At 39.1% G+C, this 72,089-nt stretch overlaps 1 protein-coding gene across 1 annotated transcript; it reads right to left on the bottom strand.

The window, feature by feature from the left end:
• Positions 1–39,163: 39,163 nt before the first annotated feature.
• Positions 39,164–43,331, bottom strand: LOC137732866 (uncharacterized). Its single transcript, XM_068472127.1, has 5 exons — positions 42,812–43,331; positions 41,504–42,684; positions 41,070–41,414; positions 40,207–40,263; positions 39,164–39,409 (listed from the first exon to the last, which is right to left on the bottom strand). The coding sequence occupies exons 1-5, from the start codon at positions 43,329–43,331 to the stop codon at positions 39,164–39,166; spliced, it is 2,349 nt and encodes a 782-aa protein (XP_068328228.1).
• Positions 43,332–72,089: the final 28,758 nt, after the last annotated feature.

Here is a 72,089-nt window from a genome sequence, read left to right as displayed (position 1 = left end):
GGGAGCAAAAATGCCCTTGGATGGAAACAAGGAGGAAGAAGAAGGAGACGGATAGGTTATAATTTTGTGTTCCACGGATGTGGAACGAGTTGTTCCAGGGGGATGAGGTGGAACGAAAATTCACCCAAAACTCGTCCCGTGGAACAGCTCGTTCCACCCATTTTAGACGCACCAAACGTGGGACGGAACGCCTTGTCCCACTCTGTTCCGTCCCGTCCCACGTACCAAACGGTACCTTTCTTCACATGAAAATCACGTAAGGAGAGAAATAAAATAAATAAAAAATGTCCTGGGTGGAGCCAAGAATTCAAAATGGAGTAAAAAGTGAAAAACTGCATATCTGAAACTAATTGCCATGGGCTAAATATCACAAATGTATAGTTATATGTTATCAACATGTGTTAAAAACCCACAAGTATATATTGTGGGAAAAAAAAAAAAAGCAAGTGGCCATCTGCCAGTGGTGGATTTGTGCTACGTAATTAAGGGGTTAGAAACGGATTCATTCATTGGTATTTCATTTTCTGTCCCTTTACATCCATTGCGGTAAATTATCGTCTGCAAGAGTACTATTTGATAGGATGGAAGATAAACGTAAGTGTCTTGGAATGCAATAATCACCGGTTACACTCATACTGGACTTCCCGATGAAGCCCTTGATATACTGTCTGACAAAATCCTACCATGTGAAATTTCCACAAGGAGCATGTTTGGGGCTTGTTCGCAACTGTCAGCTTTGCGCTTAGGAAAAGAACTTCGTTGTTTTTCTCTGAAAGATATATCGCCTTACACAAGGCTTGTTTGTTGGTTGTTCTCTCATAGATAGTATGCAAAAAGTGGCTGCATAAAACTATCTCATAGGGTTTTTGATCGGTTAAGTAAGAAGGGTGTGCCTTCATGGAACGTGATAATTGCAGGATACAGAATTCATGGACATGGAAACAAGGCTTTAGAGCCCTTCGGAAAAATGCTAAGTTTTGGGCGGAAGCCTGATGGCTTTAGAGCTCTTCGGAAAAATGCTAATTTAAAAATAATAATTTTTGTTTTGGTTATTAATTTGAATATTAGTAATTTTAGGATTTAATTAAAGTTTATTTATCTATTTTTTTTATTATTATTATTATTTTTTTTTTAACAAATGATAATATCTACACTGAAGGGTGATAGAGTAGGCTAAGCCTTACAATGAACTTGCCATAATAATCTAGTTCAACTTCCGCCCTTGGTGAAAATCGAACCTAAAACCTTTTACTTACAAGTGAAGAGGAATACCAATAGACCGTAGTACTAAATGGTTGGATTTAGTTAAAGTTTTAAATTAGTGTTTAGACTTAAGATTTTAGTTGAAATTGTACTAATTTGACACACCCCAATCGAGATCAGGGCATGTTGGCCGTCACGTGGAAGTGACGTAACCATGTGCACAGTGCGGAAGCAAATAAAATAATAATAAAAGTAGTATGAATAAATAAAAACCAACTTTACACAAAGTAATAACATACATGTGCAAGCGCAAGTGTGAAAACAAAGTTCAGAGCACGAAGACCTAATGCAGTCCTGGAGAAAATGACACTACAAAAGCACACCCGAGGGTGGTCCTACACTGGTAATAATTTGTCAGATATGCCAGGAAAATCCTCAGGGAAGCCACCAAACATGCTAGCCAACTAGAACCTGGAGGGGCGCAAAACAAAAAGTGTGAGTGGGCAAAAACAAAGCTTTTCAAAAACCATTTCATAAACAAGATTCTAACCCCTCGCCGTAAAACCTGTATACTTCCCAGAAAATAGAATATACATATATATAAGTCATGCTCAGAAATATGCCATGCCAAATGCCTCGAAATAAAATGCAAGTGCTCAGGTAATGCCAAATCCAATGCCATGTAATCTGTCAGCCGGAGTCACCTAACATGACCTGTACGACTGAATCTAGAGCTCAAATCTCCATCTCACTAACTATACCTGCACACAAGTCCGAACCACCTAAAGTGGTCTATACGACAGGACTGGGTGTAATATAAGTACGCTCAAGTGCTACGATCATGTGAAGGCTGGGCGAATAATCACGGGTCACCTACGAGTCGGAACCACCTAAAGTGGTCTGTACGACAGGACTGTGCACCTAACTTGGATCCAAGATAAGCGTGTGGTGTGGGAGGTGAACATCACGTGAAGGACTGTGCCCTACTCTGGGCAGGAGCACTAACATCGGGGGTGCAGGTTATGAGCTCTCTACGCATCTCAAATCACTACTGAACATAAACATAAATCATACTTACCTGGCACTTACCTGTGCGTCCACAGCACCCATACACACATACACACACACACACACACACACACACACACACACACACACACACACAACTAAGAATGCATAACTAAATGGCAAACAATAAACATGGCATATAAACGAATAAATGTTTCAAATCAATTTCTGAGAAAAACATGAGTGTATAAGTATATATGGAAAACCAAAAGCCCATTCACTGGTATGTAGAAGGGTTGTAACCCCCTGGCCTCGAGTGACCGCGCTCATCCTCGGGATAGGTCTCACCTATATGCGAAACAACTATAAAAACGTTAATTTTAAAGCACATAACCAACCTTAAGAAATAACTTCTCATACGATGCTCAAATGGGGTGTATGAATACACCAATGTGATCTACTCAACCTCAGGAACATCCCCATATTTTTAGAAAAAATTTCCACCGTCGCACGCACCCCCACGCGCCGACCATGCGCAAGTACGTGCCTGGCACACTGATGGCGTCAATTAACGCCGTTAGGAATATTCCGTTAACTTTAACGGGTTCCGTCAACGCCATTAGGAATATTTCATCCAAACTGACGGAATATTCCGTCGTCTTCTCCGGTGAGGCTCCGCCGCCGTCGCCGGTGCCGGAAAATCGTGAAAACTTCAAATCTTCATATCTTCTTCATTTTTCAACCAAATTTCAAAAAATTGGTACCAAAATGAAGCTTACAACGAGAGGAACAAATTCATACCACTTTCAAGTGTTAAAACACACGAAATCTCGCCGGGAAAACACCACCAACTCTGGCCACCCTCGAAACTCACGATCCCAACGTCCAAAACCTTTAAACGAACCACCCCGAGCCTCCTAAGGACCTCACCAAGCTTTCTACAAGCTTGAAATTCCCAAAAACACAAGAATTAACGCGTGCATGAACAGTGACAAAATCGGGGTATCCCGAGTTCGACGTGAAAATGAAGGTATCCTTACCTGAAATGGGTATGGTTGAACTTCTACGGACCTCACGAGCAAGAATATATACTTTGTTTCCTCGATTTGTGAAGATTTGGAGGGTTTTGGGGTATGTCTGTACAAATGGGATAGGAAATGGGGGAGAGAAAGGACTCGGGACAGGGTGCAGGGCAGGGAAAGGGTGAGGGAAATATGGGTGAGTGTGTGTGTGGTCCACAACCTGCCAACAACAAACCAAAAACAACCACACAACCAAAAATCATACTAGGGGCAAAATCGTCATTTCATCCTTACGGTTCGAAAATTCCGGAACGGGCTATCACAAATTTTAGGATTTTTGATCTAATTACAATTGTTGTCAAAATTAATATTATAATTCATAGTTGAAAGTAGTAATTTTAGGATTTAGTTCTGTTTATATTTGGAATTATAATTGTAGTTGAAATTAGTAATTCCCTATTAATTTATAGGTAATTTAGCCAAAGGTCAATAAAAACTTCACTATTAAGTCTTATATCAATGACATATTTTTATTTTGAAGTTAATCAATGATATATTTTTATTAATTAGGCATAGGTCAATGATGAAAATCACCCATAATTAAAGCCTTAAACTATCAAATTAAAGAAAAATTGGATGAGGGAAACGAACCCAATTCATTTCTGGTAGCCTCCACCTCGAGCATTGTAACACTACTACGAAACCATTTATTAGTGTTACTATGATAATTGACAAGAAACGTATATTATTGTCGGATTTTAAGCAAAATCCGACAGAAAATGAATGCAATGGCGGATATAATAAGCGATACAATTGCCAACGTCAGGAAATGAATTTTTCGACAGAAAATACTCTAAAACCGACAAAGAATATATTAATATTGAATAAATAAAAGCATTCTCTGTCGGATAAAACTGACAGAAAATACTAAAACCGACAAAACTTGTGTCGGATATAATCGACAGAGAATTTATTAATAATGAATAAATAAAAGCATTCTTGTTGGATAAAACCAATAGAAAATATATTAATAATAATAAAAAAAATATAAACCTTTTTTGAATCATTTCTTTACCTTTCAAGTTGGCCTCCCCTGCATTCACTACATTTTCCATATTCAACCTATGTTTCAAATCCTTCCTCTTTGATGACAACATGTTTGACAGGGGAAGAATGTGTATGGGCACACCAAAACTGTCACAGTTACTAGAATTCAAACTAATAGATTTCCTCGTCAGAGCACTTGAATCCTCCGAACCAGTAACTTCTGCGTCGATTCTTCCTGAGCTACAGGAGCATTCACCAGCCTGCCCAAGAGCACAGGGTTATGTCGGTACTTAACACAACTCAGGAGGGCTTCCGAGCGCACTGCACAAAGAACAATGTATGATAATATTAGTAGGGGATCAATACAAAACAAACCAGGAAATCCATGCACCAAGAAACACAAAGTAAAACTTACGTTAGAGTAAGCAGCTGATCTGAATTTCTTGATTCCACTGTGAGGCCTGACGTCTTCAATGCTGTAACCGAGGGGAGCTTCGTAGAACAATGATTTACTACTACTAGAATCCTTTTTGCCACCTTTGGACTCCATTAGCTCATTCAGATATTTTCCTGCAGAAAGGATTAACCAAAAAGGGATCAACACCAAATAACCTCACAACTAATAAACTAGCAAATCCGTTACCTCTATGCAAATTTCATTAAAGCCAATTGCTTAGACTAATAAACTACCAATTCCTTGTTGGACCTAGAACAGACATCATTTTTATAAAATGGGACTTAAACACGCTGACAAATGAGAGCTATGAGGCAAGGATGAATAGTGGACCCACACTGTTGTTTGCTTGGAAGCTTGGTCTTAAACATAATTGAACGGAAAATCAAGAAACCAAATGGCACATTGGATAGACTCATCATAACATATAGGACCCTAGCAGCTTCTAAAGTAGGATTTCCATTGATTAAGGTTCTTAGAACATTTCTACGAAGAAAATTAGACCCCAGTCTATAGAAAGGCTTAAGACTAGACTTTGACACTTGATTCTTAACCAGAAGTATAGAAGAGTCTAAGTAAGCTTGACAATGGTAGGCATAAATATCATACTGACAAGTGATCAAATCAAAGGAATGCATGCTGGATGCGTTGGAGAGATCTAAACCTAGGATATCACAGATGACACTGGAATCAAAAGGAACATATACACCACGGACATAAACTTGACTCCCAGAATCTGGAAATTTGGAGGGAACATTGGCATAGAACTCTTGAACCACTAACAAGTTAAAAGTGGGAGGAGGATAATTTACCTTACGTAATTTGTAACGGTATATGAGATCATTAAAAATTATGGCATCTCCAATGGGAAATCATCCCAAGCAACTCGACGTTCTGGAACAACACTTCTAGCAACTACCACCTTATAGAATTTTGCAGCCCGAGTTGTAGAAAAGGTTAGAGACAAATGATTCAGAAGCAATGGCTGCAGATTTCGCATATTGGGATCGAGTTTGTTGATGAGGAAAAGAAGATTGAGAACAGGAGTGACAGAGTGGCTTGACTCAAGGACATATAGGTAAAGATTCCTAGTGACAATTGATTGGAGTTGGAGAGATGAAAGGGTGCACGAATGAAAACCAACAACACAAGTGACGGTGAATGTAAAATCCTAGTGTGGTTGAGAGGGTAAATGCCTAGGACTTTGTGAAATAATCTGAAACGTAGAGATGATATCAACAATTGGGATTAGAAAGGTTAAAATATAACATACAAAGGCAGGAATACTATTAATGAGCGTCTCTTTTTTGATGAGTGGTGCGAGATTTATACGCACACAAATTAAACCCTCTTTTTGTCAATTGTAGTATAAGTATAAGTAGGGATCGTTCTTAACCGGGGATTAGGAGGGATTGCAAATCACTTGGAAACTGACTCAAAAACGTAAAATAAAGTTAAAAACGTTCACAAAGACTCAAAGGACTCAAAACAAGTTCAAAAGACTCAAAACTGCCTAAAAACACTAACTAGGAAGTTTCTGACCTTAAACCCAATGTTGGACGAATTTAAGATTATGGTTTGATTCAAACGTAAAAACACAATATAAAACACTATACTAGACTCAAAGAATGCAAAACTAAACTTTAAAACACTAAAACAAACCAAAAGACTCAAACATCACCCAAAACACTCAAAACAGCCTTAAAATCACTTTCTGGGCAGTTTTGAGCACTTTGGTGAATTTGGACGAATTTTGGGAAATAAATTGAATAAAAACACTTTAAAACATAAACTAAACAAAGTCTAAACACTAAAGAACAAGAAAGTAAAGGGGGGTTTTAAATTGACGAGAATTGAAATAACGAAAGAAGTTAATAAACTAGACAGAATGTAAAGATGAATTTGATGGAATTGAATGGATGGGAACCTAGCTAAGGGGTTCATCTCCATACATGTTATACTTGCATAATAAAATGATTTCCAATTGCATTTCAATAAACTATGATACTCAACACCCCAAGTTAACCGTGATGCACTAATTAACCTTCAAATCTTCCTAACGTTATTGAATTGGATGATGCATGCGACAATTCAAAACATTCCCCACAAGTCCTCAACATGAATGCATAGAAGAGGTACAAGCAAGAATCATTACGCTCTATGAAAATTATAAGTGTTGACGAGGCATTCGTTACTATGATTGCATGAAACTTATGCCAAGAATTTGTTTAACGCGATTGTTTATAAGCAACCTCCACTACTTGCGAATATAAGTTCGTAACTATTAGGTGAAACTCACTTATATTCTAGCGTCATATTCATGCATGAAAATTAAGCGCGCATTCTCAATAAACATACATAAATAAGTTATCAATCAAACGGTTAAACAAATTGAATCCACAACTTATGAAACGCAATTAGAAGTAATCAAATCAAAATGCAAGCATAAACATATATTTCGAATCCCCCCCCTAGCCAAGGGGGGTTTAGTTGAATTTAAACATTGGAATCAAAGAAACACCTAAACATTCCAACAACTCAAACTTGAATTGTATGAACGTTTAGGCCCTCTTATCTTCCTCTTCGTTGTAGCACAAGGTCTAAGGATAGTTTGATGCTGTGAATGGTTTGGGGAGTGGTTGGAGTGGTTGCAATGGAGGAGAAAAGTGTTTTGGTGGATGCTGCAAGGGTGTGGAGAGGTTTTGACGAATTTCTGGAATATGGAAGAGTGAATGAGAATTGTGTGAAGTGTGTATGGTTTTTATAGGGAGATGGATGGATGGGAGAGGGAACATGACAGCTAGGTTGCATGTGCAAATGCTGGAATTCTGAAATGGTGATGGGAGATGCATGTGGCTGATTTATGCATGTGATTAAAGGGTGGGAGTGCATGTGCAATGAGTGGTGTTGTTGGTGTGTGAAAGTGGCTGAATTGGTGGTGCATATGATTAAAGAGTGAATGCATGTGTTGAATGATTTCTTGGTGAGGGAATGCATGTGCAAATGGATGTGGAATGTGGCTGCAATGATGAAAGAATAAAGGGTGCATGTGGGTTAATTAATGAAGGAAATGCATGTGCAATGACAATGTGTTAGAATGGATGTGTGTTATGCATGTTAAGTGATAAGTGATAAGTGATGATGATAAGTGATAAGTGATAAGTGATGATGATAAGTGATAAGTGATTATGATAAGTGATATGATAAGTGATATGATAAGTGATGATGATAAGTGATATGATATGTGGTTATGATATGATAAGTGGTGATGATAAGTAATGATATGTGGGAGTGTGGCTGAAATGAAGGAGTGGAATGTTGGACTGTTATGCACGGCTAAGGAAATTGGAAAGGTTTAAATGTCCTAAAACTAAAGGGAACAAGGTTCCAACACTTTGGTCTTCAATTAGGTCTTCAATTTCGTCCAACACTTTGACGCCAAGCATAAGCTATCCATCCTTAGCCCAAAAGTGCTCCAAAAGTCTCCAAAATGCATCTTTTTGCTCCTTTAGCCCTTTGGACCTACAAACACACGAAAATAGCTTAAAGTACTAAAATAACTAAAGAAACATAACGTAAATGCACGAGAACAAGCCTTTTAAGTCGCATGAATATGCTCCTATCAATGAGTTCCAAAACAAAACAAAAAAACAAATACCCATTTTGAGAACAATTTAGTACCAAAAACAATGATCCCTAGAGAATACAACGCTCAAGACCAAAAAATAACACACAAAAAATGAGCGCAATCTTGGTACCATTAAGCTATAGCTAAATGGACATTTCTCACAGAGAACACAAAAGAAAAACAGCTCTAATATCTATGCTTCCAACCAAATGAGTTAAATTTAATTAGAGACTTGAAGGGGAATATGCTATGCAGTGCTATAGACATAGTTCTTCAAAGTCATACATGAATAGTAAATCATATATTAACATAAGTTCATACAGCAACCAAGATGTTTCAAGGTATGGGAATGGGATTGGAGATAGCCATCTTTAAATCATGACTTCATTCCACTATGCTCCAAGTTAATTTGAAGGTTAACCAAATTTTTAATAATTCATTAAGTTTAACAAACAACACTTGGAACACAAATTGAGCTAAGGAGAAAGACACAAAACTACACACAAGGGAAAGCCAAAGCTAGATGAAACTTTAAGATGGCATATGATGGTGAAACACCCAAGTCATTTGATGAGATTGGTGCAAGAAGTATTTGAACCACCCTAACAACACTTTTGAATAATTTATGACCAGTGGGAGTGATTTGATGACACACAACATTGTATGTGAGAGCACATTTGTAGGGAAGAATGATTTAGATTCCCCTTTTTGGATAAGCTTTTCAGAAGATTGCTCATAGATGGTGACAATGATGCTCAAATCAATGGTTTTTCTTTTGTGAACCATTGAGCATGAAAGCAAGATAAAGTAGGTGGTGTTTTATAGTGGAATTGATACTTAAACTCAATTTATGGAGTAAGTAAAGTCACTACAACCTAATCAAGACCAAAGTAAGCTTATCTCCACAATCAACATAAGTTTTTGCTAAATAAAAGAATAATTTTTCAAAGACTATCAACCATATTGGGGAAAACCTTGGACAATACAGTGAAACTATTATTCAAGGTTGATCCAAAACCTATTACCCACGTATGACAGTTAAGAGATGCAAGACAAGAACAATAGAATTGACTGATGAGAAGATTGTATAGACACAAACAATATATTAAACTACACATGCAATAGAAAAAGATTGGAAGCATAGTTGTTCAACCTTTTCAATTGATGGCACAAAGAGCAATAGACCATCAAATATATTTATGCCATCGATTGTCCAAAGTTCTTGTAAGATAGTTAGCCAACTATTTTGTAAATGATACTACGATTAAAGCACATGCCTTTCTTTCCATAAACTCACCAATGAAATGAAATTGAGTTCCAAAATGATTTATAGTTTTACACCAATTTCACTCATAAGAAGACAATGAAAACAAATGGTCAATAGTTTCACACCAAAGTTATCAACATATACAACATTCACAACAGAATATCACAAGGAAACAAGACATGATAGAGAGAAACATACTTTTGATTTTTAATGCAACTAACAATCGAGATTGTCTTCATCTTCCCATAAAACACCATTAGAGTTTGGTTACTTGAGATTATTTCAACCAGATGAGGAGTTTTGGAAATTCCAAAGTAGGTGACCCCTATGTGAGACATCATGGAGTGTTTTTCCAAGTTGCATAATTCACACAAATATTATCGAGAGAATAAGAGATGTAGATGCCCCTTTAGAACCCAAGATATATCGGTTTCTTTTTTCCAATTTGTATGCTTACCACCATCAGGAATGACACGAGAGTAGTAATTACCCCTTGATCTTGGAACAATCAACATGTTCTTTGTATCTTTACAAATAATGTTGTAACATCTCTTTGAGAAACAAACTTCATTAACAACATCATCACACAATTGGTTGATGCTCAGAAGGTTTGTTTTCAATGCAGTCACGTAATAGACATTTTCAAGTTGGGGAAGGTTAGGAATCTTGACAGCACATTTTCTAGTAATGTGGGCCATGCATCCTCCACCAAACTCAATCATATTGCCGTTAGCAGGTGCAAGTGACAGGAAGGTATCTTCGTCACCAGTCATATGATAGGAGCACCCACTATCAAGGTACCAAACATCTAGTTTAGGAACATAAGGTGGACAATGAGCTACCAGACATTTATCGAAGACCCTTTGAAAACAACTTGGACATAACTTGACATTGCTAAAGCTAGAAGAATCAACCATTCGAGCCATTCTGTTGACTTCCATGACTAGTCGATCAACTTTACTTCTCAAGTCATTCTTCTTTCTGAGTACACACAATGATGGCAAGTGGGAATAGATTTTATATTTGAAGAGGTACTGACCATAGAAGTCATAGGCAAAATCTCCTCCATAACTTGAGAGTTTACGCTTATTGAACGTGAACCATTTCCCACCAAATCAGGAGCATTCTTGGCACTATATGGACTTCTAAATTGTAGAACTTTGTTGGATCTTTCAGTATCAAGGGTCAAATAATCCACTTTGTATACAACCTCATTCAACTAAGACGATAGCTTCAAGTTACTTTCATGAAGCATTTCGTTATTGGCCCTTAATTCATGAACCTATTGTAGAAATCTTTCTTGAGATATCATAAATTCTTGAACCTGAGCTTCAAGACGAGCAATAAGATCATCTCTTTCATCTTCATCAACATAGATATGAGCTATTTTATTTAGACCATAAAGTAGAGCTTCAAGTCAAATAACCTTCTTATTCAACTATGCCTTGACCAGACGGAAAGACTCAACTTCTCCTTGTAGCTCAGATACATTCTCGAATATCTTAGTATTTTCCAATTTTAAAACACAAGTCTTATCAAACAGAGAGTCATATATGAAAGATGCATCATGATATAATACTTCTTCAGAAACATTCAAGACATCATCATTGTCACTAGTAGAGGCTTCTTTTACCAATACAACAATGACAACAACTTTTTCTTCATCTTTTGATGACTTGTCAGAATAGACAGAGTCTCCATCTTCACTGTCACTTCATGCGCCCATCATGGCCTTATCACGCTTCTAACTGGACATTCTGTTGTTTGCACACTCAGTAGTATGTTGTCTTCTTCCACCACATTTGAAACATGATCTAGGAACACTTGAAGAAGACTTATCCCTCCTATCAACAAACCTTCCTTGATTCTGTCCAGAAGAGAACCTATCATTATGTTAACCAAATGGATTACTTCATGACTCCCCAACCTTTGTAATATCTTTTCCTTTATTCTTAAGATTCCTTAGGAAATGTTTAACAAATAAGGCAAGATCGTCATCAGGAGATTGATCACACAATTCATTCACCGCTTGAGATTTGTTAACACTTTGAAGAGAAACCTCTTTTCTCTTATTGGACTCACCTTCATCCATGTCTAGCTCCATCTCATAGGTAATGAATTTACCAACCAACTTTCCAAGCTTAATCTCATTCAAGTCTTGAAATTCTTGTATAACAGCCTTATTTGCTTAAAATCTTTTGGGCAAGGTTCTTAAGATTTTTTTGAACAATTGTTGTCTCATCAATAGCTTTTCCCAACCCCAATGCCTCATTAGTCAACATTTCAACTATCTCATAAAAAACCGAGAAGGTCTGGACTCTAACTTTCTCAAATCTTCAAACTTTGAAGAGTTATTTGGAATTTAAGATCCTTCACTTGTTTGTCACTTTCAGGTAAAATTCGGAGTTTGTCCCAAGCTTGTTTTGCAGTGGTGCAATAACGAATATGAGCAAACTGAGTTGGTGAGATGGCTAAAACAATGGCATTCCATGCTTTTCTATTAGCCATAGTTGAATTAATCTCCCTTTGAGTCCACACACCTTTGGCCTTTACTATAGATTCTTCATCGACTATCCTCAAAGAAGCCTTCCATTCAAAAGTAAGATAATCCATTGCAATTAGATCTTGTGCTTCTAGAAAGATTTGAAACTTCTTACTCCATGCGGCATAGTTCGGTCTATCAAAGAACGGAGGAGAGTTGCAAGATCTTGGAATACGATCACGATCCATGGTGAAATTCCACTCAACCAGTAGCTCCCATAAATCATTATATATATATATATATATATATATATATATATATATATCTAGAGCAAAGCTCTAATACCAATTGAAATTGGTACCAGGTGGAATAGCCTGCAGTTTAAAAATGTAGCTGACTAAATATCCGAGCAGTTAACTACAATGTTCCGAGCAAACTAAATATCTCATATTTAGTTAACTACAATATTCCACCTGGTATCGGATATTCAATATACTACAATGTTCCGAGCAGTTAACTAAGATCCATTTTAGTGCACATTTTAACTCTAACAGTCTTAGTTCATGGACTTATCTCTTTGCAAATAATGATGAATATATATTGCAAGCAAATGGTAAGATAAGTAAACTAGAAAAGCAATAAATTGCACGGGATGTTTATGGTTTGAAAAATTTGCCTCTAGGTTAAAAAACCCGGGACTCTCCACTGAGTCCAATCCACTAGTGAAAACAAGATTCTTACAAAGTAACCATACAAGCTTAATTCCTAGATCCTAATATACGGAGCAACTTATACCTTTGTGCAACCTTGCCTTTCATGAGATGGACTCCTTTGATCTTCATGAAGTGGCAGCTCCTCCTGATCTCTTCAGCTTGTGGCACCAAAATCAAATCAACTTATGCAAATGATGATATGATGAAGTTGATGCAAATCAAGATTCGATGTCTAGTCAGCTCCACCAGTCAAATACTTGAAAGATGAAACTGACGTGAATCCAAAAAGAGGTCAGTTCAAAGATTTGAAACTTAGAAATACTTGACTTGAAACAAAGTTCAAAATCACCAAAGCAATGCTACCCAAATACGCAATGATGTAGGTGTTTAGTGCATGCATGTGATTTTGTGGCTAGGGTTTTCAAGTAAGAACCTAGGGGTAGCTCACAGTTGAAAACAACCCTTATCAGAAAGTAAAAATCTCCTAGCCAAGTGAAAATGAAACCCTAGATGAAGCTTTTATAGTGGCCTTTGTTTCAGACAAGAAATGGGACAAGAAAAGACACGTATCATGTGCAAACACAATCTAAAAAGATCTAGGTTTGAAAAACACTGTCGGAAAAAAAGCTGTTAAAAAGCCAATGTGGGTTGTCTTAAAGTGTGTGCCCAGCTCACCTGAAAGCAGCAAGAAATTTTGACAAGACAGAACCACTAGACATAATGAACTTGAAATAATGGCATGAAATGCATATGAATGAAAAAATCTTTGATGTGAGAAGTTAAGCTCTTGATATAAATATTTCCAGCAGCATGATCCCGCAAAAGCATTTAAACCCTAAATCTTACTAGAGTATGTGTGGTACAATTTACAACATTTGACAAGGGAAGCCAAACAGTAAAACTAGACCTCATAGACAAAGGGATTTCAAATGACATAATTTGAAATAATAAAATTCTATTTGTTAGAATCTTGTGGATTTTCTTCTTTGACTAACTTAAAAGATCAATAAAATTTAAATATAGAATATAATGTATATATAGTCATTAATATATAAATGAGAGATATTTGTTAAAAAATGTGTTAGTAGTAACGGTGGCAATGGAGGTGATGATGGTGCAACAGTGGCAACTGGGTTGACGATATGTGGTGGTAGCCAGCAGCGACAAAAGTATGTAGTCGTGGCAGTGGTCATGGTGATGATATTGTGTCGTGGTTGTGGTGATGATGATGATTTTGGTCAGTGGTGGATGCGACAGCGGTGGGTGTGACAATTGTATGTGGTGGTAACATGTGGTGACTGTGGTAACTCATTGTTGAGTTTCTTGTATTTTTTGTTCTTAAACTCAGTCCTAGAAATTGAAAAGTTTTTTATATTAGCAACAAAATGTTGAATGCACCCTACGTTAAATTTTAATACTAAATGATTTATGTATCCTACTATGCAATGACAATTTTGACCTTGTTAGTTTTAAAAAAATAAAAATTTTCTAAATACACCACAAATCACTTTTATTATTTATCTTCTTCTACTATCAAAACTCCTCCCACCCTCCATTTTTTTATGGTTATTTTCAACTAGGTTTATCTTGCATAATAGAAAGTAGATAGCATCTAGGAAGCATGAATACTACAAATTGGATGAACACAGATATCCGAAAGCTATAAAATTTGTTAGCAAACCATAATTTTTCATACGAAAAATGCCTACAAATTCGTAAGAGGTTTTGGATTCATTACACGGGTCAGATATTGCTTCTTAAGACACTACATCAAAGCACAACTTAAAAGTTCACATGTATCAAAATCACCATCGAAAATTAATAGACTACACAGGCAAGCCCTTGCCTGAACAACAGAGTAGAACAAATAAACAAAATAATAAGGCATTTAATTTCCAAGATGTTAGAGCGCGATTCGGATGGTGAAGCTGTAAACTTGAGTCACAGTTCAATGAGCCAACTAAGCCGTTTAAAAATGAACAAAAAATAATAGAGTAGAACGAAAAACAAAATCCTAAGACGTTTAAAAATGACTGTTATAAGATTTGAAAAATGTGAGGTATATAGAAAAGGTGGGGTATATGGAGAAAATGTGAGGTGTATGTTGAGAATGTGGGTTATGAGGGTATTATGGGAAAATATATGGGGTTTATTAAGATAATTTTTAATTAAAAAAATGTGGGGCGTATTAAGTATGTGTGGTTTATTCAACAATATGTGGGTGTTAATATGATAATTGAAAATGACAATTAACTATATGGAATTTAATCTAGGGAATCGGAGATCCCACACAGAAATTTTAAATTCTAACTTTTTTCCAAATTCTAAATTTATTTTCCTTATTCAAATATAGTGGAATTTTTAAATTTGATATTTTTTATTTATTTAGAGAATCCGTCAATATGTTCTACTATCAAACCAGTTTTTTAGGGTGAAGATTTGTAGTAGAAAACTATGATTTCAAAAAGAATCATACTTTTCTAGTTCAATTTTTAAGAATACCAAACGGGTCAAGTAAGTAAGAATCATTAAGACTAATGTCTTAAAGCGAACAGGCTTAAATTTACTCATACTTCTTCTACAAATATATGCATGTAAGTTAAATAGAATACATGATGGTAAATATTACACAGAATTGCATCTTTCTATCGTCTCTTTCACAAGCCTGTCCCTGACTCCGTTGCTCTTTGCAGAAAGAGGGGGTGACAACGATTTCTTCTTAGACACCAAATGAAGAGGCCAGAATTCTGAGAATATCCACTTTAGCTTCAAGGAGACAAATGTAATTAAAAATCTCTTGGAACATGATTTCTGGTTTCCTGTTAATAGCACCGCACCCGGGGATGATCGTTTGGAGCTCCAAAAGACTCCTTTCTACAGAAGATTTGGCGGCCTTGGAGCTTCTAACCAAGGAAAGCCTTAGCTTTCTCTTCTTAGACCCAACTCTCCATGGAATTCTTGAGCTCCTTGTTCTCATTTTTGAGAGAGAGAGAGAGAGAGAGAGAGAGAGAGAGAGAGAGAGGATGCGTTCGTGGGGGGTTAAAGTGGATGTTTATATAGGCCAATACCAGAGAGTCGAGACTTTACATCAGTCATCGTGCATGTATCATTCTAAATCTTTCTTAAGTTGTGGTCATTTCAGCACCACAAGAAAAAGGAATAACAGCTACAGAGAAAACGCACTAGGAACTGTTTGTCATGCTTTTAACAGTAGCTACGCCGACAATAGTTAACTAAATAAAATTAAGAATGCATGTAATTTATTAGAGAAAGATGTACCAATCCGCATTTTCCTAAATTCCCTAACATCTTAACCCTCCTAAATGTTTTTATAACTTGTTTTACCCTAGCTAGGATATCCCGAATTCGTATTGGTGATATGATCAACATATTGTTGCATGCATATATAGGTGGAAGAGCTCATCCTGATATCTTATATAAAAGTACTGGCCATTTCATACTTAATTCAGTAGCCCCTAACTTAATTATTTTGAAGACTACAAGACCAAATATTTTTCACACTGAAAGGGAACACGTATTTATTCATAACAAGACAATCTCAACAGTTGGGACAAATGTTGGAGAAAAACAACCGATCAAAGTATAATCCATCAACCATCCATTCAGTCAAAGCAAGACACAAAGGAAATTATTGGGTAAAATGTAAAAAATCTGAATGATTGTCCGAGCATAAAACCAAACGCTACGTCAATGACTATTACATATATGTAAAATATCAGCCACATCGTGGACTCATGGAGACTATTTGGCAATAAAAAATTTCAACTTCATCACCACGAATAATGAGAAGTCAGCTTGTGGTAACAAAAAATAAATAAAAATAATACCTGATTAAGTACGTATACAAGAGAACCAGACGGACACGGGAAGCCCAGCTCACGTCTGCAAGAGACCGGTGCGGCCACGACAAATTTGCCGAGACGCCTCATTCAACAGGTTGGCCATTTAACTAATACCTAGCAAGGCTTGATGAAAGGGTAAGCTCAACAAGGGTAGATAAAAATTGATCATGTAGGATCAATGATGAGATAACAATTCCTATAACCAAATGGCTAATTGACTTGATGGAAGAGATAAAGGGTCTCAAACTAATCAATCATGGGACGCCACATGTTCCCTAATGATTCACCTTCAACCAGGTAACTGTTTCTTTACCAAAAAGCTCAAGTTGTTCACTCATTCTCTAGGCCTAACTAGACATTAAAAAGTCCTTGGCTCACAACACAACCATGTGACAAGGACTAATTAACCTTAAGTACATAGTTGTTTTTTCTACCGAATGATTTCTTAAGTTGGGAAGAAATTTCAATTATTGGGTCTAATTATCCATATAACCAAGTGAGAAGTGACCAAGTTAAAACGCCTGATCAATCATTCATCCATGATGTTGTGGATGTATTATACACCATGGACACAATTCACTTGACTTTCTTGCTCTCTTATTAGAGTGTCAGCTTCCAAAGTGCCGTGCATATTTGTATATCGACATTAAAGGTCTTTTCCTAACGTGGGGATTCTTGATAGAAACCAACAAACCAGCCAAGCCCAGATAAGGATTGATGGCTTTATATAGCATTATTATTGTCATCCATATGCATGTGGGGAGAATGGTTCCAAGTTTAAACTGTTTAATGCCACACACGTGCAGAGTTGATAGGTGACTCTGGTGGGTACTCCCCTAATCTCCTTCGGCAAATAAATGTTTTCATTTGGATTCATAGACTTCTCTTTGTCCTTGTTTGGAAATATGTGGTCACTATATTTCTCCCTTTTAGGTTCAATTGCTTCTCCTCCTTTACCCTTCAGTTTGCATTATTGCAGGTGCATGGTTGTGGAGCATGCAGTTTGATATATTCATGCCACAACTACCATCCACCCTCTTTCTACAATAATGTATACAGATAACGAGAGTTTAATCCTAGATAACCATTTTTTATTAGAAACAAGTATAAAATTAAATATTGAATGTCATCCTTGTTGAATTATAAGTGTTTGAGCTGAAATGTTTAGAATAAGTTTGTTTAAATTGGTGTATTCACTTGTGCAAAAATGATGCAAAGTGTAAAGTTCTATTTTGTAAAAAGGCCATGAGTGCCATGTGTTGATTGATCCATGAAATTAGATAGATGAGTGACTAAGATGAAATGTAGTGTTTTATGTGGTCCCAAGTTAAGGCTTTCAGTTAATGTAAAGCAAGTTAGTGCTCTTTTTCGAATAGAGAAGAAATATTCTTCTGCAAACTTCTGCAAGAGAGAAAAGAAAGAAACCATTCATTTTTCCAGTTTTGTTCATCTTTGTTTTCTGTCCAGCTCCCTCTAGATCAAAACCCATCGAATTAAGTCACACTAACAATCCTTTGATTTTATAAGCAACTTAGCAATTTTTTATATGTTACACAAATCGGCTAATTTCAACCCTAATTTTGTTCAGTTCTAATTTCAAGCCTAGTTTTAATTTGAATTTCTAAAATCTAATTTTTAGTTGGAGTCATATATGTACATAAAGAAAAGCTTTTATTGCATGTGTACATACATACTCATGAATATGTTTAGGATCATGATGATGTAGTAAAGTTTTCATATCTGTATAATTGCATTTTGTACCTGTGGCATAGATAACAACGTCTCTACATGTTGATATGTCTAGAGAGCCAGATTTATGTACCTATACAATTACATATATATTTGTCTGCTTACAAACTTACGCACGTATGTATATATTTGTATAAAAGTACATTTGTCGCGTATCTTGGTTTGTTTGTGTGAGTTTTGGTTGTATGTGTATGATTACAAAACTTTTTCCTTTTGAAATTTATATGTAGTGTATACTCATACACGTGCTACGTTAACATTATGACCCTTGTGTATATCTTCTAACCCACATATTTGCATCAACTATGCGGAGCCAGTATGGGGTCATTAGTTGTCCTTGACCTCATATATATTTGTTTATTTATTGTATTTGACTCCTATAAAATCTCCTCCTCTTACTTCTATTTTCTTTTGTAATATTTGCTTGTCTTTTCTCTTTTCTTGTGTGCGCACCATGTACCCGATGAAATACCTTAGTTGAAAAGCCTTGGTAGTCTTCCACATTACTTCACAGTGTCCTGCATCCATCCGCAACAAGCCTCTACAAATAATAGTAGTTTTCGACATATGTTGATATAAATTTTTGGCATATGTTGACAAATGCCTACTAGGTGTTCTACAAAATTGTCCAATGAAACTTTTTTGGTTGATATTATGACCTTATCATTTAAAAATTCTGACTATACCACTGGATAAATTATTTTTTATTTATTTATTTTCTTTCTAACGTGTACATTTTGAAAATTAACATATTCTACTATTACTATGATATTCTACTATTACTATAATACTTTGCATCATAGAATTCCCATTAAGAAAAACTAAGTCAAAAAATAATTTTTGTAACACACCTCTGAGTAGAGAGTACTGAGTAATAACCTTATTATAAGTCGACCATCGGATATGGCTATAGGGCTTATGAGATGGCTCCTGCCGATGGATGAAGATTCTCTTTCGATCTTCTTTATGAGAATTTTAGAAATCATTTTATCATGTTCGTTTATCGTACGTTTTGCGGTCAGTTTTCTTAAATACTATTTTTATTTAATTTTAGATAAAAATTCAAAATAATTTATAGTCGTAGAATATAGATAAACGAATACGATAAAATGATGCCTGAAAGTATCATGATGAAGATCAGGATATGGATCCTATTGCCCTGTGGAATCAACATCAGCATTAGCTGGTATTACATGTCAGATTAAACATCACACGTGAATGGTTGATTTGACACCACGTTAGTGTGGGATTGCTTAAGCCCATACTTCCACGCGGGGGAAGGTACTAGGTATCCTTCTACAAACTAATGGGGAATTGGATCATCTATAAGGTAAAGCCTTGGGATCCTTCTAATTGAACAATTGTGATTATTAGATTTTGATCAAATAGTTATAATTATTATAATTTTTAAAGAAATTTTTCTATTTATAACTGTTAAATCAAAATTCAATAATCTGTATTGTTCGATCAGGAGAATCTCAAAACTTTCTCTCAGAGAGGATCCAATTCCAACTAATGGACATTAGTCTCTGCTGCCGTACTAAATTGACCAAAACATAATTGGGGAAAAACGTACATTCAGGGTCACCTACTGATTTGATTTGATAATACATTGTTTCAATTCAATAATACATTATTTTTTAAATTTGTATATATGATAATATTATATGAGAAATAATAAGTATATCTAATTTTTAGCTTCTCACCAACTCTTATTTGATTCTTACAGTTGTTTTTGTTTAAGTTAATTAATTTGATGGCAAAAACAAAAGAATGTGTGAAAAACTAAAAAATGTGTCTTAAAATCATTACTTTCTTCGTGTAAATTGCTCTCTAATAAATTTTATAGGCTTAGTTTTAAGGATAATCTACCCTAAAATATTGTAAAATTCCAAGGTTCATGCCTAAATTTTTTTTCGTCCCACTTTCATACTTAAAGTTTCAAATTGGCGACGCTTTTATAATTTTGTTAGCTTTTCCGTCAGGGACTCAGTTAACTGAAGACGTGGCACACTATTGGACGATGACTGTGCACACATATGACATAGTGGGCTCCACGTGGTCATATGAAACAATTAAAAAAATTAAATGGTTTTTTGCCCACTCCTTTCTCCAAACATTCTCTATCCAAAGTGGGGTTCTTCCTCTGTACTGGCAACTCCTAGATCCACGTCTTCCAGCAGCTCGAGAAGGGTAAATCCGTTGCACCCTTAATTAGAGGGTTAGTAGCCCTCGGAAATCCGATGTACCCTCAATTAGAGGGCTAGTAGCCCTTCGAAATCCATTGCGCCCTTCAGCCAATTTGTTTTCTTCTTCTTCCTCTTCTCGTTTAAAGGGTCGGTAGCTCTTCGAAATGTCCAATTTCTCACTTGATGTTTTGGGGCTTTTTTGAAATCAACAGTGGTGGTGATGGAGAAGACTTGCGGAAGGACCCCATTATGCTTTCATTTTCGTACTAGGCTTAGCGCCTGTTCAAGGTTTTTCGTCAACATTGATGTCATTATGGTTAATGTCAGGCGACAACAATGGAGTCAATTGTAGTGGCACGAAAGGAGAAGAAGGAATTGTGAGTCTGCCAAAGCGTTAAACGAATATGTAAGGAGGGAAATATATGATAAGGATACCTGAAAAGCCGAATCAGCAATAAGTTGCGATGATTTGTCGGGGAAGGCATTGGCGGAGAGGAAGAGGGTGCGGAGGTGCTTAATTGGATTAGGAGGAAAGCGAAAAGCAAAGGCGAGGCAAGTTCGATGAACCTCACCATTGGTGGATGAGGAGAAAGTAGAGGAGGTGGTGATTCGAAGTGATTGTTTCCCCCAAAAATGTTGATCTGATGGGAAAGTGAGAAGAGAAGAATTTGAGATTTTGGGAAGTAGTTTTGAAATGGCAGAGGAGAAATGAATTTGAAATGAGGAGACTTCAGGAAAGGAAAAGAGATGATGGTCGAGAGTGAAAAGGAAGGGAAGAGGCGGATTCAAATTTGGACACGTAGGAGGAGTAAAGAAGCGGGGAGTGGAGCGATACACATAGGCGGAAGCCGTTGCGTGCCGTCACACACCAGAAGCCGTCACGCCTTGACTAGACCAGTCCTGCACCCAAACGTTGACGAGAATTTCCGTTAAACTTGGCAAAAAATTTAACATTGACAGAATATTCTGTCCCCTTCAACCTCTTGCTCGTCATTGCGCCTGGTTCGCCGTAATCTAGGTAATTTAGCCAAAAAATTTCCAAAAATGGTCAAGTGTTCTAAACTTAACCAAAAGTCACAATCTAGCCTAACTTGGGGGCGTACAATTTGAAAATCACCTTGTTAGCCAAAAGATGGCTAGAAAGGATCGAACTTGGTCGGAAAAGTTTTGGCTTGAATTTTGAAACTTAGAAACAATATGATTTCAAGCACTGGTTGCTTGAAACTGAGCTTTAGGAAGCTAAGGAGTTGAATTCACTGGAGTATTTGATGATTAGGCACTGAATTCACTGGAGTATTTGAATTATCAAGATGCAAAAGTTTTTCCAAGTACACACCAAAAAGAACATTCAATTTGTCATTAACCTTTGTAAATTCGACCGAATTCACACCATGAAGCTTTGTGTAAGCCCAATCCACAAAATGCAATTTATAATGAGGGTCTAAGATGGTTGCAATTGCCAAAATCAAACTGTACTCTGACCAATACTTCTCAAACTTCGTGTACATGTAAGTCCCCATCTTATTCATGAAACTTTCAGAGTCATCCATGGCTGCCTTAATTTGAAGTTGGATTACGAATACCTTAGGGAAGAAATTTGATGTGGGGTACTTTGTCCCAGAGAATAAGCACGTAACCTCATAAAAGGACTCCAAAAACTTGGAAATCTTCATTATTTTATCCCACTCTTCAAAAGAAGGACAACTACTAAAATTGGAATCACTCAACCCTAAATGAATCAAAGCACATCGATAGAAAATTGCACTATCTAGCATAATATATGTTGAGTTCCATCTAGTAGGGACATCTTGTCTCAAACCTCTCCTACTATCCAATATCCCTACTTTTCTAACACATTCATAAAACTTTAGTTTCCTAGCCTCAAAGCCCAGATACTTGATATATTCACGAATCTTTATCATTGAAGAATCAAATTATTTAAGTCCATCTTGGACTATCAAATTCAAAATATGAGCACAACAACGCACATGAAAGAAGTCACCATTCATCATGAGAAGAGAATGATAGCCTCCAACCTAATGCACAATGGATGGCCGAGATTAAATCTTAGCCGATCCAATGGTCACCAATTTTTTTAAAATATTAATATATAATTATTATAGTTTTTAGGGGTATAAATTGTTTAATTAATATATATAATTATTATAGTATTTTTTTTTTAGCGTTATAAAATTATAAAATTAATATTTTGCTTATCGTGTACCGTGTTACCCACGTGTACACCCGAACCAACCCGTTATCTTAACAATTGCTTATCGGGTTACCCGATAACGACCCAATTCGTTATCGTGTCAACTCGAACACCTGTTAATTTCGTGTCGTGTCGTGTCTGGTTATTGGGTCGTGTCAGGAATTGCTAAGCCTACCTGCAGTGGCGGAGAGTTGACTAGTGTCATTCTAGAGGTAGTTGTTGGTGTGATCGTCAAGACGCTCATTGGGAAAGTCAAACCCAACTGGGTTTGTGTGTTCTTCAATTTTGGATTTGAATCGGAACACGGAGATTGAAAACGGTATGTAAGAAGTAAAGGCTTTAAGGATAGCACTACCCTTTTCTAAAAGGAAAATTTCTTTAAATAGAAATACACCCGGACAAAAAAAAAATGCTATCTTTCTAAATAGGAAACAGTGATTTTACAAAATAGGCCCGTGGAGAAAACTACCATTTTGTCCCTGACATTCCGTCTCTTTGTAAAATCTTCGTTTAGCTCTCAGTGGAAAAGAGAGAGTATAAATTGAGCTCAAATGTCCACGTAAAATCTTCGTTTAGCTCTCGATGGAAAAGAGAGTATAAATTGAGCTCAAATGTCCACATAGAATTTCCACTTAGACCAGCAAAGGCATTTTTGTTAATTTACAATTTCTGAAAAGGAAAATACACAAAACCAATGTCTTAAACATCTTCCCAAATTCGCGCTTTGGATAAGAAAACCATTGAGAGTGTACCCCATTGAAAAAAGGAGCATGCACACAGAATTATCCGCGGGAAAGTAAAGACCCCAGGCAAGGTGACCCATGGCGAACATGGCCCAGTTCGATAAAAGGCACTCAAATAGTAACACTCATAATACTACATTGCTACTGGTGCCAACAGGCTTATATCTCATTCCAACATTCAAAAGAAAACATAATAGTGTCTAATAAAAGGCACAACATATGTCGATTACGATTGTACATTCCTGTTCCGGTAACTAGTCAGGGACGCCTCGTCCTTTTCAGTCGACAAGCTTCCTAATCTGCGAGCCAATAATTCCTTTCTCTGCATCACAATACAAAACCAAAACCTCAAAGAAAATACGTCGTCACTTTAATGAAAGTAATTAAGAATGATTCTGGGCTGCTCAAACTATACAGATATAATAAACCGTAAAATATTCAACGAACAGTAATATTCCTAAAATAAAACTAATCAACCTAACAAGCACAAAGTATAGAAAGACTCAGCAACCATGTCCACACTGCTCCGCGTGGGATCACATCACATGTTTATTGGTATTATTCGTTGTTTCCAACAGTTTGCTATGATCAAGAGATCCATGTACAGACTACAAGAATGCCAGATATACATACATGACCCCTGGCACAAACAAACAAACAGACATGCACGTCAAATACAGGTAACCCGTACGCTAGCTCCTTGCAAATCGATTGCAGTAGGGTTAAGCTGTGAATGGAGGTATAAAGGAAATGCATGCAACTACAACTGCGTATATATGTACATAACTAAATATCAACGTATCATGCGCTAAAAAAGGTGACCTGACATCAACGATGAGCAACAACTACTGGGAACCACGTGCTTTACTGTTTCCTTGTGCACTACAGACTGCTTCTCTGAAATGACATTTTCAGGACGGTGGCCCTTGGAGGCTTCATTCCGTGCTATCGCTTTTGCACACGGCTGATAATTTGGTTCATTTGATTTCTTGTCTTTGAAAATTAATTTCTTATTCGAAACTGCCATGGTTACAACCCTCTCAAGGTACTCAGACGACCCTGCAATTCAGAAATAATAGAAGTCTAAGATATAAAAGATCAACTACCGATGGAGGTTAGAAATGAAATTCAGTCAACATGACAGTAATTACGAGTTACAAAATCAATAACACAGGGAAACCAATAATGCCTACAAAACTAAATGAGCAAAGGTGGAAAGAACATAATAGAATACCATATTGAAAACTTACACTGACCGATGAATACCACAAAATCAACTCCGCAACAATGCACACGTGAATTTTTTATCTTCGTTAATTACTTGGTATGTGTTATCTGCAACTAAACTGAATTCTTTTTTAATAGCATTTCTCTGGTACTTGAATCAGTTTGTATTCAAAGATTACTCCAAAACTAAAATAAAACACAACAACCATGTAGGGAAGTTGTATCTGTTCTCTTGCTATGAATGCATCTAAGAAACCTAATCACCTGTGTTTTTTAATAAAATCATGCAATGCAGAATAGTTGGGAATTTCAAAACTGTAAAAATATGAATAATTCAAGTGGATGGTTCCCGAGTACATATTACAGCACAAAGAAAAGGCCTAAATAATTACCCAAGATTCAGCTAATTAGAGCAATAAAAAATAAATTCCTTCAAAGTTTTCATTCATTTTTAAACTCAGTTACACACATATAAAGTTTCATCTATTTTTACACTCAGTTACACACACATGCACATGTCTTGCAAAAGGTGTTCTTTCCCAATTCATTTTCAAAATTCAATTTCAAAATTCAATAATAAAAGCGAGAGATTGAGATTGCTAGCAATTTTTTATATTGTTAATTAAACAGCTGTAACACACATGCAAAGACACATTGTTGACTCTAAAAATTACAAAACCTACGGGGCGCACAGGCCGAGTAACTAATAAGCTAACTACATCCTTCGGTTGAATGCGGGGCGTGCCAACTCATCGGCCGAGCTCGGCCGAGGAGTAAAATTCGTTGATGTCGCGTTGAGCGCGTTGTTGACTTCTTTATCTTGCGACTGCGACCGAGGAAGGAACACTCTCGGTCTTTGGGTTCCAGAGCTTGAAGACAAGGCTACTAATTCTGCGAAGTTCACAAATCGTCGGAGCCCGATTCGGTCACTATGATTATATTCGTAAGAGTATAGGCACGTCGAATCGAGACCAAACTATATGGACACAGGTACTCAAATGTGATGTATGTCTTGATGGTGAATGTAGTTTGGCCGTCGGAATGCCGAACTCTGAAACTCACTTGTGAGTATCCAATCATAAAATCACTCGGCGTCCAGTACGCCGAATAACGCAATTCGTAACACCTCACTACGCCGAGAGGGCTAGTAAGGTGACCTCTAACAACAAGGGTTCGAAAACCCTTCTCGGCCGAGACTTAGATAGGTAACCAGTCGGCCTCGACGCAGTGCTGTTTATCCAAACTGAAGGTGCTTCTCGGTCGGCTGATTCTGCAGCAACAGTGCTGTTTATCCAAACTGAAGGTGTTCGCCGAGTGCCTCCACAGTGCTGTTTATCCAAACTGAAGGTGTGTCGGTAGAAAAAGAAAAGGAAAAAATCTCAAGGTATTTGAGAGGCTTTGCGTAGAGCAATTGTATGTTGAATTGAAGGTCCTTCTTTGTTGCATGATTTCTTGTATTTATAGCACCCGTTCCTTGAGACCGAATCGCACCTTTTTCTGGATTGGGAGTCCTTGTCCCGTTCCAACTTTACTTCGAACAAACCCACTCCCATTAGGACTTTGAACTTTCCCCTATTCCGAGGCTTTATTCTTTGCTGACCGGGAATCCTGGTTGCACCAGGACTTCCTCGACCTTTTTGTTTATCTGGAATATTCCTTCTTAGGTTAGGACTCAACCGACCCTGCTAATTGGCCCAGAATCTATCAAGCAACCCATAGTAGTTGACATAGCTTTGGGCCGAGCCCAACCCTATGATCGGCCCAACAATATTATTTCGGGCCCAAACATTGCCCCCTCGCTTCTAAGGTCACCGATTGTCGACCTTTGGTCGAGCTTCGACCTTGAAGAAGCGGAACCATCTTTTGCTTTTTAGACTTCCCTTTTCTTGATAACCATCACTGCATATTTATGGGATATGATTGCACCATCCTTGTTACTCTCGCCGTAAAGCCACGTGTCGACTCTCTGCCAATCCTCACAATTTTCAATCATGGCCCTCAAAAACGTGCACCCACCGAAGTGTCTCTTCCTCATTAATGCATTAAAACCGCCACTGCACGCAATCGTGCGTCCTGGATCCTCGAAAACCTCGATCCTATCCCCGCAGGTTCCCAAAATATCCGAAATGATTGGGACCATTTCCCGGTTAAATTTGCCCCCAATTCAAACTAGTGTTTTTGAATATCAAACGCTTGGTCTTCTTTCTGAAACGCCTATAAATACCTAAATTTCTTCCATTCGTATCCCACGCTTTCAGACATTTTGAAAACCTCCCTTTGCCATTCCTGCTTGCTCAAACAAACGCCCTCGAGTTCATCTCTTTGAAACCTCCTTCAAACCCACACACTACTTTCCTCTCTACCAATGGCCTCCTTCATCTCCAAGCTTTCCAATGAGTGCAACAAGTGTAAAGACTTTATTGACCGGAACGCCATCAAAACGCTACGCTTCGAAAATGACCTGGCCACCACTCACCAAATTCTGGGCGCACTATTCAAAGACGCAGTGTCGTCGTGCATCACTAACCTTCTCAAGGAACAATGCTTAACACCCCTGCTGCAGGGGTTTGATTGGTCGAAATGGTGTTTGGCACGGCCCCAAGGGGCTTGGCCCTCGACTACCGCAGCCTGGGCCGCCTGGGTCGATCGAATGAGCGCATTCTTCGGCAAAGAGTGGAAAACCCTTGGTATCTATGATGCCATCATGCTCTCGACAATGGAGATTACCATGGACAAAGAACTGCTCATGGCGGCGCTGAGTTTATGGTGTTCGACCACCAACACCATGATCCTTCCTTTCGGCCCTCTCGGCCCCACAGTCTTCGACATCTCGGCTATCGTTGGGACTTCTCCATCTGGTCTCCCAATCGATGCTGCCCTTTCCGGATGCCCTTCGTTCCTCGACCTAAAAGCGCTGTTCGATGTACGGGCCGTCGAAACACTCAGCAGGGGCGATTGGGAGCCTTCGAAGAAGAAGTTCAGAAGCTCCACAAGAACTTTTTCAACTACAACACTCTCATCCTCCAATTTGTCGGTCGATGCGAGGAAAGCCTTAGGAAGGGAGAACACGAAGCCTTCCTTTTCTACTGGTACAACAAATTCATTTGTTGTACCAGGTCAAACAAATGCCTGGTCGAGAATATGCCAGTGGCCCAGGCCCTGGCTAGTGGTCGCTCATTGGCACTTAGCCTGGCTATCCCTGCCAATCTCTTCCGCTGCTTGGCCGAGACGACCATCAACAGAATCGACTCGCACCAGAACGGACCCCTCTGGGTATTCTAACTCTGGCTGCAGGTTTACTTCTCTACCCTTCGGCCCAAGGTTCTTGCTTTCCAATGTTCGGCAACGCTCGGCCCTCAACTGGCCTCTCGACCGGCGCCTCCTCACCGGGCCGACGAGGTCCTCAAACACTTCTTCCAACGGCCGCATGGGCCGAGACCGAAGATGCTGATCTTCGTCAGCATTGGGGGTCATTTGTGTTGGCCCGCGACCTCCCCGTTGGTTGAGATGCCCGCCGAGCCAGCTGGAAGGTCTATCATCCCCACTTCGTCGCCCGGCAGCTTGGCTACCTCCAAGGTTGACATGTACCCCTACTTGCCTCTCGTTCCCTTTTAAGTCAGGGATGTCTTTCTGGTTCCTCCGAGAGGGAATGTAAGACGACGGAGTAGGAGTTTCAGGATAAGTGTAAAAAATTTCAGCTTCGGCCGACCATTCCTGAATCCCTGGGTACTGACACCTTTGGGGACTGATGGGATAAGTACACCAGCGACTTCTTCGGCGCTTCGGCCGAAGACGTGGTAAGCAGTCTTCGGCGACCGGCCCAAACTAGGTCCTGCGGCCCAACCCAAGGAGTCGACCCAAGGTATATTGTCCTTTCGCTCTTTGTACTTCAATTACTTGCCCCCTGTTATTAATTACTTCACTATTTCAGGGGGTCGTGTGTCAAGGAAGGTGGAAGCGGTCGCCGCGGTGGTGAGGGTGAAAAAATTGGTTCCCACGAAGAGGACCACTGCCATTGGGCGGACAGTATCAGCCAAACGCCCTCATCGAGACGCCGAGCGGGAGGATGACGCTCTTCGCCCTTCCAAACGCGTCAAGAAGTTGGCAAAGAAAGGCGACCGGGAGATTCATGTTGTTCTTAGTGACACCACAGGGACAACTGCACCTGCCGACTCTCCTTCTATCCCATCTGCCCCAGCTTCGGCAGACCCCTTTCCTCCAGCCATCTCTCCGACTGAGGCTACGGTCGATCCGGTCTTCGTATCAGCTCTTGCTTCGGAGCCGGCCATGGCGCTTGCCGTGGGGAAGACGGCAGCATCTATCGAGGCACCCTCCATCCAACGACCGATGGTCATTCTGGAAGAGGTATAATTCCACTGCCATTCTTTTGTTTATTTAGCCTTCTAGTCGTAACAAAGGTTTTCTCAGGACATTGATAGTGACGAGGTCCTGCTGAAGCGTCGCCCTCGACCAGCCAACTCACCTCCCATCCACCCTCCTCCGGTGGTCGAGGTAGCCGCTTAAACGCATCCCCTTACGGCGGATCGTGGAAAGAGGCCCCTGGCCGATCCTGAGGCGACGGCCGAAACGCCGCTCCATCCGGAAGATGAAAACCTCCCTATTCCTCCGCAAGAAGTCTCTTCGGCCTTTGTAAGTGATAGGAGCATATTTATGCGACTTAAATGGCTTGTTCTCGTACATTTACGTTATGTTTCTTTAGTTATTTTAGTACTTTAAGCTATTTTCGTGTGTTTGTAGGTCCAAAGGGCTAAAGGAGCAAAAAGATGCATTTTGGAGACTTTTGGAGCACTTTTGGGCTAAGGACGGATAGCTTATGCTTGAAGCCAAAGTGTTGGACGAAATTGAAGACCTAATTGGAGCCAAAGTGTTGGAACCTTGTTCTCTTTAGTTTTAGGACATTTAAACCTTTCCTAATCCCAATCATGCCATGCATAACACACATCCATTCTAACACATTGTCATTGCACATGCATTTCCTTCATTAGTTAACCCACATGCACTTATCACTTATCATCACCACATATCATATCACTTAATCACTTATCACTTATCATCACCACTTAACCACTTATCATATCATAACCACATATCATATCACTTATCACTTAACATATCATCCACCTACTTCACCTACAACATCCACCTACTTCACCTACAACATCCACTTCACCTACAACATCCACCTACTTCACCTACAACATCCATCCACTTCACCTACAACATCCACCTACTTCACCTACAACATCCACCTACTTCACGTACAACATCCACCTACTTCACCTACAAATGACATAGCCATATGTTCCCTCCACTACTCCTATAAATACCCTTGCATTCATTCATTCATGGACATCTCATTTTTCATACACAACACACCACAAACACTTCCATCTTCTCCCTAGCCAAAAGTCTCTCCATTTTCTGCACCATTCCCTTCCCTTTCTCCTCCATTTCTTCCATTTCCATAATCCCCCAATCCATTCAACACACCAATAACATCCTTTAGTCCTTGTGCTACAACGAAGACGAAGAGAAGAGGGCCTAAACGTTCATACAATTCACGTTTGAGTTGTTGGAATGTTTACGCGTTTCTTTGATTTCAATGTTTAAATTCAATTCTCTTTGTTTTGTAATATGAGGAATGGAAGAGAAGAGTGCCTAAACATTCATACAATTCAAGTTTGAGTTGTTGGAATGTTTAGGTGTTTCTTTGATTTCAAAGTTATGAGGAACTAAACTTTTTTTGGCTAGGGGTGATTTCAATACCATGATTATTTATGTGATATGAATTGATGAATTCCGGTTATGAACTCTTGATTTGTGAATGCAATTGGCTTAACTATTTGATGAATATGTGGCTAAAGTTTAAGAAGGTTTCACATAATCGTTACTAACTTATACTTGAAAGTAGTGAAGGTCGCTTGTCACGATCGCGTTAAGTTTAATTCTTAGCATGAGTAACATGATGTCATAGTTGCAAATGCTTTGTCAATGCTTATGGTTTTCATTATTCTTAATGATCTTCGATTGTATCTCTATTATGATGACATGTAGGGAACTTTTGAGAATGTTTTGGGTTGTCGAATGATGCCATCCAATCCAATAATATAAGGAAAATCTGAGGGTTAACTAGTGATGTCACGGTTAATTTGGGGCATTGTCGTTCATAATTCAATGAAGGAATAACTGGAAATTGATTCATATGCATAAATATCATGTGTAGAGAAAGAACCCTTAGCTAGCTTCCCATCCATTCATTTCCGTCAAATCCATATTTACAATTTGTTTTGTTTCCAAGTATTCATTTTAGTTTAAATTCGTCCAAATCCAATTCCCCCCTATTTCGTTGAAATCTTAGTCTTAATCTTTCTTATTTTTAGTTTTGCTTTCTTCGAGCATTAAATAGTGTTTTATATTGTGTTTTTATGTTTTTAAGTCAATTTAGAAGGTTTTAGCAAGCCCTCCTAATCCCCGGTCTAGAACGATCCCTCACTTATCCATTCTACTACAATTGTCAAACGAGGGTTTAATTTGAGTGTCAAGTAATTCTCACATCAAATTTTGGCGCCGTTGCCGGGGATTAGCAACTTTGCTAATCCCTTGGTTCTTTTCTTTTTTTTGGTTTAGTTGTTTTCGTTTTAGTTTCTAACTTAGTGTTGTTTTCTTTGTTTGTTGTTACTTTTGATATTTGATTTAGTTCTCTTTCTTTGATTTTAGGTACTAGAGAAGTAAGATATGGATTTTGCTAGCATTCAAGCTCAATTGGCAAATCTTACTTCTAAATTGTTGCCGTATGCCGAAAGGACCACAATGCAGAGTGTCCCTACATTTGGTGCTTCATATAGGCAAGGATTTCAAGCCAATCAATGTCCACAAAGAGATTGGAGGGATCATTCAAACTCTATATGGTGGGAAGATCAACAAGTTCAACGTGAAGCATATTGGCAACCATATGAGGAGTTCTATTCAAGACCTATGCAGCCACCACAACTTCATATGCAATATGCTCAATTAAATTCAAGTTCGCCAATAGATTATATTCAAATTCTTAATGAAATAAATTCTTTGGCGCAGGGGTCACAAAATCAAGCCAAGGAGGCTCAATAAGAAGCATATTGGCAACCATATGAGGAGTTCAATACAACACCTATGCAGCCACCACAACCTCCCCCACAACAATTCCAATCAAGTTCAAGTATGTCCATGGATAATGATAAAAAATTTCAATTACTAACCTCTTTGACGCAGGACGAACAAAATCAAGACAAGAAGTTGGGTAAATTGGACGAGCAATTTGGGCAGATTATGGAGTTCATGAAACAAATTCAAGAGCAAAGTGAACTTTCCAACTCAACTATTGAAAACTCGAAGGAAGATTTTGAAATCCATAATGCTATCACTTTGGGAAGTGCTATGGAGGTTGGAGCTGACCTAAAAATGTCCAAACATAGCCTAGAAGTGGATGAAGAGCTGCTAATTGAGGAGGAGGAAGAAAACATGCACACGGCAAGGGTAGAACAACCCTTGCCGCAGCCCCCTAAGCCCTCTAAACCACCCACCACCAGTAAGGACGTCCCAATTCCATGTTATTCTGATGTTATTCCACCCAATGTCCCTTTTCCTAGCAGGTTTTTGATTCCCAACCAAGAAGAGAGTAAAAAGGACATCGTGGAAGCCTTCCCAAATGAGCAAAATGCTATTCAAATTCTTGGTGCAACACAGCAAGTTTTAGATGGTGTTGAATTCTTCAAAGGACTTTGTACACCAAGAAGAATGATTCAAGAGAAGGTAGTGGCTGGAGAAGATGTAGAAGGCATCAAAGAGGACATATTTGAAACCACAATTCCCAAGGAAGTTGGATTTTATGACACGGGACAAGTCATAACTTTCGAAGGGGTGTTTATTCTGGAGTTCATTTTGGAGCACACAGGTAAGCCGCCTCCCCGAATTTCAATTTTCTTTTATACTACCATGTGGTTAATGATTCAGGCACCCAATCTGGAATTTAAACTATTACCGGATCATTTCAAGTATCACCGCCCATTCAAAGATAAATTCCATGCCGTTTGATTTTATTTATGTAAAAAAAAAAAAAAAAAAAAAAAAAAAAAAAAAAAAGATACTAAACATGGAGAAAGGTGGAGCTTCACAAAGGTTGTTTACGTGAAGCCCCACTACGAGGCGCAGAAGCGGAAGGTGCAGAAGCGGGAGGCATAGAAGCGGGAGGCATCGGAGCGGGAGGCATCAGAGCTAGAGCATTCCAGGCCTCAATACTTGGCCAAGCGCTGGATGACCCAGGAAAAAGGTGCCTCTGGAGATAAGACGCAAGCCTTTGACGGTCATTGTGAATTCGACCCTCAGATTCTTGCAGCTCATCAAGCTTCCTCTTCATGCCCGACGAATAGTTATTTGCAAGCACATGCAAACTTCTATTCTCATACTTAAGCTGCTGGATCTCCTGCTTGAGACTTTCCACCTCTGCCATCAATGATTCCACCTGACGGGAGCGGGCAAGCAGGCGTTGGCCCATGTTGGACACAGAACTCGCACACTGAACACTAAGTGCGAGGGACTCTTGAACGGCCAACTCATCGGACCGTCCTGACAGCAGCCTACTATCTTTTGGAGTGAGGAGGTTCCTAGCTACTATTGTAGCTGTTGTGGCGTCCTGCATCACGGAGTCTTCACCTGTGAGAGGACCGTTAGAAGAAAAGAAAGAAGGGCGCCATACGTTACCTTGACGCGGCGCGCCCGTATCACTGCTAAGGCTCAAATCTAAGCTAAGGTTCGATGAGTTTGCCATTTTTTTTCAAAAGTGTTCAAAGAGAAGGGGTGGATGGAGTTAAAATTTCACAAAGGGCCGGAGTCGAGTTTCAGGAATGGGAAATCTTCAGAGTGTGTGTGTTGGGGTGATTGATAGCTCTATAAAAAGCCAAGAAGACGCGTCCACCGATTCAAAGAGCCGGATTTTCCGGCGTAATTTAGGCGACGCTCCCTCGGCTTTTCAGAAAACGCGTTCAACTTTGTCAAAAGATTTCTGACAAAGCTGAAAACACGTGGAGGCCATCATCGCATCTACACATCTTTAGCCGACAAGCGCAAAGTTCGGCGACGCTTTCTCTGCTTTTCAGAAGACGCGTGCATCTTTGTCAAAAGGAGCCGCATCTGCACTACCACGTGTCGTTCAGAAAGCGAAGGGGTGTCGTTCAGAAATCGAAGGGGCGCCTGCTCAGAAATCGAAGAGGCGTATTCAAAGATCGAAGAGGCGCCACTATTTCAAAGAGCCGGATTTGCGGGATCAAAACGTTTGTCGACAAGGGTAAAAAGTACCACCACTTGATATTATCTCTATATATGTCGACCTTCGTCTTTTATGGCAGGGCAAACCTGAAGAAAATGCCCAACTCTCCCTCACCTCTGAGGGCGCACTCTCAGCAAAGCCTTTCAAAATACTCAATTCTTTCTTCTTCCCCAAAGATGATACCAGATGCCTGGAGTACATATGACCCAGGAGGAAACAGCGGATTGAAGCATGTGCTGATTCATTCACCGCTTCTTCAAAGCAAAGGTATCTCATATCATCAAGGTCAAAAGCAAAAGTATCTCATATCATGCTCTTTCCCTGTCTTTTTCTTTGTCCTTGTTCTTACTTGCATGGCAAAGTAAAAGAAGCAATCAGCCGGCACTTGGAGTCAGTCTTCCGATCTGGAGCCAACTGCCTGGAATCTATTCCTGATTGCTTACCTAGCGTTGCTCTCGAGTAGTCATCTTCAACGGTTGTTACACTTCCAGAGAAGGGACCACTCCTGCAAAGATTGAACAAAGAAACAGATAACAGGAGGAAGCTCAGACCTTCGGGGGAAACCAAAAGAACCATCCTGCTGCCCAGTTCAAGAAGTAGCACAAAGGAAAATTAACGATGGGCAGAAACCAGTTCAAGAGTAAGCCTGTGGAATCACAAAGATCAAAGCCTCAATGCAATCACCAAGGAGAAGAGGGAATTTACACTCCATAACCAGATTTGCGTCCCTAAACTCTTCTCTTTGTTAATTACATTATGCCATGTTTAATATGTTTTAGTTGCTTTTTATGTGTTTACTTATGTTTTGTGTGAATCTATGCTTAAAACATTGAGGACAATGTTTGATTTAAGTGTGGGGGGGTAACTAAAGTGTTTTGATGCAAATTCGTAGGGTTTTATCCACCATAACTTCTAATGTTGTTCCTTGCTGTTTTAAGGTGTTTTAAAGTTGTTTTAGAGTGTTTTAGTGTGTTTTGTTTTATAATTCGAAAATCCCATAAAAATTTGAAAAATTGTTTTGAAAAACCCAAAAAGAGTTGTTTTAAAAGTCGTTTTTGTGTGTTTGTGTCTTAGGGTACCTTCCAACACAATGATAAGGATTTGGTTTATAATTGCATGACGGTTAGAAAGAGTTATAAACATAGAGAAAAGTTTGATTTACTCTTGGTATATGCTTGGTTATGGTTATAATGTATGACTTCACATGCAATCATAAAAGAAAATTCGTTTTTGTAACATGCTTGAAGGAAGAAACTCAAACAAACGCTACATCCCTGTGAGACTCGAGCCATTACTTTCTTTGGAGAGTTATTTTCTGTGATTCTTTATTTTCTAAAGTTGTTGCATGATCTCATTATTCCTTGCTTGGTTGCTACTTAGAATGCAATTGTATCATGATAGAACTAAATGCTAGAACTCATGCCCATTTCATTCAAAGCATGTTATTGATTTGCATAACACATATTCAAGAAGAAGTTGTGTAGTGACCACCACCATAGCCAAATAGCCTTACTTCCCATACTTCGTATATGTTGTAAGTTTTAACCCCGTTGAGCCTTGTTTAGCCTTTATTCTTTGTTTACCCACATTTTCCTCACCTAGCCTAGTTTAGGACAATCCCCACCCTTGTTCTTAAAGTTTAGTGAGCATGACTTAAATGAATTCCTTTTGAGTTACATTATGCAAGAAAATGAGTGTGGGGGAGTAAAAGTTTGTTCTTACGTTTATATGTATGTTTTGAGATTTAAAAGAAAAAGAAGAAAAGAAAAAAAAAAAAAAAAAAAAAGGAGTGAAAATAAGTAAGAATGAACTCACGAGCGTTGATGGTTGAAGAAAGGGTCCAAAAAGTTGAATATGGCCCTAAGTTTTGTGTGATTTTCCCTTGGGTGTTCAAAGTTGACTTCTGCGTTCTTAAGGGAATTCTAAGTGCCTAATTCAATACTTTGCTCACTATTGCTTTAAGAATGTTTGTTTATCCTTCACCTTTCATTGTTAGCCAATACCCTAGCCCCGTTACTACCCTTTGACTTCTATATTGAGTGTTATGTATTTCAATTGTGGAGTTTGAACTTGGTATGAGCTTATGGTGTCACTGGTTCTCGCGTCTAAGTAGTAGCATTCCATTCATGAGATCATATCTAAACATGCTTATTAACTCCAGAAAATGCTTTCCTTATTATAACATATGTGAGTGTTCGTCTACATGTTTACATCAATCTTCTCACATATACCTAGTGTAGGGTGTGTAGTCAGAAAATCTGTGTGAAAAACGAGAGTACATCTAGTAAGAAATTGAGGGAATTCTCTAAAGGCATGTTACTACATTTGAAATGTGTTTTAATTGCTTAATTGTGAACTAGTATGTGGTGACTATGATTAAGAATGTACTTAAGTGTAAAGATGGCTCAAATCTGTGAGAATAATGATTTTTAACTTGTCATGTGCATTGGAAGTCCCTGATACGATTGTTGGAAGGTGTAGGTTGTGTTTTGTTCTTTTTGTTTTGTTTTTCTGTTTTGCTCGAGGACTAGCAAAAGCTAAGTGTGGGGGTATTTGATAGGAGCATATTTATGCGACTTAAATGGCTTGTTCTCGTACATTTACGTTATGTTTCTTTAGTTATTTTAGTACTTTAAGCTATTTTCGTGTGTTTGTAGGTCCAAAGGGCTAAAGGAGCAAAAAGATGCATTTTGGAGACTTTTGGAGCACTTTTGGGCTAAGGACGGATAGCTTATGCTTGAAGCCAAAGTGTTGGACGAAATTGAAGACCTAATTGGAGCCAAAGTGTTGGAACCTTGTTCTCTTTAGTTTTAGGACATTTAAACCTTTCCTAATCCCAATCATGCCATGCATAACACACATCCATTCTAACACATTGTCATTGCACATGCATTTCCTTCATTAGTTAACCCACATGCACTTATCACTTATCATCACCACATATCATATCACTTAATCACTTATCACTTATCATCACCACTTAACCACTTATCATATCATAACCACATATCATATCACTTATCACTTAACATATCATCCACCTACTTCACCTACAACATCCACCTACTTCACCTACAACATCCACCTACTTCACCTACAACATCCACTTCACCTACAACATCCACCTACTTCACCTACAACATCCATCCACTTCACCTACAACATCCACCTACTTCACCTACAACATCCACCTACTTCACCTACAACATCCACCTACTTCACCTACAAATGACATAGCCATATGTTCCCTCCACTACTCCTATGAATACCCTTGCATTCATTCATTCATGGACATCTCATTTTTCATACACAACACACCACAAACACTTCCATCTTCTCCCTAGCCAAAAGTCTCTCCATTTTCTGCACCATTCCCTTCCCTTTCTCCTCCATTTCTTCCATTTCCATAATCCCCCAATCCATTCAACACACCAACAACATCCCTTAGTCCTTGTGCTACAACGAAGACGAAGAGAAGAGGGCCTAAACGTTCATACAATTCACGTTTGAGTTGTTGGAATGTTTACGCGTTTCTTTGATTTCAATGTTTAAATTCAATTCTCTTTGTTTTGTAATATGAGGAATGGAAGAGAAGAGTGCCTAAACGTTCATACAATTCAAGTTTGAGTTGTTGGAATGTTTAGGTGTTTCTTTGATTTCAAAGTTATGAGGAACTAAACTTTTTTTGGCTAGGGGTGATTTCAATACCATGATTATTTATGTGATATGAATTGATGAATTCCGGTTATGAACTCTTGATTTGTGAATGCAATTGGCTTAACTATTTGATGAATATGTGGCTAAAGTTTAAGAAGGTTTCACATAATCGTTACTAACTTATACTTGAAAGTAGTGAAGGTCGCTTGTCACGATCGCGTTAAGTTTAATTCTTAGCATGAGTAACATGATGTCATAGTTGCAAATGCTTTGTCAATGCTTATGGTTTTCATTATTCTTAATGATCTTCGATTGTATCTCTATTATGATGACATGTAGGGAACTTTTGAGAATGTTTTGGGTTGTCGAATGATGCCATCCAATCCAATAATATAAGGAAAATCTGAGGGTTAACTAGTGATGTCACGGTTAATTTGGGGCATTGTCGTTCATAATTCAATGAAGGAATAACTGGAAATTGATTCATATGCATAAATATCATGTGTAGAGAAAGAACCCTTAGCTAGCTTCCCATCCATTCATTTCTGTCAAATCCATATTTACAATTTGTTTTGTTTCCAAGTATTCATTTTAGTTTAAATTCGTCCAAATCCAATTCCCCCCTATTTCGTTGAAATCTTAGTCTTAATCTTTCTTATTTTTAGTTTTGCTTTCTTCGAGCATTAAATAGTGTTTTATATTGTGTTTTTATGTTTTTAAGTCAATTTAGAAGGTTTTAGCAAGCCCTCCTAATCCCCGGTCTAGAACGATCCCTCACTTATCCATTCTACTACAATTGTCAAACGAGGGTTTAATTTGAGTGTCAAGTAATTCTCACATCAGTAAGTCTTATCTCTTTTGTGTTGATTTTATCATGACACATGTTCTTAAAGAAATATTAAATGTCAGGTGCCCGAACGTTCATTTCACCGATAATTTTATGCACCGACAGGCGTTGTCTATATTTCCTGGCCACCGTCATGGCCATCAAATGTAGATAACCTCCATCGACCGCATGAATTGAGAAGAGGTCTAAGGCACTGGGCTCGGCCATTAAGTTCCCTGGGTTCGAGCAATGACCCAGAGGGCATGGCCGAAATCTCCTCCCGATAGGTCTAAAACAATCCATTTGTCATGCACTACATTACCACGTCTTATTTTCCTTTACAAGTTTTCCTCTATGTGCAGCCTTCGTGGGAAGTGGAGCTCGACGCTCTTCTTCAGAGCATGACTGGTGAGGCTGGCTCCTCTGCTGCTCTCGCCGAACCAGTGGAGACCGTGCCCGAGACCCAAGCTTTCGTCAGGCTGCACGAACTCCTGTCCCTCTCCGCCTCCTAAGTCCTCCAATGCAAAGGTCTTGACTCCGTTAGGGAGTGCTTAAATGACCTTGCCAGTGGCGGTTACCTGAGCACGGAGAATATCTCCTACCTCACTGACCTTCTGGAGCGGACTCAACAGCACTTCACCATTTTCGAACAAGCTCTTCGAGCCGAGGACGACTTGAAGGTGGCCAAGGTCACGCATGAGGCTGGCTGAGTGGAAGTGAAGGTGATAAAGGCCAAGAAAGCGCAGCTGACCGAGTTTGATCGCCAGATCTCCGACCTCCAGAGTCAAATTGCTGAGCTTCAATGGCAAAGTTATGTTGCTGCTTCAGAGCTTGAGAGGGATTTTGAGGCCAACAGAGCTCGGCTTACGGCCTTCGTTGCCGGCGTGCGGCACATCCAGCAACTGCAGCTCAACAAGAAAACGAGGCAGGCTGAGATAATTTTGAGCGAAATGAAGAGGCTGGAGTTGAAAACTACCCTCGAGACTTTCCTCCCTTCGACCCCCTAGAAAATTATTTTTGTATCTGCTCACTTTTGTTATTAATACAATGGTATTTACTCTTGCATTTCCCACGTGACTGGATAGTACTTTTTTTAAAATTTTCCATTAATCGGCAATTTATGAATTAAACCGGTTCGATCTCTGAGATGATATGCCCCCTTGCCGAGAACTTTGTGAACAATGAATGGCCCTTCCCAATTCGACGACCATTTGCTAAACCTGGGGTCTTTAATCCCAACAGGCAACACCGTTTGCCATACTAATTCTCCTTCACCGAACGTTTTCTGTCTTACGCGCTGGTTATACGCTCGCTCGACAATTTTCTTCTGTGCTATTAACAAGTTACCTGCGTTGATCCGATTTTCTTCTAAGTCTTCTAATTCTTATCGCATCGCTTGACTATATTCGACACTGAACAAACTACTCTGCTCGATTACTTGTAATGAGTTTATACTCAACTCGACTGGTAACATAGCGTCGTGTCCATAAGTTAACGCGTAAGGAGTAGTTCCAGTAGCCGACCGGGGTGAAGTTCGGTATGCTCATAATGCTTCGTTTAACTTCAAATGCCACAGCCCACGCCTTTCTCTTACCGTTTTTTCGAGGATGCCGATCAACACTTCATTGATTGCCTTAGCCTGCCCGTTTGCCTGAGGGTAGTACGGTGTAGATTACTCAAGTCGGATATTCAAACTTGTCGCGTATTCCTTAAACCTGTCAGCCGTGAATATGGTGCCATTGTCGGTTATGATCGTTTCTGGCACGCCGAATCTGGTCACAATATTTCCCTCTACAAAATTGCATACCTCTTTGGCCGTTAATTCTGCATATGATCTTGCCTCGACCCACTTAGTGAAATAGTCAGTTGCTACTATTATCCACGTGTGTTTTGCCGCCCCCGACGATGGCGTGATTTTGCCAATTACGTCCATTGCCCATCCCCTGAACGACCATGGTTTAGTAACCGAGTGGAGTAATTCAACCGGGGCTCTCTGCATGGGTCCATGAATCTGGCATGGTACGCATCTCTGTGCATATTCGATGCAATCCTTTAAAATACTGGGCCAAAAGTAACAGTGACGTTGAAGCAACCAACGCATCTTTCGTCCTGATTGGTGAGCCCCACAAATACCTTCATGTACCTCGGCCATTGCTTGGGCAGCCTCGTGTGGGCCGAGGCACAACAGTAGTAACCCGTCCTCACCCTTGCGGTATAACTCATTTTGGTGGCGAGGACCTTCGTTCTTTGGTCGTGTTTCCCATCGAGGTTATCGAGGTATCGTAGCATCGTCTTTCTCCAATCGTCTGGTTGCACCTCGACGGCACATACCTCTACGGGGTCTCCTCGTTCTAGTAGGGATGGGAGCGACATCACCCTTGTGCGTATTAGGTGTGTGCGTTAAAGAGTTTGCCGATTGACCAAGGCTGGGTATGATCGCAGGCTTGTGGGTGTTACCCGGCCTAGCTTGCCCCCCGTGAGTTGTGCTCCGGAGGCGATCTGGGCGAGTTCATCGGCGTCTGTGTTGTGAATACGTGAAATATGTTCAAATGTGATCCGTTCAAACGACTCGGCCAGGTAGGTGGCGACCATGTGATAAGGCGCTAAAATACAATTCATGCACCGAAACATGCCGTTGAGTTGGTTAATCACAAGTTCGGAATCACCGAGGATGAGAACGCGGGATGCTTGTAAATCGTGTAGAACGTGGAGGCCGATGATAAGGGCCTCATATTCGGCCTGATTATTTGTACAGCTGAAATCCAACTTGAGAGAAAAATACCAGCGGTAGTGGTCGGGTGACTGAATGGCAATACCAACACCAGCCGAGGTCGAAGTACTGGAACCATCAAAATGCATAGTCCAATGGTTTTCACGTGTTGTGATTAAACCGATGTCGACGTCGCCCCCCCTCCCCCAAAACCATAAGGGGAAGGGTGTTGGGCCAAGAAATCGGAGAGAGCTTGCCCTTTGACGGCCTTTTGGGGTATGTACTGTAGGCTGAACTCGGATAAGGCGAGCATCCATTTCCCAATTCGGCCTTTGACGATGGGCCAAGTGACCATATAACGAATCACGTCTGTTTGGACGATGACCTGCGTAATAGATGGGGGCATATAGTGCCGAAGTTTTGATGCGGCGAAAAACAAAGCTAAGCAAAGTTTTTCGACAGGTGCATAATTGAGCTCCGGCGAGTTCAGATTACGGCTGAGATAAAAGATAGCTTGTTCACGCCCTACATTGTTATCTTGCGCAAGGAGACAACCAACGGATTCAGCGGCTGCCGAAATGTACAATTTAAGGGGTTTGCCGCGACAAGGTGGAATTAGCACGAGTGGTGTGGAAAGGGCCACCTTGATTTGCGTAAATATCATTTGATGCTCTTCGCGCCATTCAAATTTGTCGGAATCCTTAAGTTGAAGGAGAGTAAAAAATGACTTCATCTTACCGGCCGAATTGGCGATAAAGCGGCGGAGGAAATTTATCTTCCCGAGTAATGACTGGAGCTGCTTCTTTGTTGTCGGAGGTGGGGCGCTAATGATTGCGCGGGCTTTATTTTCATCGACTTCAATGCCGCGATGGTGCACCAAAAACCCTAAGAAATTACCGGCCGAAACACCAAAGGCACACTTGGCCGGGTTCATTTTGAGATTATGCTTGCGCATGCGAAGGAACGCTTGTCGCAGATCATCCAGGTGCGTTTGGCAGCGCTTAGACTTTACCACCACATCATCGATATAAACTTCGACGATTGTACCGATTAAGTCGTGGAATATCGTATTCATGGCTCGTTGGTATGTGGCATCGGCATTCTTGAGGCCGAATGGCATGACTACCCATTCATAAGTACCGAGTGCCCCAGGGCAGTGGAAAGCCGTCTTGTGGACGTCGGCTTCAACGATGAAGATCTGGTTGTAACCGGCATGGCCGTCCATGAAAGATAGCAATTCATGATTAGCTGCAGCATCAATTAGCAAGTCTAAGATTGGCATTGTATATTCATCCTTGGGAGTGGCCAGATTTAGATTACGGAAATCGATGCAAATGCGAAGGGCTCCACTTTTCTTTAACACTGGGACAATATTGGCCAACCATTCGACGTACCGAGCGGTTCTAATAAACCCAGCTTTTAGAAGCCGAACTAATTCATCCTTGATGCCAGGTTGAAAATCGGCGTGGGGGTTGTCGAAAAGGCTTACACCTGTCCTTGATGCGTAGCTCATGCTCTACAAGGTTTCGATCGAGGCCTGGCATTTCATGATAGTTCCACGCAAAACAATCTCTAAATTCCTGGAGTAATTTACAGAGCTCGACCTTCATAGACGGTAGGAGTAACGCGCTGATAAACAATGTTCGAGGATCATCGGCTGTGCCCACATTGACTTCATCCAATGGGTCCTTAACCTGGGGCCGATTGTCTTCGAGTTCGGTTGGTGCGGCCTGAACCTTATCAAAAGATAGAACGGAGCCGTTATCCGCTTTGGCCAAAAATTCGATTAAGTTGATGCCGGAATTTGGTTGCTTGGCAATGGCGTACCAATGGGCCAGCAGACGTTCCATTGTCAATGAAACCGCGGCCTGACGCCTTTCTTGCTTGGTGATATCAATCATTGGCATTGGTGAGTAAATCTGCCAAGCCAAGTCTCGCCGAATCCTGTTGAACAGTCTCTGCGCCGACCTCAATAACTTTCTATATCGAAATTCTCGTCGGCCGCCCATCCTCGTTAAAACCTTGGAGGGTGATATAGCCGATGTGATCATCGTAATAGCGAGCCTGAATCATGTTGGTTTCAAATGGCTGATTATCGGCTGGGTGTACTACGACCGATTTGCCATCCCAAAAGATGAGGACTTGGTATAGGGATGAAGGAATGCAACTGGTTTGGTGGATCCAATCGCGGCCAAGTAATGCGTTATAGTCGGTCTTGGAGTTAATTATAAAGAATGCCGTCATATGGTGACGACCGGCAATGCTGACTTCTAACGGGAGCACTCCTTTGGTCTGAGACTTGTCGCCGATGAAGCTGCTCATAGTTATACCTGACGGGATGAGCTCGTTATCAGAATGGCATAAGGCCTTCATAACGGACATCGGCATAATATTGATTGTGGCTCCACAATCGACAAACACTTTAGAAATGGGAAATCCTTTGATATGAGCCATGATGTATAACGGCTTTAGATGTTGGAGATTAACCGAGGGGGAACGGGGGAATAATTCGGCCAAAGCTGCCTTAAGGTTGTCCCCGTTTCAGACTTCCCTATCGTCGTCGTTTACGACAAAATCCACTTGTGTTGCTTCCTCAACAACTACGTCTCCGTCCAAGAAATTTGACTGATAGGTACTTGGTTGGAACTCAGTTGGTAGGATGTAGACCATACTGATCTCCATATGTTCGAAAACCGAGGGACTCATCGGATCGTGGTTGTCGTTTTCCGTAGAAGTAACCATAGTATCAGTCGGCGGAGCATCCTCAATCAAACTTTGGAGTGCTTCGGTGTGAACTGGCATCTGAGGCGTGTTGACCGAGTCTAGCTTATTTTGGTTGTTTTCCTCGACCATGTCAACTGCAGAAGATTTATTTTGGTCCTGCACTTTACGGGCTTGTTCTTTATAGGCGATACGGGCGCTCCTCGTGTTTAGATATGCATCCAACGGCGCTACCCTTTTTTCCTCGTCGGCTGGGAGGCCGAAGAGAGATACAGCCGAGAAAACTTCAAAATGATATCGCAAATGCTGAAGGTCTTCGAGAGAAAAGGGTAATTCGGCGGCGTCAATATCCGTGTAGGGATAGAGCTCAAAACCAAGGACCTGAGCCTCGCGTATATGTTGGAATCTAGCTTTTATCGCTAAGTCGGAAGTTTTCTGGATAATTTGCTTGGCATCAGGGCAAGTTAGTGCTAGGTCGAGGGCTTCCTGACACGCTTTGGGTAGTCCGTACAAGTCATTGGCGAAATATTTCTTATGAAACTCTTGCATGTATTCCAAGGAGTCACCGAGGAATGGAGGGTGCAGGTTGCGTCGTATTTTGATGAATGGTTCGAGCGGTGGTAACGGAGAAAGTTTCCTTTCGGCCTCTTCTCTAAAATGCTCGAGATGAGCTCTCGTCTCCCCAGGTTGGAGAAGAAGCTTGATACGTTTCTCAAACTCTTCAATAGTGGTCTCAAAGTCGGGGTTCGTCGTTCACTAATGCTTTCCACGGCCTCTTTTGGTTGCCACCGGTTGACAGGGTTGGCCTGCGCTTTTTGTCGTCGAGCCATGCAATCTATCCGTTGGCGACGACGTTTTTGAGATTTAGACAACGCCGTATATAGGCCAGTCAGAGAATTGTAACTGTACCAGCGTTGATTCGGTGTCCTGGGTGGTTTGAACGTTTTGCGATCGGCTGGTGAGCCTGACCTGCTGGCATTGCGCGAGTAATAATCCTCGTTATAGAAAGGTACGTCAAAGTTAAGACATCGCCTGACCGGGGCCTGGTTATTTGGTCGTACCTGTGGGTCGAGTCTCTCAAACACTTGGCGTCGTGGACCATTACCAAATCCCCTTGGCGATGTTGTAGATGTCGTAGATGGTAGGCCTAAAGTTGGTGTCGAAGACGTCTTCTTCCTAGGTTCGACTGGTGTTTTACAATGGTCGCATAAAACCACTGATTCATGAGTTTCCTCGGAACTCGACCCCGTCATAGGCTCATTGATGGGTGGCCCCGAGCGTTCCGTTGGTGGTGCATTGCAAAACAAGTCAATCTTCAGTCGTGGTTGACCATTCTACTTACAGACTGGTGCGTCATTTATACGCACACAAATTAACCCTCTTTTTATCATTTGTAGTAAGTATGTAAGTAGGGATTGTTCTAGGCCGGGGATTAGGAGGGATTGCAAAATCACTTGGATTTGACTCAAAAACGTAAAAACACAATATAAGACACCACACTAAACCATATTTTAAAAACACAACCTAAATTGATTTCTAATTAAATTGAACAATAAAGTAAAGGGGGGATTGTGTTTGGACGAGATTAAATTAAATGGACAAATTGTAATTAAAGGCAAAACGTAAATATGAATGTGATGAAAACATGGATGATGGAATAGCCAAGGGGTTCTTCTCCACACATGTTACACTTGCATACAAGATTGATTCTCAGTTGGTCTTTCGATAAATTATGAAACTCAACGCCCCGGGTTAATTAGGTCCGCTTAAATTAACCGTCAAGTTTTCCTTAAGTTAATGAATTGGATGGGTTTGCGCAACGCAATTCACAACATTCTCCAAAACTCCTTTACGTGAACAGCACAATAAAGATACAATCAAAGATCATTAAGCATTATGAAAACTATAAGTGTTGACGAGGCATTTGTTACTATGATGAGCATGAAACTCGTGCCAAGAATTCATTTAACGCGATTGTTTATAAGCAACCTCCACTACTTGTGAATATAAGTTCATAACGATTAGGTGAAACTCACTTATATTCTAGCGTCATATTCATGCATGAAAATTAAGCGCGCATTCTCAATAAACATACATAAATAAGTTATCAATCAAACGGTTAAACAAATTGAATCCACAACTTATGAAATTCCAACGAAAGTTAATCAATTCATATTGCAAACATAAATATAGTTTCGAATCACCCCCTAGCTAAAGGGGGGTTTAGTTCCTCATAACTTTGAAATCAAAGAAACACCTAAACATTCCAACAACTCAAACTTGAATTGTATGAACGTTTAGGCACTCTTCTCTTCCATTCCTCATACGTACAAAACAAAGAGAATTGAATTTAAACATTGAAATCAAAGAAACACCTAAACATTCCAACAACTCAAACTTGAATTGTATGAACGTTTAGGTCCTCTTCTCTTCCTCGTTGTTGTAGCACAAGGTCTAAGGAAATGTTTAGGGCTTTAGATGTATGTGGAATGGAGTGGGGAATGTTTGGAGTGGCTGCAATGGAGAAGAAGAAATGGTGCAGAAAATGGAACTTATATACACGGCACAAAGGGATTTGTGATGGTGTGTTGTGTGAATGATTTGTGGTGAATCATGTGAATGTGGCTAGGTTGGAAAGCTGGAAATCTGAAAATGCAAATGGGAATGCTGAAATGCAAAGGTGGCCACGGTTTTGAGTGTGTTTTGTGTTGGAAATGCATGTGAATGTTGTTTGTGTGAAGTGTGTGTGGGTTAAAGAGTGAATGGTGGTGTAGTGATGAAGTGTGATGGCTGAAAATGTCAAGGGAAATGCATGTGATTGCACGGCAAAGAATTTCAGGATGCATGTGTGTTTTGAATGGTGTCCTTTAATTATGCACGGTTTAGGGCTGTTAAGGGGAGAGAAATGGGAGTGAATGTGGCTTAATGATGAAGGGGGAAAGCTTGGAAAGCATGTGGCAAGGTTGGTTGCATGATGATGATGCATATGAGTTGAAATGCATATGTTTAAATGGTTGAAATGTGTAGATGATTATGAGTATGATAAGTGATAAGTGAATGATGTATTAAGTGATAAATGAATGATATGTTAAGTGATAAATGAATGATATGTGGTGAGTGATAAGTGAATGGAAGTGATAAGTGATAAGTGAATGGAAGTGATAAGTGAATGGTTTGATAAGTGAATGATATGATAAGTGAATGCTTATAATAAGTGAATGATATGATAAGTGAATGCTTTAAGTGTTTAAAATAGGGAACAAAGCCCTTCCTTGCACGGCAAGGAAGAGAGACACAAGGAAACACACGACAATGTCCTAAGTTTGCAAGGAATGTTGTTTTTGTGTTCTAAAATGCGTAGGAGTCTTCAATGATGCTTAAACTGTTGGAAATGTGCCCTAAAACCAATCATATGATGATACTTTACGGACATTTCAAACTAATGTAGTTTAAATGTAAAGGGCAAAGATTATTGTTTGAGCCGTCTCATATAAATGTTATATGCTTAAACGATAAGTCCAAGGAATATGTGATTGGAAGAATGCGATCTAAAGAAGTTAGATTCATGAGACCATTCTTTCGTTGACACATCCTAAACGTTCCTGATCATAGGATTGTCAATTGGGCATTGACAGTCCGTTAAGATCAGTACGTGCTATGTCTTCTCTCAGGGAGAGTGACTAGTCTCGAGTCATTGGTGTGTGTGACATCAAGACAAGTACGTAGGTGCTCAATAGAGAATGAGTTCACTGAACACGATCAACGAAGAGTTCTCATATTCATGTCACATGAGAACTCATGGTTGGGATAATGCAAATTAGTCTTTTGACCTGAGGCATCACAGTTGTCTTGTGGTTAGGTCCTTAATCTTTGATTATGTCAAAGTCACTTCATCAGGAGGGTGTCCACGGCATCGTTGGGGTTAAGCCACTTAGCCATGGAGGCAAGTGAATGCGCAACAAGGGATCTCTAACCTTCAAACTGTTTGAGGGAGAATACTCTATGATATGATTTAGAATCTCTGGCCAGAGTATGAATGAGATGTTGGAATGCGTTCCAGATCACATTCAAGGTAATCATATAAGCACAAGACTCACATTGGATAGTAGACATGAATAAACTATCAAACCAAACAATGTGGTCAAGAGTATTGTATTAGAGAAAGACCGTATTGCATTTGTAATCCTAAAACTGAATAGGTTCTCCACCTCTTCTGATTAGCTTGGGTAACCATGACATGCTGCTAGGCGTCAACCATGGTTTGTGGAAGCCCTAAAAGTGTATTATCACTAACGGGAGAATTGAAAGTAAGTTCCAATTCACAATCGATTTGAAAGAGTTTGAATCGCCCACTGCCTCGCTAAAAGGAACCTAATGGATCGTACACCGTGTAAGGTAGAGATTGAAGATTCAACGGAGATGAGTAAGAATAATTAAATGGTTTAATTATTTATGGCAAGGATTAATTAATATGTTAATTAATCAAACGAATAAGTTCGTTAAAGACCTCGGGATTGTTTTGGACCTTAAGGCCCAATGGGCTTCGAACGTCAAGTCCATTGACTTAAGTTGTATGACAACTTAATGAATAATGATTCACAAAGGCCCAAATAGCCCAATAAATCCCCTTAAATTCGGCCATTTAGAGGAGGGTAGTGAACTTGGCTTAATTGCAAGTTTGCCACTCCATTGTGAGGTGGTATAAAGACATCTTTATAGCCATTTCATCCTTAGGGTTTTCTAAGGAGTAAAGATGAGAAATAACTCTCCTTTCTCTCTAGAAATGGCCGGCCACCCTTGAGGAAAACATCTAGCAATCTTACTTCCTCAAGGTCACTCATTTCTTCTCCAATCTTACCTTGGTGTGGAGACTTAGAGGTTCTCAATTTTGGGAACTTGGAGAAACCTTTTCATCCATTCAAATCCATGGATCTAAGATGCAAGGAATGAAGGCCCTCTCTTTGGGTGATTAGCCTTTGCTTATGCAAAGAGGAATCTACAAAGGTATTGATTTCTCAACTCACTTTGTTTTGAGTTGAGTCTTGGTTCACCTATCTACTAGGCTTTGAAGTTCATGGGTTAAGTTTTGTTTTTGAGTGCATATAAACATGATTCCGCCTTTTAATTGTTAATTGCATGTTGTTGATGTTGCTCAAATGAACTTGTTTTTCACAAATTTTCCTTCAAGTGGTATCAAGAGCCTAGGTCTAGTAGTTGGTGAATCCTTTTGGGTTTTGTAGTTCATAGTTTGTGATTTGAATGTTGTAATTGTTACAAGCTTTATTCTTGCTTTTTTGAATGTAAATTTTGTAAGAAAATTTGCCATCTCAAATGTTGTAGATGTAGTTCATATGAGCATGAATTTTGGAGCTAAAATTTGGTGCCATGTTTTTGGGGAAATTCGGCCAAATCCAAAGGGTGGATTTTTGGGTTCTTGTTTGACTTGTTAAAAGTGTTTTAAAGTGACTTTTGGAACCCCTATGTACCCTAGTATGGTTGTATGTTATTTCCCTTAAGTTTGAGTGGTTTTGGTATGTTTTTGGGTGAAGAATGTTCATGGAGCTCTTATGGGTTTTCATGGATGTTCTTCATTGTTCTTGATATGTTCTTGCCAAGAACAAAAGGTTTGGTGTTTTGATTCAAAGTTTTGATTTATTTCATAAAGTTTTTGTTTTGAAATATTTCTTATGTTTAAATATATTAGATATTTATTTTGAAAAGTTAAAGAAATTTTAGTGGGTAGGTGTGTAATGATTTATTCCATTTCACACACCCCACTTACAAAAACTTTGAAATTTTTTTTTATTACTTTGCTTCAAAACCAACCACCCTACTCAATTAGGGTCCTTGTGGGGCTTTTATGCAATTACATAAAGTTTTGATACTTTTGTGTATTTGTACTTTGACCCAAAAGTTTACGTTTTTACGTAAAGGTCCAAAATCACTAAAAGGACAAATTGTTTTGCTCCTTTAATGAAGTTTTAGCTTTTGTGGAAATTTTTTGGGTTCTAGTTGTAATTACATGAAGTAGTGGACTTTTGTGTTTTTACAAAGTGACCCCAAAAGTTTAAGTTTTTGCAAAATGGCCCAAACAAGTTGAGGTCATTGTTTTTGGCCCAAATTAGGTAGAGAACAAAATTGTTTTGTCTCTTTAAATGAGAATTGGATTTTCATTTCATTTAGCTCCATTTAAATCAATTCTATGGATACAAAAACCAAATGAAAATGTTGCATTCAAGTTTAATTAGTTAAAGCGTTAATTAATTAAAGAAAGGGTGATTATGAACCTAAGCCTACTATAATTGAGCTATGTGAAAGGCCGTTTCAAATTTGTTTGAACCATGGGAATGTGTAGATTAAATTTTGGTTGTAATTTGATATGATCAATTGTTGTAAAGAGCATAAGCTCTTCTTTACTTTAAAGTAATTTGATTTGATCAATTGTTGTAAAAGAGCATAAGCTCTTATTTACTTTGAAGTACTCCTTTCTTGTTTTATTCGATATGCATGAAATTGGAGTAGTTGGGTCCAACGCCCAATAAGACAACACGCCTTAATGTGATTAAACGCGTAACTAAAATCAATCACCATCCCTAGACCGAGATTCAACACTAGGCTCGTGTTGAATCGAATCAAAGGTTCATAGTCATCCTAAGGCCCTAAGGCAACTATATAGTCCATCAATGAATGCAAATCTTATGTTAGTAGTACCATATAGTCTTGCTTTAAAAACCGTTTTAAAAGCATAGTGGGAGTATTATATACTACTAAATCAATCATATGGACCAATAGTTGTAATAGGACCAAAATGTTTTAATTGGATTAAAATGTATGTTTATATGTGATGAGACCTAAAACCCTCAACAAACCATTATTAAGTTGATAAGCGAGAGATGCTTTGAATATCTCTTCGTGGCCTTCCACCGTGGTAGGCTCCAATCGTTTGTGACTTGTACATCGGCTTCACCCTATCATGGGGGAGTACAAAGTATGTGCTTACATCCAGGAGGAGTCCATAAACATATGATGAGGTGAGTGTAGACAACGAGTATGACCAACATGATATAATTCTGAGGTTGTGCTTGAACCTCTACATAAACTAAGCATGGTGGGAATAACTTAACTAAGTGCAATGGTGCCAACATGATATAATTTTGAGGCATTCATTCTCTAGAGGCCAAACTAGATGGGTAATTACAAGAGTTGTAAATGACTAAAGTGTTATTCTCTCATCATTATTTTTGCTAACCAACATGATATAATTCTGAGGTGGGCTTGGTAATGGTGAGTCTCCCATACCCCGCTAAGAGTTCAACAAAACTCTCGAATTCCGATGAGGGATATGGAATTTGCCAAAAATAGTGGGTGGTGCTATTTGATTTAAAGACCCGAATCAGATGGCTTAAAATCAATCAATTTATATTCGTTATGTATTTGTTTACCAATATATTTGCAAACGCTATCCAAAACTTGACAAAGAAAAACCGAACGCTTTAGTTTCCGAACTTGGTACCACAATCCCATATATTGTCTTGAATGGATTGTAAAAGTACCTAAGTAGTCTCATCCTCACAATCTTCCTATTGATAATGTATCAATGGAAGAACATGTTAGATAAGTCTACCATGAAGAGGACAATGCAAACTCTAGTGCTTGTCTCTTTGTTACACTAACAAGGAACTTGAGAAGTAAGCACAAGGGCATGGACACTTTATGTGCCATGATTCTTCACTTACAAATTGTTGTATGAAGAAATGAGAGTTGCCTTGAACAACTCTTGAAAGTTTGTTATTATGTTTAGAACATAATGGTTGGTTGACAAAAATAGTCCATTTATATGAACTTATGATGATTTTGAATCATTGAGTGTTGAAGTGTTAAACCACTTAACGAGACGGAAACTAGGCAAGGACTTCACCTTTGTGTCCCTATCCTAATGGTTCACTAAGTTTATTGTAAACTATATAGTGAACAATAACCGCACGCTCTCCAAATCGTTTGATGTGTATAACACATTTGAAATAAGTTTCAAGAGAGATAGTGGGAGTTTAGGGACCATGACTATTGTAGTCAAAAGGGAAGTCAAATGAAGAAGGCAAAATAACTCCAAGGGAACAAACTTTCTTTATGAAAGGATGGACATTGGAAGGGGTATTTGCAAGAAATGTCTTGCAAGTGTCAAGAACACACCTTTCGAAGGTGTTGTAATATGTTCTTGAAATAGTTCAAAACAGTTGGTTCTTCTACTTGAATACATGATTCTATATTAGCAACTATGTTTTACAATTGTTGTAAAAGTGTGCTAATAAAAAGTAGAAAATTAATGAGAGAAGAGAAAGTACTTCACATTCGGAAAGTGAATAAAATATAGATCTCTGCGAAAGCGGATTGTACTTACTTCCTCATATGAACTACCAAAGAAATTGGAAAACACTAAAGATTGTCTTTACATTCCAATTTTAAGGAACTTAAATCCGTCACTATAGTAGAGATGGATAAATGTTTTGTTTGACAAAACATTGTTCTTTATTAATTAATAATTAGATTATTGTAATTTAATTGGTTGTCTCTATAGTAGAGATGATGTGGTAGTTTAACTGTTTAGAATACGATGATGCTTAAAACCCAAAAGGTTGCAAGGTAGTGACTAATCCCAACTGAGTTGTGATACCTCTAAAACATAAATTACGAGTTGGTAATAGATGGATGCATTGGATCGTTAGACCCGGATCCAATACCTTCTTGTTATATTGTATAGAGGCGAAATGTTCGAATCTTTATTCTTTTGGAAAGAAGAAAGAATCACAAAGTTGTTAAGGATAATTCACTTAGATGTTAGTGGCACTTGTCCACAACATAATACTACTCATGTTGTATGACATTCACCGAAGATCACTCTCGGTTGGACTATAGTTTATTTTGAATAAACACAAGTCCGAATACTTTGCAAAAGGTTTCAAAGAATTCAAGAAATGTAAGTTGATGAGTAAGACGTCTAAAGTATTTACCTCCTTGGATTTGATCCAAGGAAAGATAACACTTTAGATGAGTTTCCTTGAAAGATATCAAGGAAAATAGCATCATAAGATAATGAATTTCTCCATTAGGAGAAGAACGAACTTGAATAAAATTTAGTTCGTTAGATGTTATCTATTACCCATATATAGGATATATATATACTTCTAAAACAATATGATTGTCAATTAGAAGATCTTCCAAAATTTTCATAACTCCATAAGATGTAGTTGGAAAGAAAGACAAATCTTAAACATGTTAAGATTTGGGGTTGTGTGCTAATAAGCAATATTTGTTTGATATGATCAACAAATATAACAACCTAGTTCCTACACCACAAGCTCCAAGGTAGTCGAGAAGGATTTATAAATCGTCTCAGTTGAATGGTTTGAACTTTATGACTATGTCATAGAGTTACACCTCTTAATTCGAAAGAAATAAGAATGAAAATCCTTATGACTACACTTAGTGGGAGCTATAAGCATCTTATGAGAAAAATGATCAAATCGTTTGATTTCTCATAAAGATGTAAATGAATCTTTTGTTTACTAGGTTTACAAAAGATTAGTGGGAGTTAATCATATTCCTAAATTTGAATATATATATACATGATATATATTAATTTTGAAAATGAAAGGAATTCTTCATCGTTAAAGTTATGACTTTAAACATTCTATAATGATAGAATGTATATGGGAGACATAGTCTACATACATGGGATGGAAATCTATAATGATAGATTTCAAGATATAATTGGATTATATCAATCCCTAAAATAGACAAGAGATGCTAGGAAGTTTCTCATATGATGATAAACTTCAATTAGAATGACAATTCTAGTAAGACTAGGAAGTTGTTCTTCTCAAAGGGAATGTACCCTTTGACTCCCAAAGAAATAAATAGAATCCTTTATGCATACGCAGAAAGGTGATTTATGTATTTCATATTGTATGAAAACATTGATATAAGTTGTACCTAGAACGGTACAAGATGATATCAGTGCAAGCCCAGGATCAGAACCATGGCAACTGTCAAGTGAATCCTTAGGTATTTAAGAAATACTAAGGATGGATTCCTCAAGAATGAGGAAGAATTAGAGTAACGTAATGGAAGCGTAAATGTATTAGATTATGAATCTAATCCATCATAGAATATCTCTTCATTATGAATGAAGTGATAATGAGATATCTCTTTATTATGACTAAAGAGATATTTGGGTGGAAACGTTAAAAGTAATGACTTTAATGTGTTCCATCATGTATGCAAAATATATTGCCATATAGAAGCTTACAACATTGTTGTTTGGATGGGAAAGTTCATTTATGAACTCTCCATTCGGTTCCAACCAGAAAGTGTATGACACTAATGGGGCGATAGCTCAAGCCAGGGAATCAAGGTCTCATCAAGGTCCGAACTCAAATGAGAGACTGAACCACATGATTGAGAATCATGTATAATGGTGACGTCGTTATTCTCAAGGGTTGCTTCTATGGATAACATATAGATATCCATTGTTTAGGCCTACTACTCAGCCATTTATGAAATGAATTACAGAAGAGGTATCATCACTGATGACTAAGCTGATTGGCTCTAGTGCAAGTGGGAGATTGTTGGAAATGTGCCCTAAAACCAATCATATGATGATACTTTACGGACATTTCAAACTAATGTAGTTTAAATGTAAAGGGCAAAGATTATTGTTTGAGCCGTCTCATATAAATGTTATATGCTTAAACGATAAGTCCAAGGAATATGTGATTGGAAGAATGCGATCTAAAGAAGTTAGATTCATGAGACCATTCTTTCGTTGACACATCCTAAACGTTCCTGATCATAGGATTGTCAATTGGGCATTGACAGTCCGTTAAGATCAGTACGTGCTATGTCTTCTCTCAGGGAGAGTGACTAGTCTCGAGTCATTGGTGTGTGTGACATCAAGACAAGTACGTAGGTGCTCAATAGAGAATGAGTTCACTGAACACGATCAACGAAGAGTTCTCATATTCATGTCACATGAGAACTCATGGTTGGGATAATGCAAATTAGTCTTTTGACCTGAGGCATCACAGTTGTCTTGTGGTTAGGTCCTTAATCTTTGATTATGTCAAAGTCACTTCATCAGGAGGGTGTCCACGGCATCGTTGGGGTTAAGCCACTTAGCCATGGAGGCAAGTGAATGCGCAACAAGGGATCTCTAACCTTCAAACTGTTTGAGGGAGAATACTCTATGATATGATTTAGAATCTCTGGCCAGAGTATGAATGAGATGTTGGAATGCGTTCCAGATCACATTCAAGGTAATCATATAAGCACAAGACTCACATTGGATAGTAGACATGAATAAACTATCAAACCAAACAATGTGGTCAAGAGTATTGTATTAGAGAAAGACCGTATTGCATTTGTAATCCTAAAACTGAATAGGTTCTCCACCTCTTCTGATTAGCTTGGGTAACCATGACATGCTGCTAGGCGTCAACCATGGTTTGTGGAAGCCCTAAAAGTGTATTATCACTAACGGGAGAATTGAAAGTAAGTTCCAATTCACAATCGATTTGAAAGAGTTTGAATCGCCCACTGCCTCGCTAAAAGGAACCTAATGGATCGTACACCGTGTAAGGTAGAGATTGAAGATTCAACGGAGATGAGTAAGAATAATTAAATGGTTTAATTATTTATGGCAAGGATTAATTAATATGTTAATTAATCAAACGAATAAGTTCGTTAAAGACCTCGGGATTGTTTTGGACCTTAAGGCCCAATGGGCTTCGAACGTCAAGTCCATTGACTTAAGTTGTATGACAACTTAATGAATAATGATTCACAAAGGCCCAAATAGCCCAATAAATCCCCTTAAATTCGGCCATTTAGAGGAGGGTAGTGAACTTGGCTTAATTGCAAGTTTGCCACTCCATTGTGAGGTGGTATAAAGACATCTTTATAGCCATTTCATCCTTAGGGTTTTCTAAGGAGTAAAGATGAGAAATAACTCTCCTTTCTCTCTAGAAATGGCCGGCCACCCTTGAGGAAAACATCTAGCAATCTTACTTCCTCAAGGTCACTCATTTCTTCTCCAATCTTACCTTGGTGTGGAGACTTAGAGGTTCTCAATTTTGGGAACTTGGAGAAACCTTTTCATCCATTCAAATCCATGGATCTAAGATGCAAGGAATGATGGCCCTCTCTTTGGGTGATTAGCCTTTGCTTATGCAAAGAGGAATCTACAAAGGTATTGATTTCTCAACTCACTTTGTTTTGAGTTGAGTCTTGGTTCACCTATCTACTAGGCTTTGAAGTTCATGGGTTAAGTTTTGTTTTTGAGTGCATATAAACATGATTCCGCCTTTTAATTGTTAATTGCATGTTGTTGATGTTGCTCAAATGAACTTGTTTTTCACAAATTTTCCTTCATAAACATGAGGTCTTTTAGGATTTAACTTTCCTACTTCAAGTCTTTAATTTCGTCCATCCTCTTGGCTCCAAGCATATGATATCCATTCCAATCTCTAATTTGCTCCAAAAGGCTCCAAAAGGCATCTTTTTGCATACCTTGCCCTTAGAACCTGAAAACACACAAAAGAAGCATAAAGGACTAAAATAACTAGAGAAACATAACGTAAATGCACAAGAACAAGCCATTTAAGTCGCATGAATATGCTCCTATCAAATACCCCCACACTTATCTTTTGCTAGTCCTCGAGCAAAACAGAAAGAAAAACAAAACAAAACCAAACGAAACAAAACAAGTAAAACACAACCTAAACCTTCCAACAACCGTCTTAGGGATTTCCAATGCACATGACACGTTAAAAATCATCATTCCCACAGATTTTAGTCATCTTCACACTTAAGTACATTCTTAATCATAGTCACCATATACTAGTTCACAATTAAGCATTTAAAACCATGTTTTGAATGTAGTAACATGCCTTAGAGAATTTGCTCAATTCCTTACAAGATATGCACTCGATTTTCACTCAGATTTTCTAACTACACACCCTAATCTAGTCATATGTGAGAAGATTGATGTAAACATGAAAACGAACACTCACATATATGTATTACAAAGAACGCAATTTCTGGAGTTAATAAGCATGTTTAGATATGATCTCATGAATGGAATGCTACTACTTAGATGCGAGAACCAGTGACACCATAAGCTCATATCAATTCCAAACTCCACAAATTGAAACACATAACACTCAAGATAGAAGCATAAGGGTTGAAACGGAGCTAAAGGTGTTTGGCTAACAAAGAAGGGATATGGAAAACAAAGGTTCTTAAAGAAATAGCGAGCAAAGCATTTGAATTAACGTAGAATTCACTTTTGAATGAAAACTCAACTTTTGAACAAGGGGGAACAAGCTCTTTTTCCTTTCTTTCTTTTCTTTTCTGTTTTTCTTTTTCATATGTTTTTCACAATTTTTTTTTCTTTTCTTTTGACTCTCAAAACATACATAAACACTTAAGAACAAAACATTCTCTCCCCCACACTCATTTTCTTTCATAATGTAACTCAAAAGGAATTCATTTAAGTCATGCTCACTATCATTTAAGAACAAGGGTGTGGATTGTCCTAAACTAGGCTAGGTAAGGGGTGATGTGGGTAACAAAGAAAATAGGCTTAAAAAGGCTCAAAGGGGTTAAAACTTACAACAAATACGAAATATGGGAAGTAAGGCTATTTGGCTATGGTGGCAACTACACAACTTCATCTTGATATATGTTATGCAATTCAATGTCATGCTTTGAATGAAACGGATATAAGTTCTAGCATTTAGTTCTATCATGATACAATTGCATTCTAAGTAGCAACCAAGCAAGGAATGATGAGATCATGCAACGACTTTAGAAAACAAGAAATCACAGATTATAACTCTCCAAAGAAGGTAATGGCTCGAGTCTCACAGGGTTGTAGCGTTTGTTTGAGTTCCTTCCTTCAAGCATGTTACTAAAACGAATTTTTCTTTTATGATTGCATGTGAAGTTATACATTATAACCATAACCAAGCATATACCAAGAGTAAATCAAACTTTCATCCATGTTTATAATTCTCTTTAACAGTCATGCAATTACAAACCAAATCCTTTTCATTTTGTTGGACGATACCCTAAGACACAAACACACAAAAACGACTCAAAACACTCTTTTTAGGCTTTTCAAAACATTTTTTTCAAATTTTTATGTGATTTTCGGAGTTATAAAACAAAACACACTAAAACACTCTAAAACAATTTAAAAACACCTTAAAACAGCAAGGAACAACATTTGAAGTTATGGGTGATAAAATCCCACGAATTTGCATAAATATACTTAGTTACCCCCCCCCCCCCCCCCACACTTAAATCAAACATTGTCCTCAATGTTTTAAGCATAGATTCACACAAAACATAAGTAAACACACAAAAAGCAATTCAACATACTAAACATGGCAGAATGTAATTAACAAAGAGAAGAGTTTAGGGACGCAAATCTGGTTATGGAGTGTAAATTCCCTCTTCTCCTTGGTGATTGCATTGAGGCTTTGATCTTTGTGATTCCACAGGCTTACTCTTGAACTGGTTTCTGCCCATCGTTGATTTTCCTTTGTGCTACTTTTGAACTGGGCAGCAGGATGGTTCTTTTGGTCTCCCCCGAAAGTCTGAGCTTATCCCTTTTATCTGTTTCTTTGTTCAATCTTTGCAGGAGTGGTCCCTTCTCTGGAAGTGTATCAACCGTTGAAGATGACTACTCGAGAGCAACGCCAGGTAAGCAATCAGGGATAGATTCCAGGCAGTTGGCTCCAGATCGGAAGACTGACTCCAAGTGCCGGCTGATTGCTTCTTTTACTTTGCCATGCAAGTAAGAACAAGGACAAAGAAAAAGACAGGGAAAGAGCATGATATGAGATACTTTTGCTTTTGACCTTGATGATATGAGATACCTTTGCCTTTGAAGAAGCGGTGAATGAATCAGCACATGTATTTGTTGTGCCGTTTCCTCCTGGGTCATCTGTACTCCAGGCATCTGGTATCATCTTTGGGGGAGAAAAAATTGAGTATTTCAAGAGGCTTTGCTGGGAGTGCGCCCTCAGAGGTGAGGAAGAGTTGGGCATTTTCTTCAGGTTTGCCTTGCCATAAAAGACGAAGGTCGACATATATAGAGATAATATCAAGTGATGGTATTGTTCTTTTACCCTTGTCAACAAACGGTTTGATCCCGCAAATCCGGCTTTTTGAAATAGTGGCGCCTCTTCGATTTCTGAACGACGCCCCTTCGATTTCTGAGCAGGCGCCCCTTTTGCTTTCTGAACGACACGTAGTAGTGCGGATGCGGCTCCTTTTGACAAAGATGCACGCGTTTTCTGAAAAGCAGAGAAAGCGTCGCCGGACTTTGCGCTTGTCGGCTAAAGATGTGTAGTTGCGATGATGGCCTCCACGTGTTTTCAGCTTTGTCAGAAATCTTTTGACAAAGTTGAACGCGTTTTCTGAAAAGCCGAGGGAGCGTCGCCTAACTTACGCCGGAAAATCCGGTCTTTGAATCGGTGGACGCGTCGCCTTGGCTTTTTATAGAGCTATCGATTACCGCCAACATACACACTCTGAAGATCTCCCAGTCTTGAAAATCGTCTCTGGCCCTTTGAAATTTAACTCCATCCACCCCTTCTCTTTGAACACTTTTGAAAAATGGCAAACCCATCGAACCTTAGCTTAGAATTGAGTCTCAGCAGTGATACGGCCGCGCCGCGTCAAGGTAACGTATGGCGCCCTTCTTTCTTATCTTCTAACGGTCCTCTTTCAGGTGAAGACTCTGTGATGCAGGACGCCACAACAGCTACAATAGTAGCTAGGAACCTCCTGACTCCAAAAGATAGTAGGCTGCTGTCAGGACGGTCCGATGAGTTTGCCGTTCAAGAGTCCCTCGCTCTTAGTGTGCAGTGTGCGAGCTCTGTGTCCAACATGGGCCAACGCCTGCTGGCCCGCTCCCGTCAGGTGGAATCATTGATGGCAGAGGTGGAAAGTCTCAAGCAGGAGATCAAACAGCTTAAGTACGAGAATAGAAGTTTGCATGTGCTTGCAAATAACTATTCGTCGGGCATGAAGAGGAAGCTTGATGAGCTGCAAGAATCTGAAGGTCGGATTCAAGGTGACCGTCAAAGGCTTGCGGCTTATCTCCAGAGGCACCTTTTTCCTGGGTCATCCAGCGTTTGGCCAAGTATTGAGGCCTGGAATGCTCTAGCTCCGATGCCTCCCACTCCGATGCCTTCCGCTCCTATGTCTTCTGCTCCGATGCCTTCCGCTCCTATGTCTTCTGCTCCGATGCCTTCCGCTTCAAGAGTGTTGCCACGTAGTGGGGCTTCAAGCAAACAACCTTTGTGAAAGTTACATTCTTTTTTTTTTTTTTTTTTTTTTTTTTTTTTTTCATTCTGAATCAATCGGCATGGACTTTATCTTTGAATGGGCGGTGATACTTGAAATGATTCGGTAATAGTTTAAATTCAAGATTGGGTGCCTGAATCATCAACAACAAATTAGTATAAAAGAAAATTGAAATTCGGGGAGGCGGCTTACCTGTGTGCTCCGAAATGAACTCCAGAATAAACACCCCTTCGAAAGTTATGACTTGTCCCGTGTCATAAAATCCAACTTCTTTGGGAATTGTGGTTTCAAATATGTCCTCTTTGATGCCTTCTACATCTTCTCCAGCCACTACCTTCTCTTGAATCATTCTTCTTGGTGTACAAAGTCCTTTGAAGAATTCAACACCATCTAAAACTTGATGTGTTGCACCAAGAATTGGAATAGCATTTTGCACCTCTGGGAAGGCTTCCACGATGTCCTTTTTACTCTCTTCTTGGTTGGGAATCAAAAACCTGCTAGGAAAAGGGACATTGGGTGGAATAATATCAGAATAACATGGAATTGGGACGTCCTTACTTGTGGTGGGTGGTTTAGAGGGCTTAGGGGGCTGCGGCAAGGGTTGTTCTACCCTTGCCGTGTGCATGTCTTCTTCCTCCTCCTCAATTAGCAGCTCCTCATCCACTTCTAGGCTATGTTTGGACATTTTTAGGTCAGCTCCAACCTCCATAGCACTTCCCAAAGTGATAGCATTATGGATTTCAAAATCTTCCTTCGAGTTTTCAATAGTTGAGTTGGAGAGTTCACTTTGCTCTTGAATTTGTTTCATGAACTCCATAATCTGCCCAAATTGCTCGTCCAATTTACCCAACTTCTTGTCTTGATTTTGTTCGTCCTGCGTCAAAGAGGTTAGTAATTGAAAATTTTTATCATTATCCATGGACATACTTGAACTTGATTGGAATTGTTGTGGGGGAGGTTGTGGTGGCTGCATAGGTGTTGTATTGAACTCCTCATATGGTTGCCAATATGCTTCTTGTTGAGCCTCCTTGGCTTGATTTTGTGACCCCTGCGCCAAAGAATTTAATTCATTAAGAATTTGATTATAATCTATTGGCGAACTTGAATTTAATTGAGCATATTGCATATGAAGTTGTGGTGGCTGCATAGGTCTTGAATAGAACTCCTCATATGGTTGCCAATATGCTTCACGTTGAACTTGTTGATCTTCCCACCACATAGAGTTTGAATGATCCCTCCAATCTCTTTGTGGACATTGATTGGCTTGAAATCCTTGCCTATATGAAGCACCAAATGTAGGGACACTCTGCATTGTGGTCCTTTCGGCATACGGCAACAATTGAGAAGTAAGATCCATATCTTACTTCTCTAGTACCTAAAATCAAAGAAAGAGAACTAAATCAAATATCAAAAGTAACAACAAACAAAGAAAAGAAACAACTAAAACGAAAACAACTAAACCAAAAAAGAAAAGAACCAAGGGATTAGCAAAGTTGCTAATCCCCGGCAACGGCGCCAAAATTTGGTGCGTCATTTATACGCACACAAATTAACCCTCTTTTTATCATTTGTAGTAAGTATGTAAGTAGGGATCGTTCTAGGCCGGGGATTAGGAGGGATTGCAAAATCACTTGGATTTGACTCAAAAACGTAAAAACACAATATAAGACACCACACTAAACCATATTTTAAAAACACAAACTAAATTGATTTCTAATTAAATTGAACAATAAAGTAAAGGGGGGATTGTGTTTGGACGAGATTAAATTAAATGGACAAATTGTAATTAAAGGCAAAACGTAAATATGAATGTGATGAAAATATGGATGATGGAATAGCCAAGGGGTTCTTCTCCACACATGTTACACTTGCATACAAGATTGATTCTCAGTTGGTCTTTCGATAAATTATGAAACTCAACGCCCCGGGTTAATTAGGTCCGCTTAAATTAACCGTCAAGTTTTCCTTAAGTTAATGAATTGGATGGGTTTGCGCAACGCAATTCACAACATTCTCCAAAAGTCCTTTACGTGAACAGCACAATAAAGATACAATCAAAGATCATTAAGCATTATGAAAACTATAAGTGTTGACGAGGCATTCGTTACTATGATGAGCATGAAACTCGTGCCAAGAATTCATTTAACGCGATTGTTTATAAGCAACCTCCACTACTTGTGAATATAAGTTCATAACGATTAGGTGAAACTCACTTATATTCTAGCGTCATATTCATGCATGAAAATTAAGCGCGCATTCTCAATAAACATACATAAATAAGTTATCAATCAAACGGTTAAACAAATTGAATCCACAACTTATGAAATTCCAACGAAAGTTAATCAATTCATATTGCAAACATAAACATAGTTTCGAATCACCCCCTAGCTAAAGGGGGGTTTAGTTCCTCATAACTTTGAAATCAAAGAAACACTTAAACATTCCAACAACTCAAACTTGAATTGTATGAACGTTTAGGCACTCTTCTCTTCCATTCCTCATACGTACAAAACAAAGAGAATTGAATTTAAACATTGAAATCAAAGAAACACCTAAACATTCCAACAACTCAAACTTGAATTGTATGAACGTTTAGGTCCTCTTCTCTTCCTCGTTGTTGTAGCACAAGGTCTAAGGAAATGTTTAGGGCTTTAGATGTATGTGGAATGGAGTGGGGAATGTTTGGAGTGGCTGCAATGGAGAAGAAGAAATGGTGCAGAAAATGGAACTTATATACACGGCACAAAGGGATTTGTGATGGTGTGTTGTGTGAATGATTTGTGGTGAATCATGTGAATGTGGCTAGGTTGGAAAGCTGGAAATCTGAAAATGCAAATGGGAATGCTGAAATGCAAAGGTGGCCACGGTTTTGAGTGTGTTTTGTGTTGGAAATGCATGTGAATGCATGTGAATGTTGTTTGTGTGAAGTGTGTGTGGGTTAAAGAGTGAATGGTGGTGTAATGATGAAGTGTGATGGCTGAAAATGTCAAGGGAAATGCATGTGATTGCACGGCAAAGAATTTCAGGATGCATGTGTGTTTTGAATGGTGTCCTTTAATTATGCACGGTTTAGGGCTGTTAAGGGGAGAGAAATGGGAGTGAATGTGGCTTAATGATGAAGGGGGGGAAAGCTTGGAAAGCATGTGGCAAGGTTGGTTGCATGATGATGATGCATGTGAGTTGAAATGCATATGTTTAAATGGTTGAAATGTGTAGATGATTATGAGTATGATAAGTGATAAGTGAATGATGTATTAAGTGATAAATGAATGATATGTTAAGTGATAAATGAATGATATGTGGTGAGTGATAAGTGAATGGAAGTGATAAGTGATAAGTGAATGGAAGTGATAAGTGAATGGTTTGATAAGTGAATGATATGATAAGTGAATGCTTATAATAAGTGAATGATATGATAAGTGAATGATATGATAAGTGAATGCTTTAAGTGTTTAAAATAGGGAACAAAGCCCTTCATTGCATGGCAAGGAAGAGAGACACAAGGAAACACACGACAATGTCCTAAGGTTGCAAGGAATGTTGTTTTTGTGTTCTAAAATGCGTAGGAGTCTTCAATGATGCTTAAACATGAGGTCTTTTAGGATTTAACTTTTCTACTTCAAGTCTTTAATTTCGTCCATCCTCTTGGCTCCAAGCATATGATATCCATTCCAATCTCTAATTTGCTCCAAAAGGCTCCAAAAGGCATCATTTTGCATAACTTGCCCTTAGAACCTGAAAACACACAAAAGAAGCATAAAGGACTAAAATAACTAGAGAAACATAACGTAAATGCAGGAGAACAAGCCATTTAAGTCGCATGAATATGCTCCTATCACAGACATGCTGCACCAGGCCGTATTCGGCTTTCCCTTTTCCTTTGTTTTTAGGGAGATGAGCCTCCACCATACCAATTGTTGTTGAGGGGAAAGGATTGACGTCGACCGCCATCTGCTTCTCCGGGAATTTTAACTTTCCTTTCTCGATCCAACTTTGAATCGTGTCTCGGAATACAACACAGTTATTGTTTGCATGCTTATTAGAATTATGATACTTGCAAGTATATCTTGCCCTTCAATTCATTTGCCTTAGGGATAGTGTGCCCCGGCCGAAGTTTGATGATTTTTGCTACCAATAATTTATCGAAAATTGCATCGGCCTTGGTGATATCGAAAGTGTATACTTTCGATGTTTTACTCATTTCCTCGGCGGCCGAACGGGTCTTGGTGTCTTTGGGACTAACTTGAGCTAACGCCTTGCAGACATAAGGTTATTCTATTACTATCTCAGCCGCGTCCACACTAGCATACTGAGGATCCTCGTTTTCGGCCAATGCATATCTAACTGTGGGATTCTTATACAACGTTCCCCAGGATGGTGACTTTGACATCTTCTCTTCTCGGAGCAAATAATCATACTGCTCAACGTCTTGAGCAAGTTCGTACATATCTCAAATATTTGCCCCCAGAAACTTCTTTTTGTCTTCCACGTCCAAACCGTTTAGGGCGATCCTGACGAATTCCACTTCGGGGAGAATTACTTGGCACCAATTCTTGGCCGACTTAAACCTTGTTAGGTATTCCATTGGAGATTCGTCGGACGCTTGAGCCATCCTGGCCAACGATGATACGGACATTTCTATCCCCGGGCGATAGAATTGTTCATGGAATTTCTCGACTGATTCTTCCCAACTCTGTACAGAGTTGAGTGGGAGATTAATGTACCAAGCGAAAGCTGAGCTTGTCAGTGAAAAATTAAACAGCCGTAATTTATAGAAGTCACTATTGATGTCTCCACACTGCGCCGTGAACCGAGCCACATGTTCTAATGAGGATAAAGACGATTCTCCGGCGAAAAGACTTAAATCAGGGATCTTGAAACCTCGCGGGTATTCAAACCTCTCTACATAAGCCGGGTATGGATGGATGAATTTTGGAAACTTCGGTCCCTTCTTTAGGGCTGAGTCAATCATTCTCTGGACCTCGGTCATGTTTATGGAAGCGGCTTCTTCTCCCTGGCTTGGTCCATCGGATCTATTGCCCGGTCCACCTCTTTTATCTAAGTTGATTGGTTGCGGTCGGGCGGACCCTTTCTCGACTTGTACTGGAACATCCATAGAAAGCTGCCGAGGTTGGCCGACCTGGCCATCTTCAAAGGCTTTACTAACCAATAGTTCAAGCATCATGGTCTGTGTGTCGTTGTTACTTCACATTGCGTCTAGTAAATCATTCATCTTTTGACCAATTGACTGCTCGACCTGTCGATCCTGTTCATCGAGTCGTCTCCGAAGAAACGACCTAGTTGGTGGATCAGAACCATCCCCACCATCGTCGTCGCAATCTTCCACTATTCCTTCAACGAACATGCCTGTTGTTTGGTTAGGGTCTTCTGAGTTGCGAGGTTGTCTGCCGAGATAGATTTCATTCTCTCGGCGTGTCACGCTTGTGGCCTCGGGCGACGCAACAATGATCGGATTTTTTGCCGAGTGCAAATCCTGCCCAAGGCCTTGCACTGGTAAGTCAGCTGTTGACTTTCCCATGATTGTTTTCTTATTTACAGACCGTGGCGCGCAGGCCGAGTAACTAATAAGCTAACTACGTCCTTCGGTTAAATGCGGGGCGTGCTAACTCGTCGGCCGAGGAGTAAAATTCGTTGATGTTACGTTCAGCGCGTTGTTGACTTCTTTATCTTGCGACTGCGACCGAGGAAGGAACACTTTCGGTCTTTGGGTTCTAGAGCCTGAAGACAAGGCTACTAATTCTGCGAAGTTCATAAATCGTCAGAGCTCGATTCGATCACTATGATTATATTCGTAAGAGTATAGGCACGTCGAATCGAGACCAAACTATATGGACACAGGTACTCAAATGTGATGTATGTCTTAATGGTGAATGTAGTTCAGCTGTCGAAATGCTGAACTCTGAAACTCACTTGTGAGTATCCAATCATAAAATCACTCGGCGTCTAGTACGCCGAATAACGCAATTCGTAACACCTCACTACACCGAGAGGGCTAGTAAGGTGACCTCTACCAACAAGGGTTTGAAAATCCTTCTCGGCCTCGGCCGAGACTTAGATAGGTAACCAGTCGGGCTCGACGCAGTGCTGTTTATCCAAACTGAAGGTACTTCTCAGTCGGTTGATTCTGCGGCAACAGTGCTGTTTATCCAAACTGAAGGTGTGTCGGCAGAAAAAGAAAAGGAAAACATCTCAAGGTATTTGAGAGGCTTTACGCAGGGCAATTATATGTTGAATTGAAGGTCCTTCTTTGTTGCATGATTTCTTGTATTAATAGCACCCGTTCCTTGAGACCGAATCTCACCTTTATCTGGATTGGGAGTCCTTGTCCCGTTCCAACTTTACTTCGAACAAACCCACTCCCATTAGGACTTTGAACTTTCCCCTCTTCCGAGGCTTTATTCTTTGCTGACCGGGAATCCTGGTTGCACCAGGACTTCCTCGACCTTTTCGTTTATCTGGAATATTCCTTCTTAGGATAAGACTCGACCGACCCTACTAACTGGCCCGGAATCTATCAAGCAACCCATAGTAGTTGACATAGCTTTGGGCCGAGCCCAACCCTATGCTCGGCCCAACAATATTATTTCGGGCCCAAACACACATATACAATAGTGACAAGATCCCATCCATGGGTACTGGAGTTTAAACTATGCCTAGTTGGTGGTTAAGAGTTGTTTTATAACCATTTCATTTTTGTTTTTATTTTTTTTGGAAACTAAAAACTTGTTTGGTAAGTACTAATTTCAAAAAATTAGGAGTTTTCAAACAAGTTATAAGTTTTTAGGTTTCAAAAATGGTAATAAAATAGGTCCAAGTTTTCACTTTATTTTTAGGTTTCAAAAATGGTTATCAAATAGGTCCTAATTTTCACTTTATTCACAACATGGTGGTAAGATATGTCACCAAACTTTACAATGAAACCTTATGGCTACAACCACTCATCCAATGGATAGAATTAATATCATGAGACTAACATGAGTACTATAAGGTTACCACTTACGAGTTAATCAAAGTCTCACATAATGGATGAAGAAAAATTAGTAAGGGATGGATAAAAAGATGTTAGAAATGAGGGATTAGAAATGCACCATATAAGCATTACAAAAACATGCATGTACGAGAGATTTGTAAATGATTCATTCCATCTATGGATTTAAAAATCCCTTTGTAATGCTCATATGGTGCATTTCTAATCTTCGTCGGTTACAAACTTAACCTCAATTCCCTAGGACTTGAAAACACCTCACCAAAACACATCCTAATTCACAATATCAATTAACATGATGTACCCATCCACAATTTGATAACTGTATAGGTACATTGCATCTCAAATAGATGTGCATATTCCAAGAACCACCGAATTGCATATATGTAATGCCCATTCATATTTTCCGAAAGACAAATCAATTACAATTCATGACTTGACCAAGTTCGATTGTAGGATCGCTTACTAGATTACGCAGGGGTATTTTCCGTTTTGTACATTTCTATTGGCCTCTGTTCTACACCGGTAAGGGTTCGCCACAAATTATACAATTATAACCGCCATTGCATGTACTCAAATAAGACAGGAATTTGCAGATCTACCGTCCCGCTCAATTGTTTAATTGACTTTAAATGTTGTAATAGATTTTGAATTTTAGTGCTAAAGTGATCACAGCTAGTTTATAATTGGTATGCAGCTGAGAATTATCGTTTACATCAATGGAATTTGCTTGCATGCTAAGCAGAGTCCAAATGTCCAACAGTAAAAACTTCTGCCGACATAATACATATTGTTCAGTGATTCAAAATTCCACTACTCCTTGATGTAATCAAAACCAATTAAACGTATATGGCCTAACACAGTTAATATTATGACAACCCATGTAAACTTAAGGTTCCCCCCAGAAAGAGGGAGAGCACCAACAAAAGTTAGGAGCAAGTGTGACACCAAAAATATATCTTTTGGAGGGCTCGTAGTACTAGTGCTGGTTTGCGGTGGTGGAGCAAGCAGGGGAGCATACATGTAAGAGTCAGACTTGAGATAGTCCCCAACATTGTTGAGCAACGTCTTGCTGTTTCCTTCGATGGGTTGCCTTGCTTCTAATCATGAGGACATAAATACCACTGATACAGTCAAATCTTCACAAACCCACTAACAGAAGTACTCTACCTACACTACAAACGCCATTAAAAGAAATTACAAATAAATAAATAAAAAGTAGAAAAATATAGACCTCAAGTACAAGAAGAAGAAGAAGAAGAAGTCGGTGTCTTTATGGGGGAGCCAAAGGAGTGAGGTGGATGGGAGATTAGAGGCGCAAACATGTAAGTGTCAGAAGTGAGATAGTGTATCACTTTGTTGATCATTTTCTTCCTCTTATTACGCTTAATGGTTCGTTTCTTCTGGCCTCCTAACCCTACCAACACTTTGCTCTGCGTCATTCTTTTCTCTGGTTTTTGTTGTTTCTTCGTTGGCTTTGGGAACAAAAACGTATTGAAAATTCTTTGGTTCTTGGGATGAACTGAAGAGGAGATCGAAATGAATTCTGTGGCGGTAGGGATCGTTAGCAGATGTCAGCCAAGGAGAGCGTTTGCGTGTCGCATCGGGCCAAATGTTGGAAATATACTACGACATGTGGCACAGCTGAGAAAGCACCTTAAATGTGTGTCAATCCAATATCAGTCACGCTCTCTTAAGGTTGTCAATTTGAAGGTTAAAATTCATATTAATCACAAGATTATATTAATTTTGATACATTTTAATTCGAAATGTCCACTAGGACTCTGAATCGAGATATGCTGGCCAACACTTGGAAGGTGACGAAGCCATAAAGTATAGTGATATGGAAAATGTGAATAAATTTAAACTTAAAAGTGTCTAAATACAAGAGTGCGTGATGAGCAGGAATAAACCTATTTCACACACGACGACTGAGCATAAGTACAGTACAGTAAAGTGGGTAAGAATTATACCCTCAGAGGTAGCCACCTATAGTGAGATTCGTCAAGAATCCTTGTCGATATAAACGTTTAGCAGCTAAAACCTGGAGGGGTGAAGAATAAGGGTGAGTAGGCCTAAAAATAAAGTTTTAATAAAAACCTTTTGAAAATGTTATAACCCCTCACTATAAAACCCGTATAGTTTCCAGAAAATAATACTACATACGCATGGAAAACCAATGCACAACACCAGTGAAAACTGAAGTATGCCATGTCATAACGTTTCCGCATTAAAAGGTGTAAGCCAGGTGAAATCAATATAAAGTAATATGCCAGTTGGAGTCATCAAATGTGACCTGCACGACTGGAGCTATAACTCATCAATATATGCTAGCACACGAGTCGGAACCACCTAGTGTGGTCTGTACGATAGGGTTGGGTGTAATATGTACGCTCAAGTGCTACGATCAAGTGAAGGATGTGCGAATAATCGCGAGTCACCTACGAGTTGGAACCACCTATTGTGATCTATACGATAGGGCTGACTTGGATCCAAGGTGAGCGTGCGGTGCAGGAGCTGAACATCACGTGAAGGACTACGCCCTAACCTCAAGCGGAAGCACTAATACTGGGGTACAGCCATGATGAGCTCTAAATGTATCTATGCATAACAATGTGCAATGCAACCAATACCATCACAATATACTCACCTGAAGTTTACCTAGGCCTTCACAATATCAAATGATATAATTCACGATTTATAATAATGCAATACTTAAAATATCACACATTTTAGACATGGCATGAAGTGCATGAATCAATTCAAAAGCATTTGTGGAAACTATCATTTAGACACACACACACACACACACACACACACACACACACACACACTATAAAAAGGAAAAGACCCACTCACCTGGAGTCCGCGCTACAATTCCCTAGCACAAATATCAAGACATCATGAACGATCGTCACCTAGAACAAATATTCAGTCACATCTCAGAATTCTTATCGATAGAACTCGTAACTTACATAAAACACATCCCCGGACGTTCTAGAATGATTTGTGAGCCATTGATCAAAAGTCAACCGTTAGTCAAAGGTCGACGGTAGGGTCCATAATCCTACGTAACTCGTTTCAGAAGATCCGCATCTTGGATTTCCGATAAAGATCCACGTTATGCTTCTAGAATAACATACTAAAATCTTACCATGATCCGACGGTTGGATCTCCGCCACTCACAAATCCATGTGGCGGTCAATTAGCCGATCAACTATGAAACTACATTAAAACATTAGAATTTCATTAAATGAATGTTAAAAATGGATTCAAAACATCGAATTACCCTAAGTTAGATTCTGAGTCAAAACCCGTAAAGAATCAACAAAAGTCAACAGTCAATGCAGGGAATATTCCAAAGAATATTCCTCTTCTTCAACCTCTCCGGTAGCCGGATTCTACAAATTTTGCAGATTTTATGGCAATCTTTAGAACTCCATATCTCACTCGTTTCTTAACCAAATTCAACCCATGATATACCAAAACGAAGTTAGAGAAGTGTAAAACAAGATTATACTTGCTTGGAGTCCAAACGGTGACCGGGGGTGGCCAGAAAATGGACTGAAAGATGGCTGTCCGCGGAAAAAAAAAAAACTGGGTTCTTGCCGGAATTTCTGGGCAACCTTTAAACGTCCATAACTTTGTCAATACTCAACTAAATTCAGTGATTCAAAAACGAAAATCATATTTTGGAACGAGACAAATAGAGTGGTACCTTTCCTGATGGCTAAATCGCCATGGTTTGGCTGGAAAAATGGTCTGGAAGGTCCTGAGTTCGTTGGAAACTGGGCAAACCTTAAATCGTTATAACTTTCTCATTTTTCAACCCCAATCACGCGATCCAAACATGAAAATTTACCTAATCAATGACAAGAATCGATTTATACATGTTTTGAGTTCAAAAGATGGCTGAAAATTGTCTGAATCATGCCTAGAAGTCTCGGCCCAAAATCTTGTTCTTCGAACTCGTGTTTCGGGTTCGTTTTCAATGAAATAAAAATCACAACGGAGTTTATGGTGGTGAGGGCATGCAGATAATGGTGGTTTTGGTGTTCAACAAGCCAAAATTTTGGTGTAGTGGTGGTTTGTTTCATGGGAAGAAAGGGAGAGCCGAGAGGGAGTGAGAGAATTCTCGAGAGAAAGAGAGAACGGGAGAGAAAAGGGAGGAGAGAGAGTTCTAGAATTTTTGGGTGCCCACGTGGCAGTCACCTAATAGTTAGACAAAAATATCACAAGTCCAATTAATTATCAATTTACCAAAATATCCTCGACGTTCAAAACCTCATAAAATCTTCGTTATAATTTCGAATCACATTCTATTTGCGCTCACGCATTCCTAGAAACGAATACTACGAGAATACCCCAAGAAAATAGATCTTACATGACACGACAAGGTGGTCAAACAAAGTCAATGCATTTGCCTCGAATGGCATTTTCATAAATTCACTTATTAAAATTATAAAAACCGTAAAATTGGGAACGGACTGTTACAAATTTAAATTTAAAGACTTAAAATATTTGACATTTAATAAAGCAAAACCAACTTAAAATCTATGAATCATTAGAAAACTCATTTTCTTGTTTTGCTTTATTAAGTTGTCAAATATTTTAAGATTTTAGATCTGAACTAATATAATTTTATAGCTAGTATGTTTTTGGTCCT

The sequence above is a fragment of the Pyrus communis genome, chromosome 4, assembly GCF_963583255.1.
Source record: "Pyrus communis chromosome 4, drPyrComm1.1, whole genome shotgun sequence".
NCBI lineage: Eukaryota > Viridiplantae > Streptophyta > Magnoliopsida > Rosales > Rosaceae > Pyrus > Pyrus communis.
This window is presented reverse-complemented; position numbering and strand designations above follow the sequence as displayed.

Coding starts and splice junctions, on each gene's coding strand:
- LOC137732866 (XM_068472127.1), bottom strand. CDS start 43,331: ATGGGCGGCCGACGAGAATTTCGATATAGAAAGTTATTGAGGTCGGCG. Junction 42,685..42,811: donor GCTACGCATCAAGGACAGGT/GTAAGCCTTTTC, acceptor ATATTGTCCCAG/TGTTAAAGAAAAGTGGAGCC. Junction 39,410..40,206: donor TCGGCATCCTCGAAAAAACG/GTAAGAGAAAGG, acceptor TTGCCATTGAAG/CTCAGCAATTTGACTCTGGA.